The following is a 68,908-nucleotide window of genomic DNA, read 5'->3' on the forward strand; positions in this document are numbered from 1 at the left end:
TTGGACCCCGGCAGGGGACTAGGCCACAGGGTGTAGCACTACACGCACAAAGGCGCTCTCCTCCCCCTCACAGGAGTGACTCTTCATCTGAGAGGACTTGCATCTGCTTGACAAACCGCAGCCAACAGCGCTTGTTTACGGTACGTGTCCGTCACCCCCACAACCTCTCACAGGCCCCACCAAGCCCATCACCCCCTTTGCCTCCGTTTGATAAAGTAGGACATAGCCTGGGCTCCACCCCATCTGCACACTCTTTGGGGTGCACGCCTGGTCTGCAGAGCCTCGCCTGTGTCGCCATCAACCCTTTCTCCCGTCAGCGGCCCAGATGCGGGACCCAGGAGAGCGGAGGGAGGGGTCCTGCTCCCCTACTCTGCTTGTGACCACAGCAGTCCACTGAGATGACTCTGGGATCTCGAGTCACGTGTCCCAGTGCCCCCACCCGCCCCCACACTCGTCCCCTGCTCTGGGTCCTCGTGAGCCGCAGGACAGACGTTTCACAAGAGGCGGCCGAGCTGTTTGTCTGTTCTCCCTGTTACGACACAGCCCCCGCCCCAGCCCCCTCCCAGTGCACCTTTCTTCACGTTTCCTTCTTGCCGCCCGTGGCTGGGAGGTAGCACCCAAGTTCCCGGCAGGTCAAGTTTTACCTCCTCAGTTTCTCTCCCAAGCGTTGATCTTTTCTCAACTTCGCTGGACTCGGCCTGAGGACAGGCGGCTCCTGAAGAACCCCCCCCCCCACAACGGGAATGGGCCCGGCTGGGGCTTCCTCCTGCTCCACGACTCAGCAGATCTCACCACGCTTCCCTGATCTTTACTTTATATTTTCACACATTTTTCATGTTTTAAAAAAGGTTTATTTATGTATGCACACAAGAGCTGGGTGCAGGCCAGAGGTGTGGGGGGTGAGAGGACTCCCCAGAGACAGAGTGGGGAGCAAAACAGGCAGATCGACTGAAACCCACTGCTGAGGGAGCAGCGGGGAGACAGGAGGGGTCTGCTGCGCCCTGTGGGTCGCTCCCTGGCTGGGGATGGACTCGGGCCATAGAGGTGACAGCCTGAGCCTGACTCCTGGGCCACCAGCGAGGCCTCCATGGACATTCTAGAGGCACCGTTTCCATTTGTATTTGCTGAGGAGGGTCCGTCTGTCTGGAAGGCCCTCCTTGCATGTGCACACGAGCACTTCTGTTTGCTGAAAGCTTCCTGGACAGAGAGTCGGGCCCGACGTCCTGGGCTCTGGCGCAGGAACAGTGTCTTGAAGACCGGCCCTCAGACTGCGGCCTTGTGCGTGTGAAACTCGTCCCACGTGCAGCCAGGGACACTGTGTTTCTCCGTCTCCCCACCCCCCAGCCTCCTGAGGTGAAATCTCAGGCAAAAATTGCACAAAATGCCCTTTCATCTTTCATAGCTTGCAACGGGAGGGCCGCGCTTCCTGCTTTGAGGACACCCGCCCCTCCAGCCGGCTCTGCTTCCAGAGAGCTCAGAGGCGAGAGTTGTGCCTCCTTGAAGGGGTCACAGCAACGGCAACTACCGTGGGGCAAATGAGCACAGGTTCTCTCCACCGACTGCCAAAAATGGAGTGAAGAGCTAAAGCCCTCGGCAGGAGTGTGTGGGTGGAGAGTCAAAAGTACCTGGAGGAGCTGATCAAAATAAATATTGGGCAGTCCAGTGTCCGGCCGACTGAACCGACACAAGCTTTACTCTCATTTAAAAGTTCGCAGGGCGATTCCCTCTGAATAGGCCCCACCAGAACGCACTTCCGGCCCACTTGCCGCGAATCGTTCCTGGCCAGCAAAACCCTGCTTTTTCTCTGAGATCATCTGACCTGCGCTCAAGCCTATGCGGTTGGGCCTGAAGGCAGTTCTGTCCGTTGTGAGCGGCTGCACCGAGGAGCTGAGACCCTTGAGGGGCTGCATGTCAAGGTCCCCACATCCCCTTTCATGGGGAGTCATAATCGTCAGTAATAAATGAAGTGATTCCCCCCTTATCTGAGTGGGTGCCTTAGGAATAACAGCGTAGATTTTTCAAAATACACCTCCAATTGCTTCAGATTTTTTTCCTGTAGGATTCCCTCATCGGGCATGAATAAACCTGTACTGGAATCAAAGCAAACACAGATGTTTACTCAGTAGAATCCCCACCTATTTGAGAAAAACCCAACTAATTAAGTTTTAGTTTCAAATGCCCTTTGTAAATCCTGTACCTTGCCAAAATGATTCGAATGTAATGTTAATTTTTTTTCTCATTTGCTGGAAGTTAGAGTTCCCTGCTGTTCTTATTCAAAAGTAGATGGATATTGGGCCTCCCTGGTGGCACAGCAGGCTGAGCTCCACACTGTGAAGCTGCCCGCAGCCTCTGCAGCACCGGTTTGATCCCCAGCCGGCGAGGGTCCCACATGGCGCCGCAGACCTCTCCTGCCGCCCGCTGCTCCCCTCAGCAGTGTCCTTCGGCCCTTCTGCCTGCTCTGCTCCCCGCTCTGGCTCTGGTGAATTCTCTCACCCTCCCGTGCTTCTGACTGTACCCTGGTTCTTGTATAAAATAAATAAATAAATCTTAAAAAAAAAGTAGATATTTATCTTTGTAGCTTGGTTGAATTATAAGAATTTTTAGCCAACCTATATTTAGCTTATAAGAAGTGGAAATTGTCCGTGAACATCTTTTGCCCCAGTGTGTTTGTGCAGTATTGGATTTTTTTTTTTTTAAATTTTTTTTTATAGAGGCATGTTATTTATTTATTTATTATTTATTTGTTTGTTTGTTTTTTGTTTATACATGCACTGGGTACAGTCAGAAGCGCGGGAGGGTGAGAGAATTCACCAGAGCCAGAGCGGGGAGCAGAGCAGGCAGAAGGACCGAAGGACACTGCTGAGGGGAGCAGCGGGCGGCAGGAGAGGTCTGCGCGCCATGCGGGACCCTCCTCCGGTGGCCGGGGAGCAGCCGGGGATCGAACCGGCGCCGCAAAGGCCGTGGGCAGCTTCGCAACCCAGCGCTCAACCGCTGCGCCACCGGGGAGGCCCAGTATTGGATTTTTAAAATTTACAAAGCTTGTAACTTCAAAGTTTTTATCCTGTTGTTACTTTATTTGACTCCTCAATCTTAAGCTGATTTTGCTTTGGAATATTTTTGCTCATTTTCTGTTTAGATCCCCATGAGAAAAGAAATTTGTAGGCATAGAAGTGGTATTTTTTTTCTTGTTTTTCTTAATGCCTTTGCAGATTTCCAGGTGTCTCCACCAGGATCCTCTCTTCATCCATGTGGGCCTTACTGAAAGTATCCTGGTTGGGGGCCTCCCTGGTGGCGCAAGGGGTTAAGCGTCAGCGCTGTGAAGCTGTCCACAGCCTCTGCAGCCTGAGTTCGATCCCCGGCCAGGGACACAACCATGTGGCGCAGCAGACCTCTCCTGAGTGACTCGCCTGCTGCTCCCCTCAGCAGTGGATTTCAGTGCATCCGCCTGTTCTGCTCCCCACTCTGCTCTGGGGAGTCCTCTCACCCCCGCACCTCTGGTCTACACCCTGGCTCTTGCATATGTAAGTAAATAAAAATAAATCCTTTTTTTAAAAAGATGTATTTATTTATGCATACGAGAACTGGGGTGTAGGCCAGAGGTGTGGGGGTGAGAGGACTCCCCAGAGTGGGGAGCAGAACAGGCGGATCCACTGAAGTCCACTGCTGAGGGGCGCAGCGGGGGACAGGCGGGGTCTGCCGCGCCACGTGGGCAGCTCCCTGGCCGGGGATCGAACTGAGGCCGCAGCGGCGACAGCCTGAGACTGACCCCCGCGCCCCCGGGGCGCGTCCTCGCTGCACAGACCCGGCGTCCGTCGGCGACAAGCGGCGGCTCCGCCCGACGACTGGGTTTCCGGGCCGCGAAGCCTCGCCGGGGCCGGGCGGCGGGAGACCCGGGGCGACCAGGTCCTCCAGGGACTCCCCGAGCGACCCGCGCGGCCCGGCGGCCCCTCCCCCCCGCCCCCCCGCGCCGGACGCCCGGAACCGCACGGTGGGGCGGGCGCCGGCGGGGTCTGGCCCGGGGCGGGACCGCAAGGACCCGCTCGCCCCGGCCCGGCGCCGCGTCCGACGGAGAGGCGTCGCGAGCACAGCCGCCCCCACCGGCAGCCCGCGAACCCCGCTCTCGGGGTCCCGGCACTGAGGGGGAGCCGCGCCCGCGGGGGCGTGTCCCGACGTTGGGGGCGTGTCCCGACGAGAGGGGCGTGTCCCGACGGCGGGGGCGTGTCCCGACGAGAGGGGCGTGTCCCGACGGCGGGGGCGTGTCCTGACGGGAGGGGCGTGTACCGACGACGGGGGCGTGTCCTGCGGGAGGGGCGTGTCCCGACGGCGGGGGCGTGTCCTGACGGAGGGGCGTGTCCTGCGGGAGGGGCGTGTCCCGCCGGGCCTGGGCGTTCCGGGCCGGGCGCGGGGCCGGCGGGCGCGCGGGGCTGCGGGCCGAGCGGCGGCACCTCGCGGGCGGGCGGGCGGGCGGCTCCCTGCTGTGCGCCGGGGCCGCGCGGCGGCAGCATGAGCAGCGGCTACAGCAGCCTGGAGGAGGACGCCGAGGACTTCTTCTTCACGGCGCGGACGTCCTTCTTCCGCCGGCCGCCCCCGGGCAAGCCCCGCGCCGGCGCCCAGGTGAGGCCGCGTCCGGGCGGGCGGGCGGGGCCCCGGGGCAGAGCGGGCCGGGCCGGGCGCGGGGCGCGGGCTGCGCCCCCGTCGGGCCCGACGCGGGGGGCCGCGAGCAGCGGGCCGGGCCCGGCCACGTCCTCCCTTGGGGGCGCGCGGGGGGCGGGAGGGGCGCGGCGCCCGCGTCCACCCGACGGGCCGGCCGGGCCGGGCGGCCCTTCCTGGACCGCAGCCGGGCGGCGCCGGCGGGCGGGGGGGGCGGCTGTGTCAGCGCTGCCGGGCCCGGCCGCCCCGTCGCGCGCGCCGAGGTCGGGCTTCTCCGGCCGCGCAGGCCGCGAACGCCCGAGGACGGGACGGGACGGGACGGGACGGGACGGGACGGGACGGGACGGGGGCGCGGGCGGGGCGGCCGGCAAGTGTCCGCTCCTCGGCCGGCGTGTGGGGTCCCCCGGCCCCCCCGGCCCGGCCCGCGGGAGAAGCGCCGGCCCCGCCGCGTCGGGAGCGGAGCCTGCGTGGCCTAATCGTCCGCCGACGGCCCCGCCTCCCGCGCGTCAGGGCTGCGCCCCGGCCGGGGTCCCCGCTGGCCCTGGGTGGCCGCGGCCAGGGGCCGGGGCGGGGCTCGCCGCGGGGCTGGGCTCCGCGGCCGCGTTCCGCGGCGGGCGTGTGATTCCCTCGTCGTCACGGGCCGCTGACTCGGCTGCGGCCCGGGCCCTCCTGGGGTGCTCCAGGGCACCCCGATCTGAAAGGGGTGGCCTGACTGGGGGTGCTCCCCCGCGCCGAGGGGCTCTGGGAGGACGCGGCTGCCGGCGCGCGCAGAGGCGGGCGAGGGTGTGTTGACGGGAGAGTGAAGAGTTTGAGAACTCGGGGAACGGGGGGGGGGGACGCCCGTGGACGCGCCCGCCCGTTTGTCCTGCCGAGCTGGGCCCGCGGCGCGCCGGGCGCTGGAGGAAAACCAAGTGGCCGCCAGGAAGGCCCGCATGGCGGACGCCCAGCCGCGCTGCTGACTCCGCCCCCGCCCGGCGCCTCCCGGGGAGGGTGACTCCAGGGTCTGCAGCCCGTGGTGTCTGGGGTCTCCCTGGCCTGGGGTGGGGGTGGAGCCCAGAATATTTGTGGGGTTGGCTCGGGCGCCCGACCCCAGGACCAGCCGGCTCAGCGGCTGGCGTCCTCCGGTTCTGCAGGCCGCGTCCCGCCTCAGGTGGCTCCGGGTCGTCACCCCAAGACCGCAGGGAGGGGCCTTTGTGGGTCAGGAGCTCCCAAGGCTTCGGGGAGTGCTGAGCCGGGAACTGTGGGCGAACCCGGTGGAGAGAGACCTTCTCAGGCGCGGGGTGCGCTTTGTGCCCCTTCTTTCTCCCGGCCGCCCTTTCCCGCCCGCTGCTGTCCTCTGGCGCCTGGCGCGCTGCCCACGGTGTGGTCGCCGGGGGTGGGACCCAGAGCTGACCGGTGTCCAGAAAACCCGCAGGTTCCTGGATTCTCTCCCGGGGAGCTGCTCCTTCTCCCAGGCCGGCGCATCCCGGCTGGAGCTGTGTGGGAGAAGCTTCAGTCCTTCAAAGAGTGAAAACATCCTTTTTCCTGGCGCGCACGCGTTGGTTTGTATTCACCCGGCTCCCTCAGCCCGGCTGGCCTGCAGAGTGCGCCTCACTTGCTGCGTGTTTGAAGTACTGCGGTGAAATTCACCACGGTTAAGACCAGGTGTTTTTGTTTTTGTTTTTTTCCCAAAGATTATTCATGCACACAAGAGCTGGGGTGCAGGCCAGAGGTGCGGAGGGTGAGAGGATTCCCCAGAGACAGAGCGGGGAGCAGAACAGACAGACGGACTGAAATCCACTGCTGAGGGGAGCAGCGGGGAGACAGGACAGGTCTGCCGCGCCATGTGGGCAGCTCCCTGGCCGGCCGGGGATCGAGCTCGTGCTGCAGAGGCTGCGGACAGCTTCACAGTGCACCGCCTAACCCCTTGCGCCACCAGGGAGGCCAAGACCAGGTTTTTTGTTTGAAGAGCATACTACGTGTACCCTGAGGCTTTGCTGTGTCCCCCCTTACAGAGCTCGCACCCGGCGCTGGGTCACAGACTGACTTGCCAGCTGGAGTAAGGTGGAGACCGAACTCTGAATTTTAGTGGGCATTTGGTTTAAAGAAGTGACTCAGCCAGTCTGTTAAATTCCTGATAAGATTTGTGAGCTAAGGAAGTGAAACTTAGAATAAATTGATAAGGATTAAGGTTCTCTGTGCTGGTGGCTGTAAGATAAGCACTTTGGAATCTGGTGTAGAAACGAAATTTACCTTTTCTTTCGAGAGGTGAAGAGAGAAGGATCTATATTGATAATCGTGATTTTCTGGGGCTGTCACATCTGGTGGAAAAGCCAGGACAGTGCGGTTTCTAGAGCTCTTGAAAACATCCAGAGCAAGCAGGGTGTTGTGGTAAATGCGGAACGGGGAGAGGGCAGGGCTGTGAGACTGTCTCTTCTCTGTCTGCTCCACAGTGACAGAAATTGTACATCTATAAAGAAAATGCTGCGGGCCTCCCCGGTGGCGCAGCGGTTGAGCGCTGGGTTGCAAAGCTGCCTGCAGCCTCTGCAGCGCCGGTTCGATCCCCGGCCTCCAAGCGAGGGTCCCACCTGGCGCGCAGACCTCTCCTGCCGCCCGCTGCTCCCCTCAGCAGTGTACCTCGGTCCTTCTGCCTGCTCTGCTCCCCGCTCTGGCTCTGGTGAATTCTCTCACCCTCCCTCTCGCACTTCTGACTGTACCCAGTGCTTGTATAAATAAATACAAAAATATGTAAAAATAAATACCTTCTTTTAAAAAAAGAAGAAGAAAGAGCCTGTCTAAAGGGAACGCACAAGTGGCTTTTTTGTGGTGCTTTTGTTATAGGGCAGGGAGAGGGGCAGCCCAAACCCCGCAAACCTGCCTATTCTACATGGGTTCTGCCATCCGCCGCATCAACACAAAACATAGGAGACTTTAATGAGAAGGAACTTTAATACAACTAGGAAACAATACAGGAAAGGCAAAGAGTCTAGTTTCTAAATCAACACCCAAAGTGACCCGTCCCCTCGTGGGTAAAAGTCCATCCAAATGGGACTGGCCCAGAGCAAGGCCCCAAAGCCTGCCCCAAGTCTAAAGCATCTTCCAGTGGGGACCCACAGAAAAGGGTCAGAGACAACCAGACAAGGCTGGAAGGAAAAGAGCAAAATCAAAATCAAGATAAAAGCTGCCATGGTCCCCTCCCCACGGGTCTCACCCACATCTGTGTCACCCCGTCCACGACCAAAAGACAAGCGCAGTTTCTTCACGTGTCTCTAGGCTCCATGCGCCTCCTCCAGGGCTCCTGGCTCCATCCTGCTTCCTTCCTCAGTCTCTTCTGCAGCTTCTCCTCTCCCTGCTCAGCTCCACCCTCCCTTGGGTGGGGCAGGGAACCTCCCCCTTTCCCGGGGACCACCCTGTTACACTTTGAAGGTCATGTTTGGGACCACCCTGTTACACTTTGAAGGTCATGTTTATTGCTGTTCCGCCAGGGCCTCTGAGCACCTGCGCAGCGGCCGCCGGGGCGTGGGTGGAGGGAAGGACCTGTCCTGGCTTGGTGATCACTGGTCTTCACTGGACCACCTCGTGATGCTCCGGAGAAGCCTCTGGAGGCTGTGACACACCTCGTTACGGGGTTCACCGAGGAGCCACATTTCGGGGGAGGGCTGCAGGTTTTCTGACTCAAATTCCATTCTCCTTTCCGTTGTTCTCAGCTCCAAAAGTAAATTTAAGATTCGATTTTCCCTTGGCAAATACAGACATCTGCACGTTAGGAGCTTTTTAAATCTTTGCCTCCCTGTCCCGTCCGGCAGGTATCTTCATCACAGAGTTGGTGAGAATGGAATAGGGACCTCCCCAGTGGCCTATCACACTGTCGCTGCTGTGGCCTGAGTTCCATCCCCGGCCAGGGAGCTCCCCACATGGCGAGGCAGACCTCTCCCATCTCCCCGCTGCTCCCCTCAACGGTGTATTTCGTCAGTCTGCCGGTTCTGCTCCCCACTCTGTCTCTGGCGGATCCTCTCACCGCCCCCCTCCTCTGGTCTGTACCCCAGCTCTTGTGTGCATAAATAAAAATAAATCTAAAGAAAAAGTAGAATAGGCAAGTCTTGAAATCTTAGAACTGTCTTCTAAATCACCTACACTTTTTGAAAAGTCGTAGTGAAGAATTGTTTAATAAGGCAAGCCTGTGAGACTCACCTCCACATGACAGGCCTCAAATTCCCCTGTGAATTTTATTCCTTATTATCATTTCAATATTTTTTGTGGCTCTCTCGTTGCTTCCATGTCTGACTGCTCACATCGGTTGTAACGAGTCGCACAATTTTAGTGTTTCCATTAGACGTTTTGGTGATGGGTCACTGAGGGCCAAAGCATGGCAGTTTACCCCACAAAGTTATTTTGACTGCACTGTCCTGGCTTTTTATGCTCACTTTCTAATCCCTGTCCTGCTGAGCATAGACAACCCCTCCAGTCCTGCCCGGCGCACGGCGACCTGCTCACACGTCCTCGTGTCTGCTGGAGTCTGGCGCCGCAGCGCTCCTCCGCGGGAACACGTGTGAGCAGAGCTCACGGGGACAGATCGTCCTCCAAGCGCATTTCAGAAGAAAATTAGTTGTCAGTCTTGCTTGTCCGCATGGATGGGCAATCTGCTCTTTACGCATTTCTTCTGGCTGACTTGCAAGGTTTGGAGTTATTTGGAAAGCAGTGACACGAAATGTTTATGAAAAGAAAAGCTAAAAATACCCAATAGAGTGGCTATTCTCTCTAGACTGTCGTTGGCCGTGAGAGCGGGTCACGCTGTAAACATTTTCTGGAGAGAAAAAGGGAGGTTCTCGTGTGCCCTGCTGACCGCCTGGCCCTGGATACAGCCCTGCTTGCCTCCGGTGGCCTCGGGGGTAGCTGCCTCTGTGAGAGCCCCAGAGGCTGCTGCCTTAAGACAGATACTGACAGAGTCCTCATGTAACACTGTTGGTAGGTAGGTGATTTTCTTTCTTTCTTTTTTTTTTTTTTAAGATTTATTTATTTCTGCAAACAAGAGGTGGGGTGCAGGCCAGAGGTGCGGGGGTGAGAGGATTCACCAGAGAGAGGGTGGGGAGCAGAACAGGTGGAGCCACTGAAATCCACTGCTGAGGGGAGCAGCGGGGAGACAGGAGAGGTCTGCTGCGCCCTGGGGGTAGCTCCCTGGCTGGGGATTGAACTTGTGCTGCAGTGACTGTGGACAGCTTCATAGGCTGCGTCTTAACCCCTTGTGCTACCAGGAAGACCCCGAGATCCACAGTGTTATTGACAAAGTTTTATCACTTTCATACCAGCATTTGAGGTTGTGAAACTTCTGTGGGGAGAACTTCCCTTTTGTCACATAAACACTCATAGGAGGGGCCTCCCTGGTGGCGCAGGGGTGAAGTCTCAGCACTGAAGCTGTCCGCAGCCAGCCTCCGCAGCATGGGTTCTGTCCCGGCCAGGGAGCTGCCCACAGGGCCCAGCAGACCTCTCCTGTCTCCCCGCTGCTCCCCTCAGCAGTGGATTTCGGTAGATCTGCCTGTTCTGCTCCCCACTCTCTGTCTCTGGTGAATCCCTCACCCCCCACACCTCTGGCCTGTGCCCCAGCTCTTGTGTGCATAAATAAATAAAAGAACTGATAGGCTACTGCCCTAGTGGCTCTCTAACTATTCTCTGCCTTCAGTTTACAGACTAGGTTCGATATTTCACAGAGTGTTAAAACAGCAAGAGTATTATGCACTTTTATGGACCGTAATTGCTAAGTGCTGCTACATAATTCAGTGTGCTAAGAATAATTTACTCATTGTATATTGCAACGCTCAGTTCTTTTTCCACATGCTAAACAAAGTAAGATGAATAGAGGAGAAAAAAGGATGGATTTGGGAATTAGAGACCAAGAAGAATAAATTTAGAAGATCTTGGATTTAAGAGATTTACAGTGTCATTGACAAAGTGTTTTCATGAAATTAATGCAGGTTGTGCGAAGTGTATGTGTTTAGACTGTGTGAGGTCAGGGAGGTAGTTTTCTAAGTTTGTTTCCCAAGTATTTATTGAATATTTACAGTATGCTAGAGGGCGGGTGAACAGAACAGATAGAAGTCTGCCATGGAGTTTGGTTGGTCTGTGTGGACCATCTCTCAAGCATGACAAAGAGCGAGATCATTAGTTAACATGGGCTCCACCTTGGGCCTCCCCAGCGGCCTAGGGGTTAAGACTCAGCACTGTCATCTCTAGGGCCTGCGTGAGATCCTGGCCAGGGAGTGACCCACAGGGCGCAGCTGCTCCCCTCAGCAGTGTGTTTCAGTGGATCCCCCTATTCTGCTCCCCACTCTGTCTGGTGGAGCCTCTCACCCCCTGCACCTCTGGTCTGTACCCCAGCCCTTGTATGCATAAATAAATAAATCTTTAAATTTTTTTTTTAAAAAGCCCCTTTATTTTTAAACTAGTTTCATTGCCCCCCTCGTTCCACCGGATATAATCATTACAATAGAGGGAGAAGCCTTATAAAGGCACCTCATTGTTGTTTAATGCGCAGTACTTTAACAGTGAATTGGATGGATGTTTTTGAGCCTTCTAAGTGGATCTTCCTCTTGCTGTGAGCTCGGGCATAGGTGGGCCTCTGACCCATTTGCTGGGTGGGCGTTTGTTGGGTGGGCGGAACCTTGAGAAAGCTGCTCCAGAATCCCCTGCAGGGGTGGTTCCCCTTTTATTTTCAGTCAGCAGAACTTTAGGTTATTTTTTTGACCTGCTCTGTTTGTACAAAGGGACATTACATCCCTGGTATTTTGCAATCATTTAGAGTGAGTTTCGGGCTGACATCACTGAAACTCCTCACAAAATCCTTCTCTCTCCTGCAACAGGCACAGGACAAGCTTTGCTAAGACAGTGTCACCAGCACCGGGAACACTCGCTGATGGGTCCCCTCCCAGTGTAAAAAGGGGTCTGGAAGCGCCCGTTTATCTTTGAACTTCTGTAAATTTAGCACATGGTTTCCATCCCCCCTGCTGGCATTCAGAGGAACTGAGTTATCTTACATGTAGACCAGGTGCTGGGGAGAGGGTGTTCGCCCACGACTATAAAAATCCCATCGGGGCCTCCCTGGTGGTGCGGGGGGTACAGTCTCAGCATCACCTCTGCGCAGGAGTTTGATTCCTGAGTTCGATGCCCGGCCAGGGAGGTGACCACAAATGCTTGTTTTGAGGACCTTTAAAATATTTTTTCAGTTAAGTCGCAGGAAGTTACATGTACAAGATAAAGTTCTTAAATAGCCAACAAAAGTTAAAAAAATTTTATGAAATTTAAAACATTTTTTGAAATTTCACAAAATGTAAAACAACACAACTACGTGCACTACCCAGAAGGAACACCCCAATGCTAAGAGGGAGCTTAATCTTCCGTAGTGCTTGACAGTTAATGGAGTAATAAGGGATTGCAGGTCAGCTGGTTTATTGAACTCTCATTTCAGGGGAACTTTGAGGTGAGAAATTAAACTAACAGAAGCTTTATCCATCTAGACCTTAAGTAGAGCCACGTTTAATTCACGGCAGAGGGGAACTCACAGGTACCTGACTGTAGCTGTGACTTCCCAGCTATGGGAAAATGTAAATATTACGTAGGTGGTTTAAAGAAACAATAGTGTTACGTTTGTCCCTTTAAGTTCTGCTTCTCTTTGTTTAAACAAGCCTTTCGGAGCTTTATCTCGCCAGTTTTCCTCTAGGGGGGGGAGGGCAGCGCCTCCTCAGAGCTTTCACCCGTGTTGATTGTGTGGTAGGCCGCTGGCTGGATGGAGGGGTGTTGGGGTGGGGGTTCATGCTGGGCTCTCCTGTTGGTTTCTGCTAGAGCAAATGTGTTCTGAGGGTCTGCCCAGAGAATGGTCATTCCTGCTATGCCGGGGAGAGGATCTGGACATACGTCGGAGGGGGAAGAAAGTGTCTTTCAAACCTAGAACCAGTATCAGCAGAGCAGCTTAAAATCCATTCCTACTGTAGGTATCCGGGACAGTTTGAAAGTGAACATTATTCTGCATCTTGAACTTTAGGTTTATTTATACAAGAGCTGGGGTACAGTCAAAGGCGCGGGAGGGTGAGAGGAGTCACCAGAGATAGAGTGGGGAGCAGAACAGGCAGACTGACTGAAGTACACTGCTGAGGGGAGCAGCAGGGGAGACAGGTCTGCTGTGCCATGTGGGTTTCTCCCTGGCCGGCGGGGAATTGAACCGGCGCTGCAGAGGCTGCGGACAGCCTCACAGCGCGGCTCATCCCACCGCACCACCAGGGAGGCCCTGCATCTTGAACTTTTGGGGTGAGACTAAACATTCCCACTATTGGGGAGAGGAAATTTAAAGTTACTTTCGGCTGGAAGTGTGTGTTCTGGACTGCTGGCCTGAGTGTAGGTGGCTGTGTAAGAGCCTGCACTCTCGGGAGAGTCGCTGTGTCTGGTCAGCCTCAGTTTCCTCACCTGTAAGGCAGCAGGTGACTGCTCTGCAGAGGTTAGGTGCCTGGCTCACTTCAAGCAACCGTAAGTCTTAGCGATCGTTATTTTGAGAATGTTCTGTTATATTTGATCATGTACTTCTCCTTGGAGGGTGCTGGGCTGAGTGGAGAACTGAGCGCGTTGAGAGGTTTGAAGTGAACTAAGAATCCAGCTAAAGAATGGGCGATGGCGGGACGCTTGGTCCCTCTCTCTGGCTTTATTGATTGAAGTGAATCAGAAACCTCAGTGGAGCTGGCCCACAAAGAGCACGGCTGTTCCTGGAGGCTTCATTTGCCTCCTCTGCTGTGTTGTTTTTCTTTTCAAACCCCTTTCACTGTTACTGTAGTGCTTTGTTCTCTGATGAAAGGCTGTTTCCTCCCGACCACGCCTCAGACATTGGATCAAAATTTTCACCAACTTCTTCCTTTAAAGCTCACCACCCCCGTGGGGGGAGAATGAGCAGGCCTGTCCAGCTGCGCTTTTTCACTCGTGTGAAAAATTCCTTTCTTTTTTCTCTTTCCGCTTCCTCTGCTCTCCGGCTCACCTGCCTCTGCAGGACTCTGGCTGCAGCGTGTCGCCGCTGGCTTGACTTGGCGGCAGAGTCCTCTTCCTGGGTTTTTCCTTTTCCTCCAGACGTTCTCAGTCACCTAGTACTCATTATTTTAGTACCTTGGTCACTGTTTCATTCCTGGTTTTCATAAGATCAAATCGGATGAGGTGTCAGGACGCAAAATTTAACAGAGTACATTTCTGTTGTGTTTATTCAGTGATTCAGGACAAGGCAGCTTCCCATCTACAGGGACGGAGTCTGAGCTGCGCAGGGAGGAGGGAGTGGGGCCCGGATGTCACACTGGCGAGAAGCGGATGGGGGGCTCTGCCAGGCAGGCTGCGCCTTTAGTGCTGACCGGAGAGTCCTGCTACGGCCTTAAGATCCCATTTCTGGAAGATCCCGAACTGTAAGTTTTAGTTTGGTGGGAGAGGGCTTAGCACTGGGGCTCCATTTTGGGCTGGTTGTTTGTCTTTAACAAGGTCATTTGTGTGAACTTTGCGTCGTGTTGCAAAGGCAGATGCCATAACGGTTGTCAGAATCCAGCTCCTCCAGTTCCACACGCCGTGTCTGGCTCTCTCAGGGATTTCGCGTAGCTGGACACAGTCCTAGTTCCCACAATAAGCTTATGCAATTGCAAAGCAGGCATGAGAGAAGCCTGGTGAGTCATGGGAATTGTTTGACCAGCTCTTCAGACTTCACTTATGTTCTGTAAAACCGACATGAGTTAGGGCCTCCCTGGGGGCGCCGGGGTTACCTATGAAGCTGTCCGCACGCAGCCTCTGCAGCACGAGTTCCATCCCCGGCCAGGGAGCTACCCACATGGCACGGCAGACCTCTCCTGTCTCCCTGCTGCTCCCCTTGTGACAGGGCAAATCCCTATACAAAATGGGGTTTCCTGACTGTGGGTCCTCACCTGCGCGCTTAAAGGGGACTTATGCATGCTGCACTGCAGACACACACACAGGGTTGATACAAATTCATTTACACGGGCAGGGGGAGTGGGGAAATGAGTAACTCAGGGAGACAAAGAGGGAGATAAATTCGTACATGCATCCTACCCGTTCTGCTGACCCGCCCAGCTGGCAAAACCTTAGCACGCCTCGAGGCCAAGCCGGCGACTCCCCCCCCACCCCCACCCCCAGTCACCCTCAGCAGTGGGTTTCAGTGGATCTGCCCGCTCTGTTCTGCACTCTGTCTCTGGGGAGCCCCCTTACCCCCCACTTCTGGCCTGTACCCGGTTTTTGTATGCATAAATAAATACGTCTTTAAAGACAAAACTGACACGAGTTTGGAATCTGGTGGGAAACCTGGTCCCTTGGGCCACGGGCGCCTGCTGGGGTTCGCTGTCCCCTCTGGCCTGCCCCCCTTCCTCGTTGTGTGCTGCTTACAGTGTATCGGGGCGTGAAGTTGGCTTTATTGTTTCCGAAGGCCATTTTGAATCTTTTTAATGACTTAAAGTCTGAGCTGCAGTATTTATTGATGCGCTTTCATGTAATTGATACCGTGAATCCGTACGAATGACTTGGAAGGGCCCTGGAACTAAAGGCAGTTGAGGCAGTGCAGGTCAGCTGTTGCTGCTCGTGATGTGACCATGTGGGGGGAAGAGCTTGCCCTCGGACAGTGTGGTTCGGTGGACAAGTTCGGGGAGCTGGAGCGGTCGATGATCTTGACTTTGCGTTGATGCTGCCTCTGGGAGTTTAAAGTTTCCTCGAATACTCGTTTGTTAATCTTTAAGAGTGAGATAATTCCAGGGTGTTGTGATTTATAATAGCAATATGTATTTGGTCTTCACTCCCTGGTTTTTTTTTTTTAAGATCTATTTATGTACACAAAGGCGGGGGTGCAGGCCAGAGGTGCACGGGGGAGAGGACTCACCAGAGCCAGAGTGGGGAGCAGAACAGGCGGGTGCTCCATTCTTTTTAACTGGGGGACACATGAACTGTGATGATGTGTAACAATTATTTCCTCCCACTTTCCTCCATGACAAACACTATTGCTGTAAACACCTTTGCGGGCTGCGGGGCTGCTGAGCTGCCTTAGTAGGCGCTTTGAAATGGGGATTTCTTTGAAATGGGGATTAGGGATTTATTTCCTTTTAATTTGTAGGCTACTATTTTCTTGTAACTATGAATACTTGTGGTTTGGGGAAGAATAAGAATGTTGACTAGGTAATGTTATGTTAATGGCTTGTAACCTGTCAGCTGAGCAATTTATAGTTGCATGTCCTCTCCTGGAACCACAGGGAAAGACTAAAAAAAAATAATTTTTTTTTAAAGATTTATTTATTTATGCATACATGAGCTGGGGTACAGGCCAGAGGTGTGGGGGTGGGGTGAGAGGATTCACCAGAGCCAGAGCGGGGAGCAGAACAGGCAGACTGACGAAATACACTGCTGAGGGGAGCAGCGGGGAGACAGGAGGGGTCTGCTGCTCCATGTGGGTAGCTCCCTGCCTGGGTGGGAATCGAACTCGTGCTGCAGAGGCTGCGGATTGCCCCACAGGTTGCGTCTTAACCCCTGTACCACCAGGGAGGCCCCTATAAATAAATTCTTAAACTGCATTTCCTTGGTTATTTCCTGTCAGGCAGGGGCCGCTGATTCTCAGTTGTTTTGATCTGTTGATGTTGCCGGTGTGCAGAGGAAGGTCGTCCAGGGACTCACCTCTTCCTTTTTTTTTCTTAAAGATTTATTTATTTATACATACAAGAACTGGGGTGTAGGCCAGAGGTGTGGGGGTGAGAGGATTCACCAGAGACAGAGCGGGGAGCAGATCAAGCAGATCCACTAAATCCACTGCTGAGGGGAGCAGCGGGGAAACAGGAGAGGTCTGCTGCGCCATTTGGGTAGCTCCTCGGCCGGGGATTGAAGTCGTGCTGCAGTGGCTGCCGATAGCACCACCAGTGAGGCCCCTGCTATTTTTTTAATCTTTTTTACCCTGCCCTCTGGTCTTCAGGGTGGAGGGCCTGGCTTCGTCTCGGGCAGCAGGTTTGCAGAGCCGGTTCAGGCCTCAGCTGACTTTGCCCTCTTGTCCTAGACAGGGCAGGGGCGTGTTCCCAGAACGTTCTGTTTGAGCTCACACTTCTTCAGGTGCTTCTTTCCTTTTGGCAGGAGCCGGTGATTGAGCTCCTTGTTCGGGAGCTTGGGTGGGAGTTCTGTGGTGTGTCTTCCCTCCAGGGGCCTTTGAGGGGAGGTGATGCAGCAGGCGCTCCTGGCCGAGCTGTGGTGGGGCCAGGGCCGGCTTTGCACCTGCCTGTGTTTCGTGAGCTGAATGAATCCCTGACGCGTTTACCCCCAGTCTGTGAGGGCGGTTTATAGTCTTTGCTCTTCCACTAATTTGGACTTAGAACTTTCCAGCAGGTGGTTCAGTTGAGGAAATGCTATAGATGTGGGATTTGTCAAGACCGCTTTGGCTTTGGGAAGCGCCGGCCAGAGGACAGTCAGGCAGTTCGTCTGGTCTCGACTCCCAGGCGCCACCGGTTATGGGGCCTCCTCTGACTCTCTGCAGTTCCCGCTGCTCTTTACCCCTGTGCTCGGAGTCGTTAATTCCAATTATTTGTTGCGGATTCTCTTTCCTGCTGCCTTAGCTGGGCCCCTTGTGAGCACATCAGAAGGACCCCTCGCCTGATGATCTGAGATGTTTGCTTTATCCTCCCCGGCGATTCTACTTCTAAAAATTTCTCCTTAAAGCAAACAAAAAACCCCACAGGGGTAAATGAAAAAAAAAAAAATCTCTTTCAGGACGGTTCACCAAAGTGTTGTTTTTATTTTTTAATTTTTATTTGGCATAATTTGCCCTTTTCACCCCATTACTAATACATCCAACAAATTTTTCCCAATTTTTAAACCTTTCTTTACCACTGATGGTGACTTCACTATTCCTTTTTATTTATTTACACATAAGAACTGGGGGACAGGCCAGAGGTGCAGGGGCTGGTGGGTGTCTGTGTGTGAGAGACGATCCCAGAGACAGAGTGGGGAGCAGAACAGCTTGATTGCGCTGACTTTAACCCCTGCGCCTCCAGGGAGGTCCTCACTATTCCTTTTTAAAGCACGACTTAAGGAAATTGAAATCTTCACCGGGAACCTGTTTGCTCACAAGTCCAGGGTATCGCTACCACACGAGGTGTATGCGAGAGTAAGAAGCAGAAGTGGCCTCTGCGCAACCGGCATGTTATCCAGTAATACACTGAGCTGCTTCTGCCCGCACGGAAGCCTACGCGGGCAACATGGTTTGGCCTTCTTGCTGCAAGCCTTGACTCCTAGTGTGTGATTGTTCTGGTTAATAATGGTAGATTTGGGGACAATTTAAAGGCCCAGCATCCAGAGGTCACACGCCTAGGGCCGGGCGCAGGCTGCGTGCTTTCTGGTCCTGACACTGTCACCTAGAGCTGGGCGACCCGGGGGAAGTTTCTTCTCTTAAGTTGTGGTGAAACATGCGTCACATGAAATTCACCATGATACATACCGCTTTCGTGCGTGTAATTAAGTGGCATTACATGTGGTCCCCTTGTGCGTGGGGGGTTTCCTGGTGGAACTGGTCGTGTGAATGTCAGCAGGTCTCTGCTGGGTTATTTTGAATCTTAAGAAATAAACATGCTGCGCACATGCCTGAAATCTTCCCTAAACATGAGTACACACATACATATATGTATTTATATGTATGTATTATCTTCAGATCAAATTCATATTTATTTAAGGTCAACATGACTTGAGACACACACTGAGGAAGGATGATAACCACGAGGTAACTAACCTGTTTCCTCAGCATCCTTACAGTTCTGTGAGCTCCTGGCTCCCTCCCTGTCATCAGCTCAGTCTCTCTGGACTCACCCTACACGCCCCCAGCTTTGTGCCTTACGACCCACAAACATTGGCTGTTCTTGTTATTAAATTTTAAATGTTTTTTAAAATATTCAATACACAGATAATCATGCTTTTTTTTTTTTTTTTAATAGAGGCATGTTCCATTTATTTATTTGTCTGCTTGTTTGTTTGTTTTGTTTATACATGCACTGGGTACAGTCAGAAGCGCGGGAGGGTGAGAGAATTCACCAGAGCCAGAGGGAAGCAGAGCAGGCAGAAGGACCGAAGGACACTGCTGAGGGGAGCAGCGGGCGGCAGGAGGGGTCTGCGCGCCATGTGGGACCCTCCTCCGGTGGCCGGGGAGCAGCCGGGGATCGAACCGGCGCCGCAGAGGCCGCGGGCAGCTTCGCAACCCAGCGCTCAACCGCTGCGCCACCGGGGAGACCCCGATAATCATGCTTTTTAAATGGAAAAAAATTTCAGAACAGCACGTACAATATACTATTAAATATAAGAACAGAAAAAAACCCCAAAAGGTCTACCACTCTGGATAATAAGCTAATTTCTTTCTTCCATGTGTGTTTTTTTTCTTTCCTATAATTGTCCTGTTTTCCTTTTGTAATAGAAAATGTATTTTCTTTGTGTATGAATTTTATTCTGAGATCTTTGGGTAAAAACTCCCAGAGGTTACTGGCAGGTTAATCCTAAGAAAGGCAATTTGATTTTTCACTTTATCTCAGAGTTTCATATGTCCAGATTGCCTAATTATTTAAACAAAGTTAAGGTTCATTGTGTGCAGAGAGTGGTGATGAAAATGCGCTTTCATACAAAGGCGACTTCCTAAGGGTGTCCATAAAATTGTGTGTATTTTGTTAGTGTTATTGTGGTATTTTGTTTTTTTCATTATAGTTTCCTGTTCTTGCTATTTGCATGTCAATGCTGATGGGAGTGTTTGCTGGAGGGGCTGGTAACCAGATGTTGCGCTGCTTATAATTCAAGGAAACAGCCTGCTGCCTGCCGTCCGTTACAACTGCACAAAAAGCTGGAGTGCTTTGGTTCAAGTTTTATAAGGTAGATTCCAGGAATATTCTAAATTTCCTGTCCCCACGCTGAAGCTTCCTGCAACAGAGGTGGGAAGAAGCAGCAGGCGGGGGAGAGTGAGGGCCTGGGGGGGCCGGGAGGAGAGGAGAGCCTCCCCCCCTGCAGCCCCCCCTGCAGCCCTCTGGCCTCTTTGGCTGGTCAGACGACCAAATTAACTTCAGGCTGGTTAGTGGCAGAAAAGGAAAAAACCATTAATTACATAGGTTTCGAGAATCTGAATGGATGCAAACCCTAAAATAAATGGGCACGGCCCAGGTGGGGGCTCTGGGGAGGGAGGAGGCTCAGCTGACAGGGCCCGGTGGCCCGGGCGGTGACCGGAGGCCCTTCCACTGGCCGCTGCCCGGCCCTGCGCAGCGGGTCTGCGGAGAGAAAGGGTCTTTCTGATGAAAAACCTAATTCTACTTGGAAAAAACATGGCGGCCCCCGGGAGGTGGGGGCAGGGGGGAGGAGGGCAGAGGTGCCCAGCGACTGTGGAGGCGAGTGTAGACGAGAGCCTCACCCCGGGGGGACGCCAGACCCCCGAAACGTGTAGTTGTGTTAATCAGCGGCAAGAAGCAGCCAGTTCTGGGTAGTGCCCCCCATCCCCCTTCCTGTGGGGAGTGAAGGGCGTGACGAGTTTCCCCTGTGCCCCAGGCCTTGGGCTTAACTTGAAACAATCGGCACGTTCAGTGCCATGTCCTGGGAAGGCCTGTTCGGAGCATCTGGGGGGCCGGGGCGGACACCCCAGGAGCGCGAGGCAGCTGTCTGCCCGGGGCCTCTCAGCACCCGCCCCTTCTGCCGTGGCAAACACGCGGTTTCTCGGTGTCTGCTTGTGTGGACGGCTTCCTCTGCGGGCGGGGCCAGGCCCCTGCGCCGTCAGCGACGGCCCTGGGTGGGCTGCGCCGGGAGCGCGAGGCCCGACTCGCGTGGCTTCAGGTGGGGGTGGTTCACGGGGGCCGTGGCTTGACGGACCTTCTGGCATTTATCCAACCAGGACTGAATCCCCGCTCGCTTGAGAAGTTTTGTGGGCTTGGCCAGAAGGAAGTGCAGGAAACAGGCAAATCGGGATGGCAAACAGTGTGAGGGCCCTGCCCGGGCGCTTGATGGGCGGGCACCCCTGGATTAGGGGATTCTCGCCAGGCAGCCCCGGAGGCAGGCACTGCCAGCACCACCCTCCCTGCCAGAGACTGCACCAGGGAGGAATTTATCCTTTCTTAAAAAATGTTTCATGTTCTAAGTGTTTGCGTGCGGCAGGTCTGTATCCTTGTGAGGCAGATAAGCTTTTTATCGTTAGCATCTGCTCTGCCGGCTCTGACGAAGAAAAAAGGTGACTTGATTTCTGAGGTGGACAGTGGAGCGTGTTCTACCTTCTTACTCCTGCTTCGCAGATGAGGAAATAAAATAAAGCTCCTGCCTGGAGCTCTCGGGGGTTGGGGGTCTAAGCCCAGGCGGGTCCAGCAGTGCCCCTCGCCCTTGAACGTGCACTGGCCGGAGCTGTCCTCGGAACTTCTGGTCGGTGGTGCTGGAACATGGGCCGCAGGGACCCCCGTGCTCATGGGGGTGTGGGGGGACGCAGGGACGGGGAGCCGGGAGCTCTGTCCTCTGCTGCAGCCGGGAGCAGTGTTAGATGTCTCCCGAAGGCCTTGTTTTCCGAGTGGCTGTGCTGTTCTGCTCGGACACTTGCCAGTTTCTCAGGCAGCCACTTGCAGATAATTCTGAGGATCAGAAAAGCTTTTTGGTGAAATAAGCCAAACTGCCCTTGCGGCGGCCATGGAGGGGCCTGGCAGGGGTGCAGCTGGCCTCCCGGCCCCGGACACTCGTTCTGGTGGTCAGGAGTCTGCGCCTCCGCCCGGTAACTGCTTCCCACCCCAGACGTCCCCGTGGCGCATGTGTTAGTTTCTGGGTCTTCATCGTGACCCCCTTAACCTCTTCCTCTGCCGGCGCTGCGCTTCGCATCTGGGCTTTTTACTCCTCGGGGCACAGGCTGGGGCCCTTTAGCCCCGTGTGCGTGGGGTGCGGGGTCGCGGGGACAGGCCTGAAGTGCACCTTGACCTTCCTCCTGGAGAAGTGTCGTTGGAGCTTGTGGATCTTACCAGAGTCCAGCCCCCGCCCAGGGTCACCTTGCCCATTTTATAGGCAAATGTGATTCCTCCCAGCGGAAGAGGAAGCCGCGCCTCCGGAAGAGGAAGCCGCGCCTCCGGGCCAGCCGCCTGCCTCTCCCCTCCTCCTGAGCTTCCCAGATGAGACTAAATTCAGGTATTTCACCAGCTCCTCGCTGACGCTGTGGAGGAACTGCCTCCTCACCCCAGGGGAGGTGTGCCGGACGGCCCTGTAAGAGTTTTGCCTTTTCTTTCGCTAGTGATTTGTCGTTGAGGGGGTTGCGGGCGACTCAACCCACTGCTACCTGCAGCACACCAGGCTGAGTAGAAGCCCCTGCAGGGAGTGCTGGTCTTACTCCCCGGCCTGTGTGAGGGGGCGGCCGATTCTTTGCCTGGAGCCTCTGCGGCCACTCAGGCCTGTTTCTCCTGCACTCACGGTCCCCAGAGGTGTTTGCTGGATGTCCTTCGTGGCGTTTGCTATAAATAGATTTGAGGTTGCCCTTTGAAGTGTTGCACAGCCATATACAGAGCTAACTCACTAGAGTAACGTTCCTGCGTCTCAGACACTCGCGTCTAATAATAGTGAAGGCCTCTGCACCGCCTCTTCTGTGCCCCTCCTTTTGCACTATGCTGAGGGCAGGAACTCCGGCCGCCACCCTAACCTCAGGCCGGCCCCTGGAGAGGCCGCAAAAACAGTAATGGCCCTGGTGCCTGGAGATGCGGAGAGGAAGTTATTTTTTAAGTCCCCATTTATTCAATTGCGTCGATGGGGTGATGCTGGTTTACAGCACTGTGTTTTGGGGTGTGGGTTCACGCTTCTCTACAAATGCACATGATCACACGCGTGTGACGGCACCATCCTCACCCCAAAGCCCGAGTCTCCCGCCTCTGCAGCTCCCTGACAAGGCCCCGGTTCAAGTCTGCGAGCAGACGCGGTGTCTTACGTGTGAGCGGCTACACGCTCTGGAATCCTCACAGGTGCCGGGCAGGCGTGACCTGCACAGCAGCAGGTGGTTGCGCTTCCAGACTTGTCGGTGTAGCTCCTGTTTCCTCTGCAAACGGGTGGGGACGGTGGTGTCTCAGCCATCAGCTAGAGCTCGGGCTCTAACACAGGTAAACTTTGTAACTGTTTGGCCTCTTAAATAGTGTAACTTACAGAATAGATGGCTGGTTTTTATTTCCTTTATGGAAACACATTGTGGCTTTCTTTTTTTTTTAGATTTATTTATTTATGCATATAAGAGCAGGGGTACAGGCCAGACGTGTGGGGGGAGGGGGTGAGAGGACTGACCAGAAATAGAGTGGAGCACAGGACAGGCGGATCCACTGAAACCCACTGCTGAAGGGAGCAGCGGGGAGACAGGCGAAGTCTGCTGCGCCATGTGGGCAGCTCCCCGGCCAGGGATCGAACTCGTGCTGCAGAGGCTGCAGATTGCTTCACAGTGCGGTGCTTAACCCCTTGCGCCACCAGGGAGGCCCCATTATGTCTTTTTCAGTCATTGTCTATCTGTGAGCTCATCTCTCTGAGCTACTGGCCGGGCGTTCCTCATGGCAGGTGCTCAGACCGTTGTTTTCTTTCTTTCTTTTTTTAATGTACTTTATTTTTTAATTTATTTATGCAAGCACTGGGTACAGTCAGAAGCGTGGGAGGGTGAGAGAATTCAGCAGAGCCAGAGCGGGGAGCAGAGCAGGCAGAAGGACTGAGGTACACTGCTGAGGGTGTTATAGGACAGGGAGAGGGGCAGCCCAAACCCCGCAAACCTGCCTATTCTAAATGGGTTCTGCCATCCGCCGCATCAACACAAAACATAGGAGACTTTAATGGGAAGGAACTTTAATAAAACTAGGAAACAATACAGGTAAGGCAAAGAGTCTAGTTTCTAAATGAAGCACCCAAAGTTACCCATCCCCTCGTGGGTAAAACTCCATCCAAATGGGACTGGCCCAGAGCAAGGCCCCAAAGCCTGCCCCAAGTCTAAAGCACCTTCCAGTGGGGACCCACAGAAAAGGGTCACAAACAACTGGACAAGCCCGGAAGGAAAAGAGCAAAATCAACATCAAGATAAAACCCGCCATGGTCACCTCCCCACGGGTCTCACCCACATCTGTGTCACCCAGTCCACGACCAAAAGACAAGCGCAGTCTCTTCACGTGTCTCTAGGCTCCACGCGCCTCCTCTAGGTCTCCTGGCTCCATCCTGCTTCCTTCCTCAGTCTCTTCTGCAGCTTCTCCTCTTCCTGCTCAGCTCCACCCTCCCTTGGGTGGGGCAGGGAACCTCCCCTTTTCCTGGGGACCACCCGTTACAAGGGGAGCAGCGGGTGGCAGGAGAGGTCTGGCCATGCGAGACCCTCCCCAGTGGCCGGGGATCGAACCGGATTGAACCGGCGCTTCTGACCCACCCACGCGCCAAGGTCCGAGGCCTTATGTCCACTCTGTGGAGGAAACGCTGTTGGCTGAGGCCTCTGACTCAGGGGTCCAGGGGGGACGGAGATGGGGCCCCCTGGCCGCGGCTCTTCCCTGGCCGCGAGCGCCTTAGTTGCGATCACACGCGACTTGCCCAGCTGTGCGCCTCTTGCAAAGTTTTGATTGTTCCCGTATCTAATTCTGGCAGAGTTCACTTTGGATGAAAAGAGTCTCTCAGAATTTAATTAGCTGCCCGGCACCCGGGCCTGCTGGTCTGGGCGGTGCTGGGGTGTGTCCTGGGTTCCAGGGCAGAGAGGAGGGTCCCGAGGTGCAGGGGGCATCCGGGTGCAGCTGCTTCTTGGCGGCGCGCACCTGCGCTTCAGAAACAGATGTTGCTGCCCCAGGGCCCGTGGGCCGGCTCCGCTGTTCTTCCCTCTCTGCTGCCGCTGCAATCGGACCAGCTCCGGCGGAGCCCCCTCTGCCGCGCCCTCTGCCGTGCCAGTGGCCGGGGGATGTTGGCGATGACTGCACGGAACCCTAGCGGGGGAGACATTGAGGATGGAAGGTCCCACGCGGACAAACACCAGAGGTGGGGGTAGGGATGACCACGGAACCAGACTACACCCAGCCATGGAAGGTTCCAGGAATCTGAGGCGGGTCCGAGGATTATCAGCTGGGGAGGGGCAGAGAGCGTTGTCAGAGAAGACCAGCCCGAGGGGACCCGGGTGACAGCATGACAGAAACCCCGTGAGAGCAGGCCGAGGCTGCCCGCCTGGGTCCACCCGGCCGGCTGGTGAACGGCTGGTGAACGTCTGCGGGTTCTTTCTGGCCGGCACCCAAGACCCCCCCCCCCCCACGGGCCGAACCTCATCATCCGGGCCCAGGAGCGCTGAGGCCGCTGAGCTGTGCCCCACGCGGGGCAGAACATTAAACTCTGCGTCGGTGTATTTGCCCCCAGCTCGCACGACAGCATGAGAGCAGTTAGGAGGGGAGAGGCCGGGCTCGCGCCTGGGCCTCGCCTGGGGCCTCTCCTGCGGCTGCCGTGGCTGAGGGGATCCGGGAGCTCCGACATCTCCGCCTGCTGCACCTCCTGCCCCTTCCCCACTTGTCCCTCCCGGAGCATCTGTGTGTGGAGCGGGCCCTGGGGACGGACCCGTCTGTGCCCACGGCCTTGTGACCCAGAGGCCGCCTGGGCCGCGCTCTGCTGACGCCGTGCCGGGGGCGCTAGGATTGAGGCTGCATTTGTCTGAGGGCGACGCGAGGTGTCTGGAAACCCCATTTAAAGTCGTAAAGCCAGCACGTGCCTGCCATGTGCTCGCTGCCGAGGACTCCTCAGAGGGCGCCGTCTGCAGGGGATGCGTCCTGGCCCCGTCTCAGCACCCCTGCGGGAAAAAGAAACCCTCGCCATGCAGGGGCGTCTGCGCTTGGGAGGACCCCGGCGTGGGCTGAGGCAGACCGCGCTGGCCTCCGCTGGCCGCGGCCGTGGGAGCAGGACGCAGCCCGATCCTTCAGCAAAGGGCTGGTCAGCAGCGGCGACGAAGCCAAACCTGGACCGGAACAGGCTGGCGCTGTCGGCCTCTGTCGGGTGCCCGCGGACGTGGCTCCTGGTGCCCTGCAGGCGGGAAGGCCGAGGTCTGGGGCTGGCGTGTTTGGGGTCCGGGGCGGGGCGTCTGCTTCCAGGGTCACAGCAGCGTCTTTGCCGTGTCCTCCTGTGGCTGGGGGGACAAGGGTCTGAGGTCTGCCTGGAAGGCCGTCTTCGCGACCAGCCGGCTGCCCGGGCCCCACCTCTTGACTCCCTCACAGGGAGTGAGCGCGACCCGCACACCTTGGGGGGACCCGCACCCACCTGCCTCACGCCCGTGTGCAGCGGGGAGTCCATTAAGGACAGGTTATGGGAGAAGCGCGGTGCCCAGGGGGGCAGTGACTGCAAGCCTGGGCACGCCTGCGCGGTCTCTGGGAGAGCGAGCTCGTCTTCAGCTGTTCCAGGAATTCCTCCCTGGGGAGGGGGCGCGGGCGGTGGGGCCAGGGAAGTGAGGCAAACATGGGGTATTTTGGGAACAGTGGGAGATGAAAGTCATTTCCTCGTAAGGGCCGTGGCCTTCCCCCAGTTAAACCCGGATCGGTCAGAGCCAGCGGAACGGACTTGGAAGAAACGGCTTCCCAGCTCCCCCGTGGAACCCCCAGCCCCGGCCCGGGCTCGCGCGTGGAGCTGACTTTGGGATAAGTGCAGAGATCAGCTTCTGTGGGTGCCTTGTTTTCACCTGAGGTTTGTTTGTGAGTTTCATAATAAAAGTAAACCAGGGCCTCCCTGGTGGTGCAAGGGGTGAGACCAACCTATGAAGCTGTCCGCAGCCTCTGCAGCACGAGTTCCATCCCCGGCCAGGGAGCTGCCCACAGGGCGCATCAGTCCTCTCCTCTCTCCCCGTTGCTCCCCTCAATAGTGTGTTTCAGTCAATCTGTCTGTTCTGCTCCCTGCTCTGGTGGATCCTCTCACCCCCACACCTCTGGCCTGTACCCCAGCTCTTGTATGCTTAAATAAATAAATCTTTAAAAAAAAAAAAGGTAAACCAGAGTTGATTTTCCTGTCGCTTTTCGTGTGTGTGTGTGTGTGTGTGTGTGTGTGTTGGGGAAGAGAATAGTGAATTGTCTGACCTGTAATGTGTTTTCTGCACAGAGTTTTCATGTAATGTGTCTGCACTTCAGCCAGAGCCAGAACTCCCCTCTGCTGACATAGAACTTTTCCTTTGTGGCTGGCATGTTTCCAGGAGGAGGGGGGTTCTGGATCTTGCCTGGCTGAGAATGAGGGCGGCAGCGACAGGGCTCAGGGTTTGAGAGGGTGTGTGTGTGTGTGTGTGTGTGTGTGTGTGTGTGTGTGTGTGTCCGTCTGCACGCGCGAGTGTGCATGCACCTGTGTGCACGCGCGCGGCGGGGGGTCTTTGGATACACATGGCGATCACTTAGATTAGTGTCAAGCATTTAATCAATTTCAGCTCTTACATGGTATCACGGCAGTATGTCTTTTGTTGTAAAACTCAGAGCTGTACATAGACGCTGGAGGGCGGCTCGTGGAGGAAGCGCCCGCGTGAGGTGCTGGGAGCAGCAGTCATGTCCGCGCAGCTTTGGAGCAGAGGCGGAAAGTCGACTTTCCCTGTCCCCCACCCGCGCCCTGCCCTGGCGCATCTCTTCAGATCTCCCGCCTCCTCCCTCCGTTGTCGTCCTGCTTGGCTTGGCTGGAGGAGCTTTGGAGGAATTGGTAGTAAGGCAGGAACCGGCTGACCACCTGACACGGGCGGTGTCGTGTGTCACCGTCCGGGGAATCCACAGGCAGAGGGAAGAAGCTCGCTCAGAGCATCATCTTGTTTCTAAAAATGTGCTTGGGACAAAGGGAGGAGGACGAAGAAATCTGTCTGGTGAGACAGACACAGCACACGCTGCTGCCCCGTGGACAGAGAATTGTGCTCCCTGACCCCCAGCCGCCTCTTCTTTAGCGACTACATTTGGGTTTGGAAACACAGGGAACTCCATTCAGGGACGTGAGTGTGTCCCGTGGGCGACACCTGCGCCTCCTCATCCCTTCTCATGCCTTTTGGTTTAAGAAACATGGATTCCATTGCTGGTGATAAAAGTATACTTTAAAAACTTTACTGAAGGCTACTGGTCACTACCCGGTTTTCTGTACAGTGTGCGCTGGTTTGGTATTTTGTGGGCTGAAACATCTTCTAAAATCAGAGATGCGAGGGTGCGTAACGGGGACTTGTGGGACTCGCATGGGTCCTACATAGAACGACAGCCCCTCTCCATCAGTTGTGTGACATTTGGGCAGAGCAGCCTGTCCACCTGTTTCCTCACATGTGAAATAATTGGTTGTTTCACGAGGCTGTTGTGCTGAGTAAATGGATTAATATTGCGTGAGCGTCTGGCTCAAGGTAGACACTAAAGTTAAATCTGGTTGGTTTGGCTTCTGTTGACTCTTAATGTTGATTTCAAGAGGCTCCAGTCAGGCTGCTCAATTGATAAACATTGATTTTGACTGTTAGGTTTGAATTGGCGTTACTGAATGCCAGCTTGAGAAACACTGGCAGTCGCCGCAGTAACGATGGCGGTAGCCAGCCAGAGCTTGTGAAGGGCTTTGTGTGTTTTCTTAGTCTCTCTGAGCAAGCACCTGTTAAGGGCAGGTATTAAGAGTTCATTGTGCTGACTAGAAGGTTTAATGCAGTTACAAGATTTTAATGCAGTTAAAATCTAATGTTTAAGGTTTAATGCAGTTGAAAGATTTAGAAATGAAAAAAAATGCTATGTTAAAGAGATCACTTTTTTGATGCTCAAGATGCCATGCATGAGTTGAAAGTTGCTTATAAAAGAGAGGTAAGAGCTCAGCGTTTCCTGGTGGAGCAGGGTTAAAGTCTCATCCCCGCCGGGGAACTGCCCACGGGGCGCGGCAGACCCCTGCTGTCTCCCCGCTGCTCCCCTCAGCAGTGGATTTCGTCAGTCTGCCTGTTCTGCTCCCCGCTCTGTCTCTGGGGAATCCTCTCACCCTCCCCATGCCTCTGGCCTGCACCCCAGCTCTTGTATGTAAAAATAAATTAAAAAAAACTTCAGCGTTTTGCAGGCCGAAGCCAAGACTCCTGTCCGCCTGTTCCTGCAACACCTGTTCCTGCTCACAGCGCCTGGCCTTTGGATGTTGACTGAACTGAATCCTGAAGGTCTGGCGTATTTGCACAATCCAGGAAGTTTCTAAGTGTTTTCTTCTAAATTGATCTGGTCACCTGGGGAAAATGCATTACTGCTGCTTATTTGTAGTTCCCACAGGAATGAGAGTCCAGCCTGTAATCTCTGCTCTGCAGGGAAGGAAACAGGCTGGAAACCCACAGCGGATAGCCTGGTCACCAGACACTCAGGCAGGCCGACGCGGTAGCATTTGCATCACAGTCTCCTGAGCCTGCCAGTTGAGAACCTCGGGCTTCGGGACTGTGGGGTCAGCTGGCGGCCGGCCCCCGCCTCTCCGCCGGCAGCTTTGAAGCACCAGTGCTCGGCTTAGCTGGGGAGGAAAGATTTTCCATTCCAGTTACTTGTCGCCCTTGCAGCTGTGCTGACTTCGCTCCTTAAGTGCTGGCATTTTGGTGACTGTGGAGAGAAGTTACTTTCATTTCTCAGTGTTTTAAAAGAAGAGCGCAGAGGCAGCAACCAAGAACTGAGACCCAAAGAAGGAAAACAAAGTGTTACCTGTAAATTTGAATTTCCCTTCTTTTCCACCACTGAGAAGTTCTACTACCGAAACCCTCTAAAAATACCTTTCGGCAGCTCGCTGAGGTATTTTTATTTTCTCTTTGTCTAAAATTACCTGATTTGCACAGTGCACTCTGGTTTTCTGCAGCCTTCTGCTGGGCGCTTTAGCTTCTTCTCTGAGGTTCTGTGAGCTCAGGGTGACGTGCTTGACGGGAGGCAGACCGGCACGACAGGCCTTTACAGGAGGATGTCTCAAAATCGGAGGCAAATTTTGATTTAGCGCCTCCACGGGTGGCTTCTTCCCCGTGCTCCCCTGCCCTGTCACGGCCTCCTGTGGCACCACCTCTCTCTCCCCCTGACAGAAGGACAGTCCCTGAGCTCTGTCCACCGCGCTGCCCAGACCTCCCGCAGCGTTGCTGAATGTGGGGGCTCAGCAAGCACCTGTCCAGCGACGGAGTCGTCCGTTGCTAAACAAGAAGAAAGGGAGCAGTGTTGTCTGCTGGTGGCGTCTGCGTAGACACCGACAGTTTCCCATGAAAATCAATAAGGAAGTGGGGACAGAGGAAGAGTGGACGGGCGCTGGCTGGGACGGGACGGTCTCCCTTGTCGCCAGAGTCAGGGTGTGGTGTGGGAGCCAGGCCTGAGGCCAGGTGAGAACAGCTGGGCAGCCACCTGCCTCGCTTCGCGGCCCGCCCGCCCCGACACCTCTCAGTGTGTCTTTGTGTTTCAGCCAGTGTCTGTGCCTTCAGAAACGGGCTGACCTGCCCGAGTGGGGAGCCAGCGTTTATTTTGTGAAGACAGGTACACGAGGCTAGCAGTCCCCGCTGCTCCGTGCCTGGAAATGGCTCTCGGCTTGTGTGCGCGCATTTGCTCTGGAGTAGAAGCTCCTTGGAACAAGGCGGCCAGAGCTTCTGTTTGTTTTGTTTTTTAATTTATTTTTTACATAAATGAACCCATGTATTGCAGGCTGGTGATGTTTCAAACTGTGGAACTTCTGCTGGTCCTTTGGTTCCGCCTGCCTTCTGATGGCAGCTGCTGTGGTGCAGAAGTGGGGGTGTCAGTCCAGGCACCCCCAGGGACGCCAGCACAGGGCCGCACAGCTTGTGTCTTCCTCTGGTTTTGCCCCACAAGGAGCCAGTGTGCTCGGCATGTTGGCTGGCCTCAGTTTCCTTAACTGCTATCCTGCGGGGGCACCATAGCAGGCCCCCCATTACCAGGGATCCCCACCTTCTGGACGCGGCTCCGGGCAGGTGGCGCGGAGCACCCGTGGCTCCTGTCCAGACTGATAGAATTTCTGTCTTAGGAATCTTCTCATTTTGAGACATTTAATAAATGGAACGAAGTAGCGTGTGCAGTGGAGACAGGCAGTGTACAGTGTTAGGTTTTGCCCCGCACAGGAGAAGGCGGTTGTGTCTACTTGCGTGCTAAAGCCTTAGCGATGTGAGTAAAGCTGTCCTGCGTTTCTTCCTGTGTTTTCTGTTTTCCAAGTTACTCATCTGGAGGGTGTGCTACTTTGTGTCCGGGTTAAAACATCAAGAATAGCGTACAGTGTAACGCCAAAACTTACAAACTTAAAATACAAATGGTAAAGTTGGGGGGAAAGAAATGTTCCCAATTTACATGTGTTGGGGGGTTTCAAGAAGGACGGGGTTCGTCCTGGTCCTCTGCCTGCGCTGAGTCGGCTGAGAAGGGAGAGGTGAGGATCGTGGAGACCGAAGTGGGTCTCTTCTGTGACAGCTGAAGTGACGAGGCCGGTGGTGGGCTGCCCCGTGCGGTGGAAGCGGCCCCCAGATGACACCCACTTTGTCTTCCAGACCCCCGACCCTGACGCTGGCTCCCTCCTGGCCTGGGGAGGAGCCGGCTGGGGTGGGGAGGAGCCTCTCCTGTCGTCTCCTGAGGTCACGCGGCTCCTTGGTCAGTTTTCTCCTGGGCTGTGGAGGCCGTTTGGTCCGAGCAGGAAGGGGCTGGTTCCGGAGCCGGCCGGGCTGTGTTCACATCCCACCCTGTGACCTTGGCCTCGGCTGAGGCGCTGCACGGTGGGGTTAAAATCTCCACATAGGGCTTTTTGGAGACCACACGTGTTGCATGCATCTAGCATGTGCTGAGTACCCGGCTGGTCCTTGGCATCCGTCTGGTTGTCATCAGCGCTGCAGGCCTGACCCGCCAGCTGGCAACGTTTATCACCCCCTTTGTTCTTCCAGTCCTGACGGGGCCGCAAAATGCAGCCCTGGAGAGTGGTTCTCAGCAGGGCGGAACTTGGAAATTGGCTATTTTAATTTTGATCTTTTGGAAGGGAAAAATTTGTTCCCAAGGAAGAAAAGCTTTAAGTTGAAAGAATGTCGCGGGGCACACGGCGCGAGGAAGGTTTCTTGCACCCGGAATTGATTTTGTAGTCGGGAGTTGAAGGCTGTGGCCGGTTCAGCCTCGCAGGACGAACGCCTTTCAATTCCAAATAGCCTCGCTTGTTTTCAGGGACTCGGGAAGATACTCCCGGGGGAGGACTCGTGGCGTGAGCGAGGGGTGGAAGCGTGACGCGCTCACATCGTTGTTCCCACCAGCGAGCGTGCAGGGCGACGGCCTCCTTGACTTCACGTTTCCTCGGAAGTAGAGAGGAAGCATCCGGTGCCGTCGGGGGCTGCGGATTCGGGGAGCCGCGTGGGGCGCTGTCCTGTGACTGCTGAAGACGGGCGTCCGCTCCCCGCCAGCGTCTGCCGTTTCCTTCCTGTCCAGCCTGGGGTCGGCGGAGGACAGCTGGGTCCAGGCCCCCTCACGCTAATAGGCCCGTTAAATTCACTTTCTCTTTCTTCCAAGTCAGCGTTTACTTTTATCCAGTTTCCAGCCCGGACATGGCAGCTGAGCGGCCCCGTCCCCACCACCGCTGGGGCCGACCGGGCCTGACCCAGGGGCGGGAGGGCGGGCCCCCAGGTCGCTGGCCCCCGCCCTGAGGAAAGGTGGGGCGGGAGGCACTTCCTCCAGGCCTTTGGACTTCCTGTGCACGCCCGGAGAAAATGCAGCTGGGGCGTGTGTGCGAACTCGGGTGACACAGGCAACACCAGCCTCCTGCGCCACAAAGACAACTCAAACTGCTGTAACTTACTAAAAATAAACCACTGGCTGTCCAGTTCCCAGAGCAGCTGGAGGGCAGCTTCTCTTTGCCCGTGGTGGACGGGGGTGCTGACAGCCTGGCTCTCATTTGGCAGCGCGTGGCCGTCACAGCCTGTCTCTGCCCTTCCCGGCACCTTCCGTGCGGAGATGTGACAGAGGAAGGAAATGGCCCCTCCTCACGCACACTGTTGTTTCTTTGGGGGTGACTTTAGTGGGCACAGCAGAGTGTGTTGTTTGTGCTGGCAAAGCGTTGAATTACTTTGGGTTTGCTTCTGTCTCCAAGGCTATTTTTTTAAGATATACTTATTTATGCACACAAGAACTGGGGTGCAGGCCAGAGGTGTGGGGGTGCGAGGATTCCCCAGAGACAGAGTGGGGGACAGAACAGTGCCGCGGACCAGCACAGCAGTAGACCATGAGGCCACCTCAGGGCTGAGAGAAGCGTGCAGGGTGGTCAGGGCGTTGGTGAAAGAAATGACAAACAGACACACTTCAAGAGTGAAAATCTGAGTGTCATTTTCTTTGAGTTTGTGACCAGTATATATATGTTTTCCAAAGGCACAGGGACAGTGAATATCAATGAAATCAGCTTGCTCGTGGGCTCAGCCTGTCACCATCAGGGAGGTGATCTACATAACAAATAATGACCATTATAGAAGAAAGAAGGAAGTTTAGAAAGACAGATAAGGGATTAAAGTTTGTAGTTCTAGAAAGACGGGATGAGATTTTTAGCATTCTTGTAGTGGTTCCTGGTGGTCGTTATCTTTTGATAAGCTTCTGCCTTTTCAGGGAACTTCCGCTGCACTTCCTCTGCTTCAGGGTGTTATGCTGTCCCGTCCCCCCCCACCCCCAGCCGGATCTAGGGACCGTGGCGAAAGCCATTCCTAAAGGTCACTGCAGGGGGAGGTAGAACAGGTGGATCCACTGCTGAGGGGAGCAGCGGGGAGCCAGGAGAGGTCTGCCACGCCCTGTGGGTAGCTCCCTGGCCGGGGAAAGACTCAGGCTGCAGTGGCCGTGGACAGCTTGATTGCGCTGGGACTTCACCCCTGCGCCCCCAGGGAGGCCCTGCAGTTCCTAATTTTTAGACTAACTCTTTGTGGTCCCGGCCGGATGACTAATTCCCCAGCAAGCTGCCAGCTGCACCACGCGCCCTGAATCCAGGCGAGCACCCTGTTTCTAAGCCTGAGTCTCCAGACGCCGGAGGCCCACACCGAGGGTCTCTGGCTGTTTCCTGCGCTCAGCCTCCTTTCTTGACTTCACTGGCTTTGAACCCGACAGGCCTGAGCAGAACCACATGTGGCCGTGGCAGTCACTTTGTGAACGTGGCACACACGCTCTTCTAGGACTTCATTCTCCTCTTTGCAAAATGGGGGTGATGGGGCGGCCACCTCCGGGTGATCCTGGGAATCCTGAGTCAGGGAGAGGGTGTGGCCTGATGTCTGGGACGCGGGGAGGCTAAGGCTGACCGAGGGAGGCTGCGGCCACTCCCCAGGGATCTGGGTCGGCTAATTCTGTCCCTCTGGCTTGGGGAGCGGGACCAAAAACGAAGGGGGGGGGCGCAGAATGGGGGAGGTGTATTGACGAGATGTTTTTTTCCCTTCTAAATGTCAAGTTCAGCTGTTTGAGGTCCTGACTGAACCCCCAGAGGCAGTGGGTCCAGGCTGGGGTTGAGTCCTCGATTGGGTTCAGTGAGGAGGGGGCTGAGGCATGTGGTGTTCTTCTCAGGGCGGGGTCTGCCTCCCTGGTCTGCCTCTGCTGGACTCTTTCTGGGGTCCCTGCTTCACCCCACCCCACGACTCTGAGCCACACTGTGGGGAGGGCCGGGGTTCTATAGAGAAGGAGCCTATGGGGATTGCTCACCTGCGGCTCTTCAAGGTGTTGCCTGCGTGTCTTTCAGTCTCTGCACAGCCCCTGCGGCCGGGAAGGCTAAGGTCTCAGGTGAAGCCACCGCGGGGGGCTGCACTGGGGAAGGAGGCGGGCGGGTGTGGGGTGCAGGCAGGTGTGGGTGCCCCGCGTGAGCTTCCTCTCCTGGACACCGTCCTCGGCGCAGGTGGCGGAGCGGCTCCATCCTGGGCGAGGGCAGCAGGAGGAGGGTCAGCCAGAGGGGCGGACGGGCTGCGGGGCAGAAGGGACAGGAGACATCGGCGCTCCCTGCAGGCTTTTCGGCTTGTCTGTTTAAAACGCCCGTCCGTGTCCTGAACATCGGGGAGACGCCGCTGCTCGCGGGGCTGCGTCTGTGCCGGCGCCGGCCGTGGCGCGTGCGGGTGCGAGGGCTCGTGCGAGGCTCAGTGCAGAGGACACGGGCGCGGCGCGCGAGCCCAGGCCTCACGGGCTCCCTGTGGCGACCGTCCCCCGGCTCCTGCAGCCCCACTTCTAACCGTGCTGCCTTAAAACGTAGCGTCCGCGCCGCTCTCGGCGCTCCCCGTGCCGCGCGGCTGTCACTGGGCGCCACATCCCGGTCGCCGCGGGAGACGCGGCCCTGCGGGGACCTCGGCTTGTGCTGATGTGCCCCGGCCTGCCTGCCGGCCGCAGAAGTGTCTCGTGTTCTCGAACGCACCGTCCAGCCAGGCGGGGGCCGGCGGAGCGACGGCTCCAGGTGCCCGCAGGCCTCGGCCGGGGCCTCCAGGTGGCCGCTGGTGGCGGAGCCGGAGCCGGAGCGACCGGGAGCTGCTGAGCTTCCCAGCCGGGCCGCCTGTAACCAACCGCCTGCCCGGAGCGGCGGCCCTGAGACCTGACGGCCCGCCCGCCCCTCCGGAGACCCCCTCGCCGCCCGCCCGAACCAGGACTGCGGTGGGGCCTGTCAGGTCAGGGCGGGCCTCGCCCGCGCTCGCACCGTGGCCGCGGCTCCCCTCCCGGCCCAGGCCTGCCCTCAGCGCCGCTTCTGTTTATTTTCCAGTGAATTCTCCTAACCCCGCCCTAGCGCCGCTGTGGGGGACTCATGCCATGCGGCTTGGAGGGTGGGGGTGTTAGAAAGCGTAGCTGGAAGGGCCGCAGACAGTGGGGTCCTTGCTGATAAGAAGAAAAGGGCAAGCCCGAGGTTGCCCCAGAGGCGAGTGCCTGCCTCCCCTGGGAACCATGTCGCCTGAGCAAATGTTTTAATTAGCAGTGAAAGAAACCCGCTGGGAAGGGCACCGAAGAGGCCGCGGAGCCTGGACGCGACGCAAAGCCTGGGGAGCCTGGCAGCCTGCGCTCGGGCCGCTTGTGCTTTTGGAAATTTCTCGTTGGGTTTCCTGCCCCTGTGCCGTGGGCACCTGCCAAGGGGTGCGCGGCGGGGGCCGCAGGGACTGTCCCCGGCCGGTCTCCTCCGTGAGTCTCTTCTGTCACGAGTCGCCGGGCAGTGCGGGCGGCTCGTGGCTGTGACCAGACACCCAGCACCAGCGTGTGGCCTCTCAGCTGCTGACCGCTCCTTCTCCCGGTGGTCAGGAGGCCCTCTGAGAGCCCAGACTCCCTGCAGCTTCCGTGTGCCCGGCCGAGGCTGGCCCGGGGGTGCTGACTCACCCGCGGCCACATCCCTCTCCTCTTGTCATGTGATGGGCCAGGCTGGGCGTGCTGGTGGTGCGGGCTCACGAGCGTGCCTTTCTTGGCTGCCTTGCTCACCTGGACGCTGAGGAAAGTTAAACCAGTTGTGCCAAGTGTCACCTTTCAGAAACGGAGCGCTCTGCATGCAGCCCCTTGGAAACCTGGTTCCGCGCGAGCGTCGTCTGGCGCGCCCGGGGCTGGACCTCGGGCCGGGGCACTCTGTGGAGCCTGGGCCACCTCCAAGTTTGTCTTCTGGCTCCAGACAACGAGTGCTGTGTGCCGACTGGCACGCGCCCCGGCTTTGGAAGCGCGGCCATATAGGGTATGGAGGCTGGTAACCAGGGGCTGCAAAAAGTGGGGTCACGGGAGGCCCAGATGAGGCGCTGTTCAGGGCACCGCAGCTGCAGTTAATCTTACTAGCACGCTGGGCCTGCGCCCGCCCCCCCCCCCCCCCCCCCCAGCCAGCGCGCGGGGCTCCGGGGGCTGCTTTGAAGGCTCCGGCCTTTGATGGTGCAGACGTCGGCCGAGGCCTGAAACATGCCGTCTCCGGTCTACAAAGGCCTTTTGTGCCCTGCACGTTCATTCAGCTCTGAGACGCAAACTAAACAATTCCGCGCGGACTGCCGAGCCCGCAGGAGAGGCGATGGCCATGCGGCACGCGCTCTGGGCCCCGGGGCCCCGAGGGCCGGTGGAGACAGAACGGAGCCCCCGGGGCCCGTGTCCAGCCCGCCCCGGCCCGGGTTCTGGAGTGAGAGAGTCGACAGGCCCCGGCCGTCGGCCGCGCAGAGTACACGCGGGAAGAAGCGAAGGGGGGGCGGTGGGGGCCCAGCCTGACCCGGCGGGGCAGCCGAGGTTCTGAGGTGGAGGTGAGCGAGGTGAGCGGGGGCTCTGGCGGCCGGCGGGCACGGCTTCTCGGGGCGGGGCCTCGAGGGCAGGGTCACAGCTGGGGAGCAGGGGTGGGCCTCGCGGCGCTGCGGGAGACTCGCGGGGGCCGGGCACAGTGCGTGGAGGGGAGGCTGGGAGGACTGAGAAGCGATGGGTGGTGCCCAGGACGTCCCTGGCTCCCGCTCGGCCCCCCCAGCTGCGCAGAGAGAAGGCCGCAGCGGCCTCCACCTGCACACGCCGCCACCCGCTTCTTCCTCGGGTCCATGTTTGAGACGCCCCCAGGACCCCGCTCTGCCTGTGGGGCTCTGGCAGGCCGCCCGGGGCAAAGGGGCTGTTTGTGACCAGGAGCGCGGGACCCCCGGTGACGGCGCCGTCTCTGGTGAAGAATTAGTGAGGGAAGAGGCACCTGCAGACTGCGCGGGTCTCCCCGATACCTTCTTGGGCCTGTCAGACTCCGGGCTCCCTACGGTGCTGGTCATCGGGGGACGGGGTCGGGGCTCCGACTCTTCTGGCCACAGAGCATGCCGGCGCGGGCTGGTGTCCGGCTTGGCCTGCAGTGCGCTGTGCATTCCCTCCGCCGCCCCTGCGTTCCCATCTCTTGACACAAGGCACACGAGGGGGCTGGGACACCCCCTCTTCTTTGCTATCAGGAGCACGAACAGCAGATGCCGTGCAGGTGCGGCGCGGAGGGGCCTGCAGTGAGCTGAGCTCCTCTGCCCCCTTGTGCCTCCGAGGCTGGGGCTCTGAGTGGGGACCATCCGACGGACACGGGGTGCACACAGGCTGTCCCTGCCTCCTCAGCCGCTTGTCTGCACTGACCTGGACACCTCCAGGCGGGAGGAGCCCTCAAGGCTGCGTTGGACCAGCTCCGGCCGTGCCCGTCCTGTGCCCGCTTTGGGATTTGCGCTTGCGCACCCGCTCACCTCACCATCCTGGGACAGTCCCTCTGGCTCCTGGCATCATTCGCGTGACCGGGTCAGCCCGAAGGCCCCTCTGCAGGGGAGGTCTCTCCAGAGAAGACCCCGTCCCGCTCGGGTTCGTGATACTTCTTTGGTGCCCCTCCTGGGAGGAGCCCGGCGGAAGACGCGCGCCTTCGCCAAGACTCTGTTCTGCGCCAGCTGTCCCTGAAGCCCCCCCGGGGTGGCGGCCACTGCTCCGGCCCGCCTGGTCTCGGCACGAGGCGCCCGGTGTTTGTCTGTACACGTGACGCCCGCGTTTGTCCTGTGGGCACCGCACTGGGTACCCCGTTTGGGACGTCGGAGGTGGCGGCTCTTCCTCGGCTGGGGAGGAGACCAGCAGAAGTTGCGAGTTTGGAAGGAGGCTCGCTTGGAGGAAGCTCCTGCTGGTGGCCTTTGCCTTCTGAGTTTACATCAGCCAAGGGGCACCCCCAGAATGCCAGGAGTCAGGGCGACTCCCCGGGAGGGAGAAGGCACCCAGAGCGCGGCGACTGCTCCCTGCCTGCTGTGCCCCCGCCGTCAGCGCCGAGACGGTTTCCTGCCCAGGGTCTGTGCTGGGGGGGAGAGCCAGTAGCTGCTGCTTATGGAGGCGTCCAGCGCACAAGGGGGCACAGGAGGAGCCACTAGACAGTAAACTAGCCGAGCAGAGCTGGAAAGGGGGGGCCGGAGCTGTGCCCCCCAGCTCGGTAGCTGCTGAGTGACGGGCGCGCCGTGTTCTCATGCAGCTGTGTAAGGTACACGCCGTTGGCACGTTTCTCAGAGAGGAGGCGGCGGAGGGTCCGACAGGGCAAGCGACGGGGCCGTGGCCACGCAGCCCGGACTTGGCAGGGCCCGGCCAGAGCCCGACGGGCCCCTGGAGCAGCAGGGCCGTCCTCACCCCTCCCCAGCAGGCCCCTCCCGAGCTTCAGGGTTGCCTTAAAGCGTTTAGACTAGAATTTCAGACCCGCGGGTGAGTTAGAAAGAAGAGTAGAAGGAGCAGAAGCACCTGCTCAGAGGCTCGCCCGCGTGCACCTTCTTAGAGCACCGTGACTTGGGCTCTTTCATGTGGGCTGGGCGGGGTGTGGGGCGGCGGGGTGTGGGGCGGCGGGGGTGTGGGGGGCAGCGGGGGTGTGGGGCGGAAACAACAGCCGCTCTCACCCCACCCAGGAGCCCAGCCCCCCAGGAGCGCCCGCGGGCTTGGGGGTGACAGGAGAAGCCGCGGGGCTGCTCACTCCTGGGGGGGGACTTCGCCTGGGGGGCCGGGAGGTTTGGGGGAACATGAAGCAACGCGGCCAGCAGAAGGTGACCGCGGCTCGGGGGGTGCAGGCCGGGGCGTGCGTCCCGCGAGCAGCCGGAGCAGCTGCCGGAGCCGCGGGGCTCCCCAGGCGTCCCGCTCCCTGCCCAGCCGGGGCTCGGGGTGTCCGGGCTCCCCTGCGGCCCCCCCCCCTGGCCTCTTTCTGCCTCGGGGTTCCGCTGTGTCCCCAGAGCCCTGTCATCTTCCCCCTCGAGAGGAAACGGGGGGCTCCTCTGAAGGGGTCAAGGTGCAGACGTTCCCCAAGACACGGAGCCGGGCTTGTGGCCGCTGCAGACCCGCCCCGCAGGGCCGAGCCGGGACGCCCGTGACCGCAGGGACCGCCCGGCGCCTTCCCTTGGCCGTTCCCCACTCACTTCACCGCCCGAGAGCGAGCCGTGGGGTGCCCAGTCCCCCTCCCCCCTCCCCTCCTCCCCCACCCCTCCCCCTCCCCCCCCCCAGGCCCGGCCCTGGGCAGGCAGCTCCGCTCCTCGCTCCTCGCTCCCTTCTCGCGGGAAGCGGCGGCGGCGGAGCTCTGGCCCTGCCGCGGGCGCGAGTCGGGTGGGCCTCGTCCCCGTCCCCTGCCGTGAGGGGCGCATCGCTGCTCGCTCCACGGCGGGTGCCTCGAGGCACCCCCGGACGGTCGCCCCGAAGCGCGGGAGCGGATCGGCTGGGCCCGCGGGGAGCAGGGTGGTGGCCGCGTGTTGTCCGTTGACGTGGAAACGGTCACTGCAGCTTCTGGAAGTGAATCTCAGCGCCCCCCCCCCCCGCACCCCAACAGTACATCCAAAAGCAGGTTGACACGGCGGCTGCTCCCCAGGGAGTCGGGGCGCTCCTGAGGCCGAACTAGACACAGTCGGCTGCTCGCGCCGAGGCTCGTCCCGGGGTCCCCATGAGGGCCTGAGACAAGGATCGTGTCAAGCCCTGGCATGGGGAGCCCCCTCTTTGCTGCGTGCACATGCGCAGGGTCAAGTCTAATTTGCACGCGAGGCCCCGGGAGCGATGCGCCCCGCTCGCCAGGCCCGTGGGGCGTGGGCCGTGGGGCGTGAGCCTGCGCTCTCCTCGCCGCCGTCTCCCTCTCGGGCTGCGGGTGGCTGAGCCGTGGAAGAGGGCGCGCTGCTGTGCCCCGCCGGGCTGCCTTTCACGGGCACCTTTCTGTTGCCCAGACACTGGCGTCCCCAGGCCGGGGCTGCAGGCGGGAACATGACTGGTGAACGCGCACACCCTCTCGGGCCTTGAGGGCAAAGACCAGAGTCTTCCTGGCCCCAGAGCCCTCTTGTACGGCACGGGGGTGTGAGTGTGCGTGAGTGTGTGAGTGACCGTGAGAGTGGGGGGGGGGGGCGAGAGACTAGGTCACAGCGGGCAGAGCAGAGCAGACCCTGCTTGAGAACCTGGAGCTGGGGCGGCTGTGATGTGGCCCCCAGGGGCACCTTTGGGCTAAAAATCAGGGTGGGCGTGGGCTTAACTGAGGGGCGCCCAAACTGTTAAGGGGAGAAACCCGCGTTGTCCCCCGAGGACTCAGGCCCACCCCGGCCCCTACAGGCGAGTCACCAAGCTGTGTGCGCCCCGACGCCTGCCGCAGAGGCCCCCGAGCATGCAGCGGGAGAGAGGCGCCGGGGAGAGGGTTCCACACAGGCTCCCGGCCAAGCTCCAGATCAGCCCCCTCGCGGGCAGCGGCTCAGCCAGCCAGGCAGGGCCCGAGGCGGCGTGGGCAGGCCCGGGCAGAACCCGGAGGAAGGTCCAGGAAACACGACGGGTGGGCGGGCTCAGGGCCGGGAGAGGGAGGAAATGAAAGTTCAGCACCGGCTCCTCCGACTGCATCGATCCCAAGGTCAAGCGGCAACCGCGCGGCCTCTCGGGAGCTGGGCGGTGCTGCCTGCGGGGCTCGTGCTGGGGTAGAGCCCAGGAGAGGCGCCTGCCACGGGACTTTGGTCCCCGCTCCCCGGGCACCCCCAGCAGCCCTCTCCAGGAAGCCAGTCCAGCAGCGGCAGGGCAGCCCGGCAGGGCTGCTGGCGATGCCGGGGGTGTTGGCTGCGACTTCTGTCAGGGCCGCGGAGCAGAGGGGAGCTGTTAGGTGTCTAATCTGGTGGGGTTGTCCCTGACAGACCCCTTGGCGTCCGGAGCCCCAGCCCCTCTCATGCCCATCAGCTCGTCGCGGGGGCGGGTGGGGGCTGGGTGGAAGGAGCTGCCTCTTGGGGTCAGGCTCCAGGTATGTCCCGTCACTGCCACACAAGTTGGGTTTCCAGTGGCCGGTGAACTGACCTCTTGACGCTTGGTCTCATCTGAAACCGGAGTCTTGATGCCCGCCTGTTACGTTGCCGGCAGAATTAATGTGTGGCACAAGTTAGGTGCCTGGTGTACCTGGCTCTGAGGGGCCGCCACGTGATTCTCCACAGTGACTCGAGCATTTAACTAGGGGTGGGAGGCTGGGGGGTGCTTAGGGGGAGTCTGCTACTTGCATCTTTTTTTTTAAAGATTTATTTATGCATGCAAGAGCTGGGGTACAGGCCAGAGGTGCAGGGGGTGAGAGGACTGACCAAAAACAGAGTGGGGTGCAGGACAGGCAGAGCCACTGAAATCCGCTGCTGAGGGGAGCAGCGGGGAGACAGGAGAGGTCTGCTGCGCCATGTGGGTAGCTCCCTGGCCAGCTGGGGATCAAACTTGTGCTGCTGCAGAGGCTGCAGATTGCTTCACAGTGCGGTGCTTAACCCCTCGCGCCCCCAGGAGGCCCTGCTACTTGCATCTTAACATGAAGATTTGCCTGGCAGGTGAAATTGGTTATAACTTGACAGGTCAGTGATTTGTGCCAGTGAACATTATTAATGACCGTACTTTTTGTTAATAAATATTAATACCTGTAAAGATCATAAAGGTGATAGATTTGCTAAAGAGAAGCTTCTGGGGCCTCCGTGGTGGCGCAAGGGGTTAAGACGCAACCTATGAAGCTGTCGGCAGCCACTGCAGCACGAGTTCGATCCCCGGCCAGGGAGGTGACCCACAGGGCGTGGCAGGCCTCTCCTGCCTCGCCCGCTGCTCCCCTCAACAGTGGATTTCAGTGGATCCGCCTGTTCTGCTCCCCACTCTCTCTCTGGTGACTCCTCACCCCTCTTTGCACCTCTGGCCTGTACCCCAGTTCTTTGATGCATAAATAAATAAATCTTTAAAAAAAAAATAGAGAAGCTTCTGGTGTGTGTCTTCAAATCTTGTTTGGAATAGAAGCAGCCCGTGCGGCAGGCGCGCTTGGGGAATGTGCTTTTGCAGATGGGAAAGTTAGCAGAGACAGTTTTGCAAAACAGTATTTATGGAAAAGTTGCTTTTAGCTTCTGACAAATTGGTTTGTCACAAATTGATGTGATACATTTCTTAGGGCTGAAGTTTGAAGAAAATAAAACCACAACTTATGGATGACACTGGGGAGCTTGCGGGGGGCAGGGTCGGGCGGGGGATTAATTCAAGGTAAACGGCCCCACAGCTGTTCTCGTGGGGGATGTGAAAAGAATCCTTATCTGCTTTTTCCCCGATTGCTCACGTGTGCCATGTCTTGTCTCTTCCCCCAGGATGTGGAGAAAGAGAAGGAAACCCACAATTCCCTCAGCAAAGAGGAAATCCAAGAGAAAGTTCATAAATACAATTCGGCAGTGACAGACAAGTTGAAGATGACCTTGGTAAGCGCCCGTCGTGCTTCAAGGTGTTGGTTACGTTAGCCACGTGTCAGAGACAGACCTGAGCTGCCGGTGTGCTTTAGAATTCCTGAAAAGCATTTGCAGAACTTTACCAATCCGTGTGTGCAGCCCCGGAAAGTGAAATACTTCTCCAGCTTCCATGTTTTCGAAAGCTGCATTTTGAAGTAAAATTATCCAAGAGTAGTGAACATTGCATTTTAAAGGTTCCAGTTTTCACAAGAATGAATAAGTGACTGTGTGTTGTAAACTGAGGTTGTGGAAAGAAGATGGACTAGAAAGGCTTTTAATGTTTTGCTTTAACTGTGTCACTTGTACATAACGGGGTTTGTAGTTAATATATAGAGGTTTTCATACGACAGTCAACATTTTTCTCAATAATCTGAATGTAAAGAAAAGTCAAGACCATCATTACTGGTTTTGGCAACTAAGGAATAATCCTGCCAACATCCGGGGACAAATACCGCGCTCATCAGCTTGTATGCGCCGGATAAGTGTCGTTTCCCGTATAAAAATCACACCTTACACAGCCGTTGAGAAACAGCCCGTGTACAGGAGCTGCCGTGAGCAGCATGTGCAGGAGCAGCAGCCGCTCCGAGCCGCGACCCCGCTCTGGTCAGAACCACCCCGTGCAGCCGCGGGGTCAGCTGCTGGGGCCGCGGGGCCCTTGTGCGTGTGGGTTCAGAGACACACGAGCTCCGGTGCTTATCACAGGGACGGAGAAGGGGCCTCGTGTTGCCAACTGCCCCGAGACTGCGAGGTTTCGGTTGTCAGAGAGTCACGACACATTTTTGCACAGAAAACAGAAAAAGATACATCCTGACTTTTCCGACAACCGATCGCCATTTTCCGGCCTCTCCTTGTTACTCAGCACCTCGGAGTCCCGCGTGGACTCCTTCTCCGTGGCCAGCTGGCCGCCAGCGCAGGTGTCGCGTCCTGTGGCCGGGCCGGCCTCCACCCAGGGCCTGCCTCACCCCGGCCCCACCTCTGCCCGCAGGCCTCCCCCCGCCACCCTCCCTGGAGGTGGTCCCTCAGGGGTGGTCACGGTGACGTCCACCTCGGAGCCAGAGAAGCTTCCCCTGTCCCTTCGTGGGGTGTGCGTGTCCTCCCGGCGCCCTCCCAGCTAAGTGTGCGCTTCTCTCTCGCCAGAACTCCAACGGGACGTACACTGGCTTCATCAAAGTGCAGCTGGAGCTCTGCAAGCCGACGTCCGCGGCCTCCGGCCCAGGCAATGGCTGCATGAACACGCTTCACATCAGCAGCACCAACACCGTCGGGGAGGTCATCGAGGCCCTGCTCAAGAAGTTTCTCGTGGCCGAGAGCCCGGCCAAGTTTGCACTTTACAAGCGTTGTCACAGGGAAGACCAAGGTACCTTCCTTCACGTCTCTGTCCCCAGCAGGAGGCACGCTGTGTGTGTCCAGCTGTGTCAGCCCGGGGGCCACCTGAGGCCACGGCCCTGGGGGGGCGCCACCCTGACTCCGTGGCTGAGTTGGGTGGCTCTGACGCACATGCCACTGCAGGGTGCCTGCGAGCGCGCCCTGGGGCTGTGTCCCCTGAGCCTGCATGGGGCCGGGGGTGACTGCGTTTAGCCCCACTAAGCGCACAGCCCCGGCTTCCTGGGGTGCCTGGCCCGCCCTCCCAGCAGCACACACAGGGGGTGAACAGTGTTTTGATTTGCGATCTGAACTTCACACCCACGTCCAGCCCGGAAGAGAGTGTGTGGTTCCTGCGCGGGCTGAGCAGGACCCCCCAGGTCAGCGTCGAGCGGTGCCCACGGTGGGCAGCATTGGGTTAGCAGCCCCCTGACTGCAGGCTGGGGGTGAGCGCTCAGCTGCTGAGCTGGCTCCCGTGTTTCTGGGTGGGGCCTCGAGCAGCTCCCAGGAGACAGCCGGGCCTGGACACGGCGGCAGCGCCTGCATCGCGTGGCGACGAGGCCCGCCTGGTGCTGGGTGGGCGGGCGTTTCCTGGACACACAGCGTGACCAGGCAGGGCAGCAGGCAGCAGCAGGGGAGGGTGGGATTTACGCCACAGCTGTTGTCGGATGTGCCAGCATAACGCGGGTGACCCCGGGGTTCTCTCAGCCGGCCAGTGTCTTCGCCTGCCCGCCCGGGCTTTAGCTGCACAGGCCCAGCGATGGCACCGGGTTGAGAGATTAACCCAAGGCTGGCAAATCTTCCAGCAGGACAGGCAGGGGTGGGGGGTGTGTGTGCAGCCCCCGGCGTGTGTGTTCTGCTGCTGGGTTATTTGCAGCTGCCAGTCTAAGTTGATGTATCTGGAGGTTTGTTCCCAGAGCTCTGGCTTCCGTCCCCTGGACGGTGTTTTGCTGCTTCTAAAGGGGCGCCAGGGCCTAAAGCTCAGCGCTGCCTCTTCTCTCTGAAAGGAGGAGCAGGACCCTCCGTCTGGTTTGAGACCGATCACCACTGACTCCACTCCTGGAGTGTGTCCCCCCGCGGGGCGCAGCTGCCTGTGCAGACGGCCTGGCCCGCCCCGCCGTAGCCTGGGGGTCGCATGGGGGGTGACGGGGCTGCGTGACCTGGCCCTTGACCTGGCGGGAAGGTGGGCGCGCGGTGTCGCGGGCGGCGCGGGTGACACGCTCCTGCCCCTCACGCAGTCTACGCCTGCAAGCTCTCGGACCAGGAGCGCCCGCTGCACCTGCGCTTGGCCGCCGGGCCCCGGACGGACACGCTGAGCTTCGTTCTCCGCGAGCATGAGGCCGGGGAGGTGAGTGGCCGCGCTTCCTCGCCCTGACTGCCCGGGGAGGAAGCTGGGGGCGCTGTCCGTCCGCCCTGGGAGCGGAGGGGGACCCCGGCGGCGGCTCCGTGTGTTGTGACGAGTCGGAGTCGAGCCCAAAGGCAGCTGCGGGTCATTCCTGCGCAGAGTGTTGCGCCGGCCTCGCCTTTTCGGAGGGGGAGGAAATGCTTTTCTGTCACCTCATCTCCACCCACAGGGTCATTTTCACCCCCTCTGACCTCCCAAGTGCTCGAATCCAGCTGAACTTTGAAAGCTGATCCCGCCATATGTTTGCGGCCCACAGGAGGCGCCGGGCTAATTTGAGCTGAAGGGAAGTAGAAGGAAATTCAATCTCTTTACCACAAAGACACCGACTTCCTGGAATCTGTTCCTTTTTCACCTAGATGGCCGTGGATTTGTATTTATTGAGGGCCCGTGTGCCGTGTTCTCTGCACGGACACTCGCCTGGAGGCCAGCTGAGCCCAGGAATGAGCTTTGGACTGGCCCCCGAGGCCCAGGAGCAGCTTTAAAGTGGCGCAGGAGCCCGTGTCCCCGGCCCTGGGCCTCCGTCTTCCTCGGCCGCGGGGGCGGGAGGCGGCGTCCACGTGGCTCTTGGCATGACGCAACGCGGCTGGAATGTCTAGGTTAGGAGGAGGAAACGCTGCTTCCTTGCGTCCCTCCTGTCAGCCGGGAGCGTGACTTTAAATCCTGCCCCTGCGGTGCCCGGTGCCCAGCCGCGCGGGGGGCAGGGGGCAGGGGGCGCGGTGGCCTGAGTCACGGGCGGGAGCGGGTGTGAGCGCGCGCTGCGGGGATGGCGGCTTCTGAGTCTCAACCGGAGCTTTATTCAGGGGGGTCTTAGGGGAAAGGGGGATTTTGGAGCATTCCTGAAGCTTCTTTGGGTCAGTGTTTGGACGCTTTCAAGATTCCCGCTCACTTTGGGGCGCCCAAGCCTGACTCGGCGTCTCCTCTGGCCAGTGGCCCCTCGCCCCCCCAGGCCCGGCCGTGGCCCGTCGCCTCCCACTTCCCGCCTGTCGCCCGCGGGTGCGCCCGCCCCTGAGTGTCGGGGCGCCCTGCGGAGGGGATCGTGTCCGCTCAGGGTTGAGATTTGCCCCGCGCCGTGGGCCCCAGACTGCTCTGCTGGGCCTCGGCGGCTCTTGTCTGGTCCTCGAGGGGAACCGAGGAGGGAGGCGGCCCCCCACGGCCGGCAGGGAGGGAGGAGCTGGCCTGATGGCGCGTCTCTGTTGGAGAGCAGACGCAGGTGAGAGGAAAATGTTCGTTTGTTGGAGCAGACGCTGCCGGCACGGGAAGGTTTGTTCTCCTGCTCCACGCGCTCGCGGCCCCGCCCGTGACAGCCGGTCTCCGGGTGGTCTCCGGGGGCCTCGGTCGTGCGGCCCTGGTGGCGCCACCCTGAGTCCCTCACCCGGCCCGGGGCCGCCCAGCCTTCTCCCTGCCCCACGGTTCTGGGGATTTCCCAGCAGCGCCGATCCTGGGGGGTTCCTGGCCATGGGGTGGGGGGTCCGGGCGGGGGGTCCCGGTGAGGGTGGTTCTCAGCAGGCCCGGGGACCCCTGTAGGGAGGGGCAGATCTGTCCTTGGAAGCCGGTGCTGCCAGGCCAGCGACATTCACTGGTTTTTTTTTTGTTGTTGTTGCTAAGATTTATTTATTTATGCTACAAGAGCTGGGGTGCAGGCCAGAGGTGGGGGGGTGAGAGGATCCCCCAGAGACAGTGGGGAGCAGAACAGGCAGACTGACCGAAACCCACGGCTGAGGGGAGCAGCGGGAAGACAGGAGAGTCTGCTGCGCCCTGCGGGCCGCTCCCTGGCCGGCGGGGGATGGAGCTCGTGCCGCAGAGGCCGCGGGCAGCTTCGTAGTGCAGCGCGGAGCCCCTTGCGCCCCCAGGGAGGCCCGACGCCCACTGTTCTACTGATCAAGTGACGCAGACGAGCAGACCAGCCCTGGGTTCGGTGCCGCTGCTATGGCCAGTGGCCGGTGCTCTTGGGGCCAGACCCGGAGGCTCGGGCAGGAGGCAGAGCGCCTGTCCTGATGGGGCTGTGACGGGGTGGCGGCGCCCACGGAGACGGCCGACGGCCGCAGCCTGGGCGGGAAGGGGGTGCGGGGATGGGGCGCGATCCCGTGGGGAAAGGGCCCCGGAGCTGCCCCTTGATGCTGAGCTGGGCAGGCGAGGGGCGAGCCAGGGGAAGAGCCCCCGGCCAGGAGGGCGCTGGGCGGGGAGTGGGGAGGCGAGGGGGGGCTTAGCGGACACTCAGCGACGCCCCAAGGGTCAGCGGGTGCGCCGGGGCCAGGCTGGCGTTCCCCAGAGTGCCCTGGGCTGGCGGGCACAGGCGGCGGGTCTGAGAGGTCGGAGCGGCTGGGGAGGAGGCCGTCCCTGGGCGGAGGTGACGGTGGCCGGCCCTGAGGGCCGAGGGGTGCGCCGTCCAGGGATCCCCGCGACCGGGTGGCGTGGGGAGGCCTGAGGTGCACCTGGGGCGCGGGGCGCGGTCTCTGGTGCTGCGGGAGTCGGGTCGGGAGTGAGGAGCCAGACGGGCCCAGGGGTCTGGAGCCTTTGGGCTCGTCCCGGGCGGCAGAAGAGGGGTTGGGGGGCGGAGGGGCGCGGCGGGGAGCGGGGCGGGGACGCGGGGACACGGGCGGGCCCTGGCGGGAGGCGGCGGCGGCCCCGGTCCCGAGCCCGAGCCCACCCGGCGCGGCCTGTCTGTCTCCGCAGTGGGAAGCCTTCAGCCTGCCGGAGCTGCAGAACTTCCTGCGCATGCTGGACCGCGAGGAGGCCGAGCACCTGCAGGGCCTGCGGCGGCGCTACGCGACCTACAGACTCCAGCTGGAGGAGGCCCTGCGCGCCCTGTGCAAGCCCGACTAGGGGGCCCCGCGCGCCCGCCAGCGCCGCGTCTCTTCCCGGGGGCTCCGCCCCCCGCAACGCTGGCTGCTCCCCGCGGGCGCGGCCCCTCCCGCCTCCCCGGCCGCGGGCCTGCCCGCCCTGCCCGCCCTGCCGGCGCTGGCTGCTGCCTCCCGGCCCGGGCTCCGGCGGTTTCTTCTTCTTTCACTTGGTGCCTTCGCGGAGAGCCCGGCACGTGCACGTGTTTCCAGACTTGCCCGACCCGCGCGCGCGTCCACGCTGAAGCCGCCTGTGGTTTTCCCGGGTCGGGACCCCCCGCAGGAGCCGAGGGGCGCAGGGAGTGGGGAACTGGGACGTCTGTGGAGGGCTTGGGGGCGTCTGGCAGAGACAGGACAGGGCAGGTTGGGAGGCGCGGGCCGAGCGATTCGGCGTGGAGGAGCTGGGCGGGCGGCGGGGAGCTCGGGCTCCTGGTGGTGAATGTGCGGACAGGCCAGAGCACGTAGGAGCCAGACCCTGCGGGGGGCCGGGGTGCGCTGACCGCGCTCGGGGCCCTGGGAGGAGCAGAGAGGGGCGGCCGGGGCCGGGGCCGGGGCCGGGGGGCGCCTTCCCGCCGAGCTGCTGCTCTGGGTGCTGGGACAGCGGCCCCGTGGCCACGCGCAGGCTCAGGGCGCGCTTGGAGACCATCATCCCCTTCCCGTGCCCTGTCCCCGGGCAGGACGCCGCCCTCGCGCGCAGACCCCACGCGCCCCGGCTCCGGAGGGGCCTTGCCCGGGCGGGGGCAGCACGCGAGGCAGCCAAGTCCACGCCGGAGCCGCTCCGGGACGCTCTGAAGGAGAATGCACGTTCCCTCTGTCCTGTCCTCCGTCCTGTCCTCTGGTCCAGCCGTCCCGTCCTCCCGTCCTTCCTGCCAACCAAAGAATTGTGCAGCGCGTGGGCCAGGGAGGGCCCCGGGCGGGTCGCTCGGGCCGCGCGGCTCTGCAGACGGCAGCGGGGGGCGCGGCGCGGGCTTCCCGAGGGGCCTGACCACCGCCTGTCGCCGGGATGTTTCCTGTCATGAATTCCCAGGGAACGGTTGGCTTTGGGGACACCCGGCGGATTGTTGTCGAAGCTCCACGGTGCTTCTGCGCTCGGCCTTGACGCGGGCTGTGCCTTCCGTGCGCTGCTGCGCCCCGCGGTGGCTCTTCCGGCCCTTCCGAGGACACCCTCCGGGCCGAGGCCGGCGGGCCGGGCCTGCTGCGCCACGCGGGTCGCGGAGACAATCGCAGCCTCCTGAGCTTCCCGGGAGCGTGGGAGGAACCGTAGCACCTGCTGTCGCGCGTGGCCGGCACGTGTTTCCCCTTGCACGCGGCTGCCTGCCGGGCGCTGACGAGGCTTTCGTGACCTTGGCGCCCGGCATGGACCGTCCGGGGAGTTGGGGAGTCGGGGAGTCAGGGAGTCAGGGAATCAGGGAGGCCTTCGGGCGTGTGCGCCGGCCTCCCCCGGCCCGGCCTGGGGGGGCGTGTGCTCCGACCCACCCCGGCCGTCGCCTCCCCGCCCCCGGAAGCTCAGACGTGGTGAAGCGTTTGCTTCTCGGCTGCAGACACCGCTAGACACGCAAGTAGATGCGTAGCTGTGAATTTTTTTTTTTTACTTGAAGTTGGTCTCATGCCGCGTCCTCGCCGCCCGGGAGGCCCTCACGCGCCGCCGTGTGCACTACACGCTGCAGCTGGGAAACTTACTGCATGGAGATTGCGTCAGTTCGTGCTTTCTGAACACTGGTGTCCCGTCCCAAACACTGGCTCTCGATCGCAGCAGCCGTTTTAACGTGTAAAGAAGCAAAGGCCGCTGGGGCCAAAGAGTTTTAAAAATCATCGCACAAATTCTTAGGTGAAATGAAAGGAAGCTCCGCCGGCATCTGCTCTCCCCGGCGCGGGGCGGCGCGGGGCGGCGCGAAGCTAAGGGTGGTGTTGCAGGGAGCATTTTAAATCACAGAAATAAAAAGTTATAATATTTATAATTTTGATGAGTTTAAGTTTATTTTTATAGGGAACATTTATCTTGCCTGACACTGTTTCTGGATGGCAGTTGTTTCCATAATTAAAAATTGAAGCTGTTAATGGGCGCTGTGTGTGTCTTTCTTTATGACGACGTGCCAGAGGGAGGGCGCCCACGGGTGTGGCTGGCCCTGCCGCTCCGGAAGGGCCCGGGTGTGGCTGTGGCTGGGTGGGGCCGTTCTCCCAGCTGGCATTTCCCCTGCCATATCCCAGGGAAGTGGTCGGAGGCGAGCATCTGCCTGAGAGCACCTTCCCCAAGCGAGACTGCAGTAGACCTGCGTTCGGGAATGTACGAAGGGGCCTCCCTGGGGGTGCGAGGGGTGAAGATGCAATCTAGGAAGCTGGCCGGCCGCAGCCTCTGCAGCACGAGCTCCATCCCCAGCCAGGGAGCTGCCCACAGGGCGCAGCAGACCCCGCCTGTCTCCCCGCAGCTCCCCTCAGCAGTGGGTTTCAGTGGATCCGCCTGTTCCGCTCCCCACTGTCTCTGGGGAGTCCTCTCACTGTCCTACCTCTGGCCTGCACCCCAGCTCTTGTCTGCATAAATAAATAAAATAAATCCTAAAAAAAAAGACAGCCCTGGGCCTCCCGGGTGGCGCAGCGGGTTGAGCGCAGCGCTGCGAAGCTGTCCGCAGCCTCTGCAGCGCGGGTTCAATCCCCGGCCAGGGAGCTCCCCACAGGGCGCCGCAGACCCCTCCTGTCTCCCTCTGCTCCCCTCAGCAGTGGGTTTCAGTCCGTCTGCCTGTTCGCTCCCCGCTCTGTCTCTGGGGAGTCCCGCCCCCCACCCCCCGCCCCGCTGGCCTGCACCCCAGCTCTTGTAGCATAAATAAGTAATAAAAACCCCAGGGAGTGTAAAGCTGGGGCGGCGCTGAGGAGTCAGGACTCCCTGGTCAGCCCTGAGAGACCCTGGTCCGCCCGGCCCCGCGCCAGCTCGCCTGCCCTTGACCCCAGCTCGCCTGCCCTTGACCCCAGCTCGCCTGCCCTTGACCGCAGCTCGCCTGCCCTTGACCCCAGCTCGCCTGCCCTTGGCCGCGGGGACGCAAAAGCGCGCGTCTTTCTGGGCCGCCTGCGGTCCCGGCCCGGCCCGGCGCCCCCGCGGCCACGGCGCCCCCTGGCGGCGCGGGCTTCGCTTCGGCGCCGACGGGCGCGCAGGCTCGGCCCGGGGGGCGCAGCGGGGCGGCCGGGGCGCCGGGGGGATTCGCCGGGTTTGCGGCGCCGGGACCGTCTCTGTGGCCGCCGCGGCGGGGGCCGGGTGGGCGCGGGCGGGCAGGGGCAGCGGCCCTCGGGGTCACCGCGCCCCCCGCGCCGGGTCCCCCCGCGCCGCCGCCCCCGAGTGCGTGTGGGGGACGCGGCCCCGGCGTCGGGGGGGGACCGGGCCGGCCGCAGCACCGGCCGAGGGTCCGAGCAGCCGCCCGCCGCGCCCCCGGGGCCGCCCGACGCCCCCACCCCGCCCCGGCCCCCGGGAGAGGCGCCCGCGCGGGGAGCCGGAGCTGTTGGACCCGGGCCCAGGGCCCCGGCCCCGCCCAGAGGCGCGCGGAGGCGGCGGGCAGCGGGGCCCCGGCCCGGCCCAGGCGCGCAGGAGCCCGAGGCCGCCCCGCCCCGCCCCCGCCCCGCCCCCGCCCCGCCCCCGACGCCGCCCCCGCTGCAGCCCCGAGGGGGGCGAGGCCCGCGCCAGGTGCGCGCGGCCGGCGGGTCCAGTCGGGGCGGGCCCGGCCCGGCTCCCACCAGGCTCCGGCCCGGCCGCCGGGGGAGAAGCCCGCCCCGCGCCCCGACGGCAGCCCGGTGGGTGGCTTCTGGGCGCGGAGGGGGGGAGCTGGGGGGTGCTGGGGGGAGGGGGAAGCTGGGGGGGAGCTGGGGGCGGCCGCGCCCTTCGGGGCCTGTTTTCCCCCCTGCCGAGCGGCCCGCTGCGGCCCCGGGTCAGCGCTGGGCCTCGCCCCGCGCGCCCTGCGCCTCCTGCCCCCCCTGCGGCCGCGGAGGCGCCTGCCCGCTGCGCCCCGGCCCGCTTGGCCCTCGGTCTGGCCGCTGGGGCACCCCCGGGCCTGAGGGAGCAGGCGCCGCCGGGGGCGGGCGGGGGCCGAGGGGCGCCGGTCAGTGACGGCCTTCAGGTGGGTCATGTCGCTTCTTGGGGCTCGGGCTGATTCCGGGTTGCCTGATGTTTGGACCCCGAGATGTTCCCCGTTAACCCTGCGGGGCGCCCGGCGGCAGGCACCCCCTCCTGATGGCGCGTGGTCCCCCGACACTGGGGGGGCGCCTGGCGGAGCCGGCCCCTCTGCTTCCCGGCCGGGGCGCTGACCACTGGGGTCAGAAACGTCACCCAGCGAAACGCGGGCCGTGGGGACCCTCGGAGGAAGCCGGGGCGCTTGGGAGCAGCTGCTGGCGCCAGGGCCGCTTCCGTGAAGCCCTTTCTGAACCAGGAGCCCGGCTCCTGCCCCGGCGCGTGGAGTTGGGGTCTCGCTGAGGCCTCACCCCTCAGCCCCCGGGACTGTGGGGCCAAGCGGGCGCTGAGCTTCCTCCTCCCCAGGGGGATTCGGGGCTCCGGCGTGAAGGGCCCTTTGCCTTTCAAGGGCAGTAAGTTGCCCCCGTGTGTTCGCCCGGGCGAGGTAAACTCGGGCAACTCAAGCCCCAGAACTCAGCTGAGCCGCCACAAAGAGCAGCAGATCCGCGGGTCGGGAAAGGCCGTGTGCCAGGGCTGGGGTGGCAGAGCTCACGGGCGCGGGAGGGAGCCGGCCAGAGCCCGCGGACGGCGTGGGGCGCAGGAGAGTGAGTGGACAGCCGCTGGCCAGGGACAAGGTTCCGCCTTCTCGTTAACCAAGCGTGACAGGACATCAGCCCCTTGTTGGGGCGGTTTTCTTTCCAAATACTTATTTATGCAGACAAGAACCGGGTGCAGGTCAGAGGTGAGGGGGCGGTGAGAGGACTCCCCAGAGACAGAGTGGGGAGCACAACAGGCGGATCCACGGAAACACACTGCGGAGGGGAGCAGGGGGAGACAGGAGGGGTCTGCTGCGCCGTGCGGGTTGCTCCCTGGCCGGGGATCGAACTCGGGCTGCAGAGGCTGCAGCAGCTCCACAGGGCGGTGCTCAACCCCCCGCCCCCGGGGAGGCCGGTAGTTGTTTATTGACTGAGAATTATGATGAAGGCCCCTCCCTCCCTCTCCAGCCCAGGCTTGGAGTCAACCGTGATCAGCTTTGGGACGTCTGCTCTACGGCCTGGGTCTGCGCCGGGCCTGCGGCCGCTCGCGCACGGTAGCGGCTGGCACGGAAGCTGGTCTGGGAGGCCGCGTGTGTTGCTGTCATTCAGCGACTGTTTAGAAACCGCAGAGCGGGTGTCCGGCGCCTGGTAGATGACGAGGAAGACACCAAGGGCTTGTCTTCATCCAAACGTACCGCCCACCGCCGTGTCGGGCAGCGGGAGCCGGCGCAGTCCCCACTCAGGCTCCGCGGAGGCTGTGGCGCAGCCGAGGTCTGCAGGATGCGCAGGGCTCCCCGGCTGGCTCGCTTCGATGGAAATGTTGTAAAATGGAGACAGATTTCCAAGGCTTTTCTTTGGGTGACATTTTATTGGCATCCTCTGGCTGGGCTCCCTGCTGGGAGAACTTTCTAGATCTGCTGCTCCCCGGTCAAGGCTTCCTCTCTGGAAAGGGCAGCATTTACCTCGACGCCCGTCTCCGCGCAGAGGCTCACCTGCCCGCTGCGCGTCTCAGGGCCGCGTGGGGCCCGCCTAGGGTGGCCGAGGCGCCGCGTACACGGTGACGCCGGCGCGTGTCCCTGAGGAGGGTGATGGCTGCCTCGCGGCTGCCACAGGCTCGCCCGCTCAGGCTGCCACTGGCAATCCTCTAGATAGCATCACCCGGGACGCACTTTCTAAAGCCGCTCAGCCAGTGGAAGGGAAATGCCGTGGCACGCAAACACCGCAGGCGTGCGGGAGGGAGGAGCCCGAGCCATCGGCACGCGCTGCCGTCCCTGGGCCACGTCCTGGGGCCAGGCAGGCGGGTGCTCGGGTGCAGGACACGGGTGGGGGGACCCCCTGGAGCCGAGACGACCCACAAACGGCTTAACGGGGAGATGGCTTCGAGGCAGGTGTCTCACCTCGTAATTAGCTTGGAGAATCCGGCCGAGAACCCCAGGTTTTTCCTTTCTTATCACAGATGCTAACCGCAGGCCTCGCCCTCTGCCTTCTGGGTCCTCTGGACATCAGAACTGGGCAGAAGGTGGTCGTGGAGTCCCGCCCAAGACCAAAGTCTAGAACAGTCAGTACCGCGGCCTCCCTGGGCGCCCACTCGGTGCCCACCACACCCTGCCCGCTTCGCGACGGCCAGGCCGGCGGCGAGTCTAGCCCCGGCCTTCAGCGACGGCCCTGGCTCTCTGGCCGGCTCTGGCCCCAACACACTTCAAGGTACGCACACGACGAGCCCTGTGAGCCCACCACTGGCAGAGCGGACACAGGGCTGGCCCGGAGGGACTCTGGGTCTGCGGGCAGGCTACGGTCCGGCGGGAGCGGACGGGCGAGTCAGAAGAGCGGCCCCAGCCACGCGCTTACCCTCACGGCGCACGCGTCCCTCTTCCTGCTGCCGGCTTGACCTGACGCGCCCAAACCACCCGCCGCTGGCCTGGCAGGTCCATGGGCCTCCTTGAACATTCCTTTCCTTCCACTTGGCCTTCAGGGTGTGAGCCCTGCTCGGTCGGGGCTTGGGACAGGACCCGCTTTTCTAAGTAAAGTTTCGCTGGCGCCCAGAGCACACATTCACGGCCCCGTTGTCCGTGGCTTTCGTGTGTGAACAGCAGAGCAGCTGCGGCCCAGGCCACGTGGCCTCCAGCCCAACCACACACTCCCTTTAAGGGGACGCTGCAGTCCAGGGGTGGAGTCGTTCCTCACTCGGGTCGGCGGGGCCGTGACTGACAGCAAGGCCAGGCAGCTCTGAGGGGAGCTTAGTGCATCCAGCGCCGAGGTGGCCAAGAGCAGCTTCTGCAAAGCTGTGAAGGCATCAAGATTGAGTCGGGAAGGTTTCCTCCACATTTTTCACTCAGGGGTTCTCGGTCCGCAGGGCCCACGTGTGAGCTCTCCGGGTGGAGACGGAACGCTGGGTGAGCGACGCGGACGCTGAGCAGGGCCGGGGAAAGGCTTCTCGTCAGAGCTGCTCGTCTGGAACAAGGGACACGCCCCCGCTAACAGAAATCACTTGTAATTCATTGCAAAGTGCAGCCGTGAACAGGGTCCCTGAAGGGCACTTTCTAGTCAAATGCCTGAGATGACACCGAGGCCGGGGAGAGTAACTTCTAGAAGCAGACGACGCGCACACAGGGAGCCAGGAGACTCGGGTACCTCAGCGGGGTGAAGAACCCAAGTATTTCCATCCAAACCTGGCGGCTCATTTGCAAATCCTTGGCTTTCTGCCGAAGATCCTGAGCCGGTTCGTCTCCCTGTAGGAAAGCCCCAATCCTGAGTGGGCCGCGTCCAAGCCCACGCGCCTCGCGGGGAGGCCGGCCTGGGGGCTGGCGCCGCCATCTCGCACGGGGACCCGTCAGCTACAAATGTATCGGCAACAGCGCCAGGAGGTCCCCCTCAAGGATGCTCCGACGCTGTCTGCTCCCTCATACGTCATGTACTTGTGGGAGAGTTTTGTAAAAGGAAACCTCATAAGGCAAAAACCCCTGTTCATGCCTCACGGTTCTAGCGCTTTCTTCTCCTGAAGGGCACCCACAGGCACGTACCCGGCTCCCTGCGGGGGGGGAATGAAATTTAAGAGGCGCAGGCGCCCCTGCCGCGGGTGCGCACATCCGCGTTCCCAGCAGCTCGGTGCTTTCCGCCTCGCCAGAAACTGAGGCGTCGTCTCGGACGTGGCTTTCGGCACCGGCCGTCTGGGGGAAGCCGGCGCACAGGGAAGCGAGAGGCGATTCTAGGATCAGGCAAAGCGGCAGAGGCAGAGGCGGCACACGGGGCTGCTGCGCCCCCACCGCCTCAGCAGAAAGCGGGCGACTCCAGGACAGCGTGGCCCCCCCGAGGGTCTGACCTGCTCTCGGGAGCCAGAATCGGGAAACAACAGCACGTCACGGCGCACGGCCTGGCGAGACTCGGTTTCTTTTATTTGGGAATAACTACGTCAACTTCCACGCACGCGGCGCTGCCTGCCGCGGGCCCAGGCCCGCCCCCTCCACACGGAAGCTCAGTTCCACAAGGTCCAGATCCCCTTCCCTGAACAGTCCCGCAGAGGTGTTCACGCCGCGCCCCTTCCGCCTCCGGACGCTGCTGCGGTGACCAGGGCCGCGCGAGGAGCGGGCGTTGGCCCGGCTGGGCGCCCCCCGGCTCTCCGCGAGTCTCTCTCACAAAGTGCTTAAAGCTCAACCGAAGACCTTAAATAAAGCTGAAGTCACTCGCGCCCGAGCTGCACAGGAGCCGGGGGTGCCCCGCGGCCCCCGCCAGGCCGCCTCCCGGTGCGGCCCCCGGGCTTGGTCTCCGCGCCCGTGACGTGAAGTGAGGTTTTCTGAGCAGCGACGAGACCACGACGAGACCTGGTGTCACGGGAGCGCCAAGTGGCCGCACCCGGCCCAGCGCCTCAGGGGCGCCCCTGGCAGGGAGGCGGGTGGTGGGGCGGGGGCTCGCCCTCGGCTCCACACCTGAGAGTAAGACTCTCTAGTGCCGGCGCCGGCCGCTCGGGGCCCCCTTGGGCTCCCGCCGGCCAGGCCCAGGCCCAGGCCCAGCCCCCGCCTGACACCCAAGCGCCCGCCACGCCGGCGGGGAGAGTGGCCTCCCCCGGCCCCCGGATGTGGTCTCTGCAGGACGCCGGCGCCACCGTTTCTCCAGACCTCAGAAGGGAGAGGCCCGAGGACAGACGTCCCCGAGGCACCCCTGCCCTGACTGGCACCCCGTGGCGCGGCCTCGGGAGCAGAGCGCGGCCCTCCGAGCAAGCTGCTGCCCGACACGGCTCAACGCTCGCTGCGCTGCGCGGGCAGCACCAGCCCGGGCCCCGGGGAGACTCGGCAGCGCCGGCTGGTGTGTCCGGCTGACGGGAGAGCAGCGGCACCTGCTCCTGGCCACGACCCCGCCGCGGGGGTTTCTCCTCCAGCGGGTGCCGGCAGCGCGTCTGACAGCAAAGCGCTCCGTCCGAAAAGCCCCGTGACAGCAGGTCGGGCTGTGGCCCCGAACGCGCCCGGGATACCCGCGCTCCGGGTGGGTCCGCAAAGCCAGGCGTGGAGTGCGGGGGCGAAGGGGCGAGGCCAGAGCGGAGGGGGGGCAGGGCGGGCAGAGCTCACAGCTTGTGCAGCCCGTCAGGCTGCTCTTTCATACAAGACTCAAACCAAAGCCAGTCCAGAAACTCCCAGGCGTGGTCGTGAGGACGCGCTACAGGCACCTACTGCAGTCACTCGTCAGGAAGAGGCGTGAGGGTCCAGCCGAGGCCGCTACAGAGGATGCTTGGAAAACCTCCGAGTCCTGACGCTGCCGTGGCTGCTGAACATGAGGCGAGGGTCGAACCTGTACCTGGGAGGGAGAAAGGACGTCAGCGCCTCCAGGGCCGGGAGGGAACCGGAGGGCGGGAGGGCGCAGGGCAGGGCCGGGGTCCTCTGCGAGGCAGCCGAGGACAGTCCATCCTGGCCAGCCAGCCGGAGGAGCGCAGGGAAATGGCGAGAGGAGAAGAGACGGTCCGGCCTCAGGGCTGGCAGGAAGATGCCCTGCTGGAGGGAGGCTTTCTGGGAGGAATCCAGCTGCTGCTGAACACCTGACTAGCAGCTCCGCAGCGAGACACACAGTGGCGGGCGGCCCTCAAACGTGGTAAATTTGGCTTATTATGAACTTAAGTCATTAACCTCCCTGAGTCAGGGAATTACTGGAAAATGTCTGCTACGTGACAAAGCTAATTTTGCCTCCCAAGGAAGGTCAGCGTCAATGCCCAAAGGTGACCTGAGTGGAGGTGTGGCTGCAGAAAGAACACAGCTGGCCGGGGTTAACTCAGCTCCAACAAGCTGTCGGCACCTCTGCAGCACGAGTTCGATCCCCGGCCAGGAGTGACCCATGTGGCGCAGCAGACCTCTCTGCTCTCCCCGCTGCTCCCCTCAGCAGTGTGTCAGTGGATCCGCCTGTTCCCTACTGTCCCTGGGGAATCCTCTAACCCCCCCCACCTCTAGCCTGCACCCCAATTCTTGTATGCATAAATAAAAATAAATCTTTAAAGAAGTAGATAGCTGGGGAGCCACTTCACATGCGCAGGCGAGAAACAACATACTCAGCCTGCTGCCTCGTGAGGCCAGCTTCCTATCACCTTAGCGCGTGGTTGGGCGGCACCGGGTGTGGGCCGCGCTGTCCCAGCCAACACGGGGAGGCACGCGACGGTCCCAGCAGGGGGTGGCTGGACGGGGGTCGCGCAGGACTGCGCCCGAGAACAGCATGGCTGCGCGAGGCAAAGCCCTGGAAAGGGAACTTACCCGGGGTCAAACACCCCAGGCGTGCGGCAGGTGGGCCCGGCGCAGGACTGCAGCATCATCAGCCGGTAGTTCATCTTCCCGAGCAGCTCCGGGTCTATGGTCTTGGCGATGTTCGTGAGCTGGTCCGGGTCCGCGGTCAGGTTGTAGACCTCCACGAACACCTGCGGGAAGAGCACGCGGGGGTGGAGCGCGCAGGCTGCGCTGGGAGAAATGCTCCGCGCGCGACTCCTGTCCACGCGGGAGCGGAGCCGCGGATGACGAGAAGGCCGGGGAGAATGTGATCTGGTCTCGGGAGCCTCGAAGGCCCCCAGCGTCTACTTGAGGCAATGGAGAGTCCGTTCCGGGGGTCCCACTGCTTTGGACGCGTGTCCACTTGCGGAACCGGGGGCCCCAGTGCGCCCTGTGCCTCAGGCAGGGTCCTCGGGACGGGCTAAGCGTTGGGCCACGCCGTGGCGGAGACATGTTTGACACGCTGCCTGCCGGCACCCTTTCTAGGAAAGCTCCCACGTCCGCGGAAGCGGCGGGGTCTCACCCCACCCCGGACACCAGCCGAAGGGCCCCTGGTGGAGACGCTGCCCGCCGGCGAGCACCTCGCCACCAGCAGCCTCACCTCCTGGTCGTCGAACTCGCAGTACTGCAGGTCCCAGCGCGCCGACAGGGTCCTCACGCAGGCGTACGTGTTGTTGTAGGCGTCTTCACACACGCAGTCCGGGAAACATTGCTGCGGGGACAGAGAAGGCCCCACATGCGGGTCCCGCTACTGGCCTGCAGGGCCCGAGCTGGCTCCGGTGAGACGGGCACGCGGGAATCGGGAGCCCTTCCCAGAGGAGCCGGTCAGTCAAGAGCAGACGAGGTGGAGGCGGCGGGTCCTGGGCTCAGCTGCTCCGCCGACTCCCCGTGACACAGGTGGGAAGGTTCTTCCTGAACCCCCCACCCCCCAGCACAGCCCCCAGCCCCCGGGAGGCTCTCACAGTCCCGGAGCTGCTCCCGGAGGAGCGACGGCACAGCCCACATCAGACACCCACCCTTGGAACTTGTGCCGGAAATGACACCGTTTGGCTTAGAACCAACCGGCCCGGGGAGCAGGAGACGCAAGGGGCAGCAAGGCCGGAGGGGCCACTCCTCGGAGCAGGCGTGCAGACCCGCTGCCCGGGGCCCCGTGCAACCAAGGTGCGGACGTCACACGAGGAGGGGACCCGTCAGCGACTCCAAAAGCACCTGGAGGGACAACGGGCTGTCTCCCGAGGGGGGGGCGCTGGCAGCAGCCACTTCTGCGCTCCCACTGCCTGACTCGAGCCTGGGTGGAGGGCGTCGCCTCGGTGCCGCCCCAGCCTCCCAGAGCCGGCGGCCTTGCCACCTCCGCCCCGGGCCGGCCGGCGCCAGAACGAAGGCCGGGACACGATCTTTGCACTTGCCCTGGACTCACGGCAGCTGCCAGCGCCTCGCTGGAAGGAGAGGACACACCCACCCAGGAGCCCGGCGGCCGCGGCCGTCCCCGGGGGGACACTTCCATCTCGCCAGCGCCCCAGGCCGGAGGGGCTCACGGCTGACGCCCACACGGCCATGTACGCCCGCCTGTTTTAAGAGCTAGTACCTGGGGTCCAGGCGCTCCGAGAGAGCCTCCCCCTTGGGACGCTGACACGCCCTGGCCCACGCACAGCAGCGAGGTCCTCTCTAACCCGGCCAGGGCGCGGGGCACAGCTGGAGGACAGAGGTCGCCGCCCACACAGCCACCCCCTCCAGGCCGGGAGAGCTGCGCTACCTGCCGCCCGGGGGCCACGGTGCGAGCCAAGCGAAGACACAGGTGTCCGCTCCAGATGAAAGGACCAGAAAAAACCTCAGGAAAAAAGAAGACTCAGAAAAAAGGAGCTGGAGGTGACAGTCACGAAAAGCCCGTCCCAGCGGGGGAGGAGCGCATGAGCAGCGAGACCTCGCGGCAGAGAGAAAGAAGCTGCCCGGCGCGCCACGGCGGAGGCGACACTAGCCTGGAAACACGCGAGAAAGGCTCGGCGGCGACCCGGCGACGGGAGAGGCGAACGTGAGGACAGGACAGAGCTCGCCCGGGGAGGCCACAGGAGGAAAGATGAAGGCGGCTTCAGAGACGTGGGGCCCAGCAAGCAGAACAGCGGCACAGCAGGGGCCGGGGGAAGGGAACCGGCACCAGGAAGTGCCTCAAGCTGGGGACACGCGGTCAGGCCCAGGAAGCCGTTTCAGATGCACCGAACCCCCAAAGATCCACACCCAAACCAGACCCAAGACGTCACAAGCTGAAGCGTCCTGAAAGCAGAAAAGGCGGCCCCGCACGACTGTCCCCGTCGGAAGCGGCGCGGGCCCGGAGCACACGCGGAGAGAGACGCTGGCGGGACCAGATCCCGACCGGGCAGGCGCCGACACAGAACCGAGGGGGAGAGAAGATGGCAACACCCAGCGCTCGCGGGACGCAAGAAAACGTGGAAGAAAGACCCACCGGAGAGCAGCTCCTTAGCGCGGGGAGGGGGTGACTCGCTCGGGACCCGACCCGCGTGGGCGACAACTCACACCGCAGCGCTCAGGGAAGGTGAGGGGCCAGCGGCCGTGAACCGTCGGGCGGGACGAAGGCACAGAGAGAGGCCCAGAGTGAACTCAACGTGACGTTACCGTTAACTTAAGACGCATCAAAACCTTGTCGGGGACCTTCTCGGCGAGAGCCCCGAAGACAACGAGCGTCACCGGAGCGGCACCCGGAGAGCAAGAGGAGCACCGCGAGCTGGAGACGGAAACTAACGTGGTGACGCCGGCACGCCTGTCGGGGGGTGTGTGACGTGTGCGTGACGTGCTCCCTTTTCGGGGTCTAAATTCTCTGATCAACAGACAGTGGCGCAATGCATTAAAAAAACAAAACGAAACAAAAAACCACCTCGTCGACTCAGCCGACGTATCTGAACCCACATTTCCCCGAGGCAGGCGGCAGCCGGCGGGTTCGCGAGTGGGTGCCCGACATTCCTGACCGTCAGGAAAAGGCAGCTCAGAACAAAAGGCTTTCCCTGCGCTCGCGCCAGACGGTCACAACCAGAAAGTCCCAGAGGAGAGGACGCGCATGGAGAGGACGCGCGCGGAGAGGACGCACGCGGAGAGGACGCGCGACCGCGCGGGGTGCTTCGGACTGGACAGCGGCTAACGACAGGTGGTCGGTGAACTCGCTCTGACGCCCGCCGCTTCCCAACACTTACAAACCACGAAGCTGGACACCTGGAGCTAAAACAAGGTGACGCTGCCGACTGGACCGCAAGGAAACCCCGCACCGCGCGGCAGGCGGCGGCTGGGATGGGAACCCGGCAGGTGCGCGCCGCTCACGAAACCGGGAGAATTCTAGGGGCGCCCTCGGAGAGCAGCCGACGTTTTCAGGGTCCCTGACCGGTCGTCCCCTCCGTCGACCCGCCACCCAAGGTCAAAGAGGCCTGGGGCTCGGCTGCGGGCTCGCGCACCCCAGCCACCCCCCCTCCCCCCGTGCCCTCGCCGACAGCTGCTGAGGCTGCGCCGGCCGCGACTCACCGACACTCCGGGGCTCAGGGCGGGACATGTGGGGTCCGTGACGTTGCGGCCTTCCCCCTGATACTCCACCAGCACGTCCGAGCGCCACGTCAGGTTCCCAGCGCCTCTCTGGGGAGAAGAGCAGAGCGGGTGTGTGGGGGCGGGGGGTACCCCGGTGTCAAGCATCCCAGGGTGACTCGCGCGATGGGACAGGAGACTTGTCGTGAAACCCGCGCCCCGGACAGGTCCTGCTAGTGTCGCTTCCAGAACAGTCTGGGCAGTTGGCATTCTCTCGGGCTTCTTGCCCCTCCTGGGGATTCATCTCCTTCCTCCCCTTCATTTCAGCCTTTCTTTGGCCAACACGAGTGACTCTCGGGCACTTCCTCATTCCTTTCGGCGTTCGTTAGTCATCTCTTTGACCATTATTGCTGCTGGGGTAGTGATCTGTGCTTTCTGAAGACTCATCTGTTCAAGCTAATTACCCTGTTCACGATCCTGTCAATATTCTCCCCGTTTGTCACCCATAATTCTGTTGATGAAAAGTCTGGGGGGGACACGTGGAGAGACGGACGCTCATGTCTGTAGGCGGCCCGCAGCCTTTCAGAAAAGTCCTTCCCACCACGAGAGAAAAGTTCTGTTCTCTGCTCTTCAAATTTAATGGTTTTATTTAGAATTTAAACCTTTATGTCTTTATATGACCTGGAATTTTTTCCAGAGTGTTGACTGAACACCTGACTGAGGGCGTTTACTCACCAAAATGGGCAGCAAAGACATCCCGTCCATCTGTGTCTTATTCAGGTTATAGCCAGCGATGTCCAGAATAGTAGGACCCAAGTCAATATTGGCAACGAGCATCTATGAGGGGGGAAAATACAAATAATTTGAAAAAACTGGTCCCATTTTCCTCTTCTACCTATACTGAGCTTTTTCTCCCCTACCCCATCAGCAAAGTTACTGAAGTCTTACTATTCCATATATTTACATATAACTGTAATAGTTAAAAAAAAAAAAAAAAAACCCTAAAGGCTTTCAAGGCTTTTAACAGATGCCCCAGGAAGTGAAATATTAATTCCACCCATATTGCAATGGATCAAAACATTTCTCAAAACTCCACACAAAATGTTCCAACTTGATCTATTAGTTTACTAGATTTGGGGTCACAGACTCCTGACAACGCTGAAACCGCCAGTCTAGGTGAGGTCAACGCTGAGACAAGAAGTCTGGGAGTCCTGGAGACAACACACCAGGGGAATGAAGGAGAACTCACGTTTCCTGACCACCTGTTCTGGGCCAATACTTCCCTTTTAGCCTCATTTAATGCTCACTGCAATTCCAGGAGGCAGGATTTCTTCCACTTTACAGATGAGAAGAAAAGGAGGAGCTGAGACCAAGTCAACAGCTTATAACTGGAATCCTAGCATTTACTGAAAGTCTTTAAAACCTCAGAAAACTCAGATTTCCTTAGATCATTTTAGGAAAGACCAAAGATTTAAAAAAAAAAAATCTGAGCCTCCCCGGTGGCACAGGGGTTAAGTCTCAGCACTACGAAGCTGTCCCCAGCCACTGCAGGTGTAAGCTGGGAAGAGATGGCGGCAGGGAAGGAGAGACAGGCACGCCTGGCCAGCACCGGGGCAGCACCTGCTCAGCCAACGCAGGTGCCGCCCGGGCACACTGAAGGTCGGGGCTGTCCAGTGTCCCTCTCCTCTTCCACCCCTGGGGCAGGAAGCACCCCCCACGGGGTGTGGCAAGCCAAGGCCAGCGAGAACCACGCAGGAGCTGTGTGGAGTCTGGAGCAGCTTTCCAGAGGACACGCAAAGCCAAAGCCTGGAGGACAGTGAGCTCCGCAGGGCAGGGCCTGCCGTGCCAGAGCGAGGGAGAGCTGTGGCTGCAGGGAGCCAAGTGCGTCCATTACTTGACCTTCTGCTCCCCGAACCTACCACGTTCGTCCTCAAGTCTGTGACTTCACCTTTGTTCTGCACAAATGTCTGCACGGATGCACGGATCGCTGCTCAGCTGACCCTGCTCCACATCCGGGTCTCCACTTGAGCGCCCGGGAGGCTTTCGTACTACTGCAGTGGCCGTGTCTGGCTCTCCCTGAGACGGGCAGTTAGAGCTGATCCTCCCTCCCAGCCAGGCCCAGGGTGCACAGACAGTCTGAGGGGTTCCCCACAGGGCGCTGGCCCACACCCACTGCTTCTCAGATCACGCGTGAACTTGAAGAAGGAAACAGAGGCTGGGTCCCCATTCCCGACCAAGTGAGCCCAGAAGAACCTTTTCTCCGGATGCTGCCGACTGCCAGCTCAGAAGGCACCTGACAAGCACCCTGATGGGAGTCCCTGCTCCCAGGTGAGATAAAGATCGAGTCTTAAAAGACAAGCAACGGCTGCTCACATTGGTGTGCTGCGTACACGTGGCGGTTGGGAGAGACAGCGAATGGGTGGAGGGGGCCAGGGTAAAAAAAAAAAAAAATACCCCTGTCCCTAGGTTTGTCAAGCACACTTATAAGACCTCCCACTGTCAGCAGACCCCCCGTCTCGCGAGAGCGACCCAGTCTGTCTCCTGCCAGGAGCAGGTGCTACCTGGCAGCGGCCGCGTCTCACCAGGCACTGACCTTGCTCGTCTGGTTTGGTCTGATCCCAGGCCCGCGCACCAGGAGTGGAACCTTGATATCGAATTCATACAGCTGTCTTTTGTCTATTGGCAAAGAAAACTGTCCTGAAAATAAAAAATATAGAGACGGAGCCAAGACAGAAGCGTTACTCACAGACCCATTCATTTCATCGATAGCAAAACTGAAAAAAACTTGGGGCTACTGATTATGGCATTTTACTAGCTGAAGTGATGAGCTCATCCTCTTTAAATAAACGCCCCGAGACTCCCCGCTCCCAGACGAGACAAATGAAAACAAACGAACGAGACGGGACGGTACACACATACCTAAAGTTCACGTATGATGCGCGGCCTGATCACAACTGAACGAGATTATTCTAAAAGCCAGATAATAAAAAAAAAAAAAAAAAAAAATCCCGAATACTTCCTGGCATTTCAAAATAATCAAACAATCGACGAGAAGTTCTACTCTGGTGAATGCCAGCTAGCTGCAGAGGGAGGGACAGAGTTGTGAAGTCAGTATTTTGCAATTTCTGGACTAAAGGAATGAAGTAACGATCATCCACGGAAGCTCCAGCCACAGAAAGGTTCACAGGAAGGACTCAGGCTGAGACCATGAGTCACTCCTACAGAAGGAAACCAGACACACGCCCTCAGGATGTGACGCAACAGAGAACACAGCAGCATCACCTAGAAAGCGTTCTCACCTGAAAATGTGAATCTCTATTTGGACTCTAAGCTTAACCACCGATCTATAGGAAATGCTAAATACAGACGAGGTAGCATGAGGCAGCAAGTAGCCAACTGCAGCACGTGACAGCCTTTTAAGGGGTACTTGATTTATTCAGTTCACTCCTTTTTTTTTTAATAGAGGCATGTTTTTATTTATTTATTTGTTTGTTTGTTTGTTTTGTTTATACAAGCACTGGGCACAGTCAGAAGCGCGGGAGGGTGAGAGAATTCACCAGAGCCAGAGCGGGGAGCAGAGCAGGCAGAAGGACCGAAGTTCACTGCTGAGGGGAGCAGCGGGTGGCAGGAGAGGGCTGCGCGCCCTGTGGGACCCTCCTCCGGTGGCCGGGGAGCAGCCGGGGATCGAACCGGCGCTGCAGAGGCCGCGGGCAGCTTCGCAACCCAGCGCTCTACCGCTGCGCCACCCGGGAGGTCCTATTCAGTTCACTTCTAATAGGCGACGAGAGCCGCAGCTTTATGAAAAGACAGGTGGGGAGGTCTCCGTCTGCCCAGCTATCGCTCCTTCATGATTTATCACTTTATAAAAACACCATGTAGTTTATTCCCCTCTCCCCTACTTCCTAGAGACCAGAAGGGCTTCATTAAATTCAAATGAAGCCTCGAGGGGCACAGTACATGCCATGGGGCCTAATTTCTCGTTAGAAATTAGGCAGCAGGGGCCTCCCCTGTGGCGCAGCGGTTGAGCGCTGGGTTGCGAGTCTGCTCATGGCCTCTGCGGCGCCAGTTTGATCCCCGGCTGCTCCCCGCCACCGGAGGAGGGTCCCACATGGCACGCAGACCTCTCCTGCCGCCCGCTGCTCCCCTCAGCAGTGTACTTCGATCCTTCTGCCTGCTCTGCTCCCCGCTCTGGCTCTGGTGAATTCTCTCACCCTCCCGCGCTTCTGACTGTACCCAGTGCATGTATAAACAAAACAAACAAACAAACAAATAAAAAAAAATCTATACAGCTGGCATTTAAAAAAAAAAAAAAAAAAAAGAAATTAGGCAGCAGAGAGGGTGACAACGAGGCCCTTTGACCGCCAAGTTCTGTCCCTTAGGCACCTCGGGTGTTTTGAGCCCCACCCATGCCCAGTTCCTCCTCAGCCATAACCCCATGACTTTATCTCATGACCTCTGGGGCGGGATGGCAGATGGAGAAAAACCCGTCCTTGGTGATTAGCAGTTACTGATCTGCTTAAATCAAAAGTTTCAAGTACAGTTTCATAATGGTAATTTTCTAAATCTATTATTTTATATAGATCAACTGTAACTCTTCTGTGACGCTGAGCTTTGCCTTATCAGCTGGGACTATTTGGTAAATGTGAAGTATAATTTCTCCTGAAAAGACAGGATAAAAACGTTTCTTCTTTTGAGTTACCAAGTGTAAAGTTGATCTGGTTTAACTGTGCTCGATGGTGACCACAGACGCTCTTCTGCTCACTCACTGCACTTTCCTGCACACTCGGGCTGCCGCAGGCTCAGCGTCAGCTACGCATGCTCACACTGTCCTACCTCTGCCAGCTGCAACCTCAGCGAGCTGGACTCTGTGCCCAGTGAGGGGCTCGTATTTATCTGTGAAAAAACTCTGGCCCTTCACCTGTCCCTCCTTGTCCCAAACCAGAAGCCAGACATTTCTTAAAGAATTCTGGCTCCTTAGAACATGACACATTCCAAAGGATGAGACCAGTTCTTCCCCGAATAAATCAGTGGCAAACAATAGCCCTGGGAGAAAAGAAAAAATAAAAGCAGCGCAGACTCTGCTAAACCCGACAGTCAGGTACGTAATCAAGTGGGATCACAACATCTGTGAGTGTCTGCAAAACCTTCTGGCAAAAAACAATCAAACACGGGGACGATAAGGACACACGGAGCCTGACCACATGCAGCTGACCCTGCCGAAGCTGGACAAGGGACGTTATTCCACGAGCCTTTAGATGTTTAAAAATAGTTGTAACAATAATACTCTAAGTGTCTAATCAAACCGCCCCTATGCAAGCAGGTCTGTTAATTCCATTCAGATGGAAGTTTGTAGATGGGGAAAGAAAACATTTGCTTGTAACTACAGAAGGCCCAAGTAGAAATTCTAGACCAAAGTCAAGGGCTTGAGGTTGATTCATGCTGTGGTTTTGACAACATTAAAAAACAAAAAACCACACACGAAACTAATTTCACAGGAACAGAGCCCCTGCGTCCTCCACAAGCTTCTCTCTGTCCTTCTGCATGAAACATGGTTACCCCACTTTCAAAGGTCTGCTCGACCTTATATCTACTTCAGCTTCTTACTCTTCAGGACGTCGGCCTGCAACCCACCCCTCCTACTCTGCTGCCGGCTCCTGGAAAACTGTGCCTTTCCATATGCAGAACAGCCAACAGTGAAACCTGGCGCGTCCAGGTGGGGACGAACTGGCCTCTACGTGGAGGGACCCGAGGGCCAGCCTCCGCCCGGCCTGCCCCCTGTCTGCCTGCTGCTGGGAAGAGCTGGGGCTGCCTGCCACCCACGCGGTGAGCAGGGAAAGGACACATGGTCCTGCGCCTCACCTGTGTGGTAGCCGTTGTCTGAGGTATAAAAGATGTAAGTGTTGTTGAGCTCCCCGTTAAACTCCAGTCTCTTGACCAGTTTCTCCACAAGATCATCGACAGAGAGGAGAGTCTGCCACCTGGACATGGGCGAGGGAAGCAGCAGTCTTAGTGTCAGAGCCAGGGCCCACCGTCTTCCACAGAGGAAGGAAACTCACCCCAAAGCAAACACTCAGGGAAACCTCCAAAGCAAAACATTCAGAGCCGCTCTCCCAGCAGCTCAGGTCCCCTATTATCTTTCGCCACATTAGAAAAATCAGATTAGAAAATTCCAGAACATAATTAGTTCACCCCAAATCTAACTGAAGTCTCTTTGTTGTTTTTTTTTTTTTTTTTAAAGATTTATTTATTTATTTACACAAGCACTGGGCACAGTCAGAGGTGCGGGAGGGTGAGAGGATCCACCAGAGCCAGAGCGGGGAGCAGAGCAGGCAGAAGGACCGAAGGACACTGCTGAGGGGAGCAGCGGGCGGCAGGAGAGGTCTGCGCGCCATGTGGGACCCTCACCCATTGGCCGGGGATTGAACCGGCGCTGCGGAGGCTGCGGGCAGCTTTGCAGCCCAGGGCTCAACCGCTGTGCCACCAGGGAGGCCCTCTTTATAATGTTTTATTATTTATTCCTTTATAATGTTTTATTATTTATCCCTAGTGGTGAGACAGAGGAGGGACAGTGGGCAGCTCTGTACTGGCTCACAGAGGTGAGTGTAGGCAGATTTATCACACAACACTGCGTAGCAGCCCCAAGTAGGGGTCAGCAGGCCAGAGCCCATGGGCTAAACTCCATCCA

At 59.7% G+C, this 68,908-nt stretch overlaps 2 protein-coding genes across 2 annotated transcripts in view; one reads left to right on the plus strand and one right to left on the minus strand.

Moving 5' to 3' along the window:
* Window positions 1-4,503: 4,503 nt before the first annotated feature.
* On the plus strand, window positions 4,504-48,272 carry RASSF3 (Ras association domain family member 3; the record flags this gene model as incomplete). The annotated part of the gene is made up of 5 exons (XM_084255963.1): window positions 4,504-4,614; window positions 42,548-42,655; window positions 43,820-44,039; window positions 45,283-45,392; window positions 48,123-48,272. 5 exons carry the CDS (start codon window positions 4,504-4,506, stop codon window positions 48,270-48,272), a joined length of 699 nt encoding a protein of 232 aa, XP_084112089.1.
* Window positions 48,273-57,675: 9,403 nt separating this feature from the next.
* Window positions 57,676-68,908, minus strand: part of GNS (glucosamine (N-acetyl)-6-sulfatase) — a gene marked incomplete at both ends in the record, with an annotated part of 13,617 nt that continues 2,384 nt past the window's right edge. The window contains 7 exons of the mRNA XM_084254995.1: window positions 57,676-57,754; window positions 58,696-58,856; window positions 59,306-59,416; window positions 62,227-62,334; window positions 62,959-63,060; window positions 64,817-64,920; window positions 68,083-68,201. Of these exons, the coding sequence (XP_084111121.1) occupies window positions 57,676-57,754; window positions 58,696-58,856; window positions 59,306-59,416; window positions 62,227-62,334; window positions 62,959-63,060; window positions 64,817-64,920; window positions 68,083-68,201 (784 nt within the window). The remainder of the gene's footprint in view (window positions 57,755-58,695; window positions 58,857-59,305; window positions 59,417-62,226; window positions 62,335-62,958; window positions 63,061-64,816; window positions 64,921-68,082; window positions 68,202-68,908) is intronic.

The sequence above is a fragment of the Talpa europaea genome, assembly GCF_964194135.1.
Source record: "Talpa europaea genome assembly, chromosome: 15".
Lineage (NCBI taxonomy): Eukaryota > Metazoa > Chordata > Mammalia > Eulipotyphla > Talpidae > Talpa > Talpa europaea.